This window comes from Coenobita brevimanus, chromosome 40 (assembly GCF_032717465.1).
Source record: "Coenobita brevimanus isolate Jiangsu-jjx chromosome 40, ASM3271746v2, whole genome shotgun sequence".
Lineage (NCBI taxonomy): Eukaryota > Metazoa > Arthropoda > Malacostraca > Decapoda > Coenobitidae > Coenobita > Coenobita brevimanus.
In genome coordinates, this window is record NC_136993.1 from 63,281,844 (window position 1) to 63,353,932 (window position 72,089).

The 72,089-nt window shown below is 40.5% G+C and overlaps 1 long non-coding RNA gene across 1 annotated transcript; it reads left to right on the top strand.

Moving 5' to 3' along the window:
- The first annotated feature begins 13,139 nt into the window (after window positions 1–13,139).
- On the top strand, window positions 13,140–38,156 carry LOC145397214 (uncharacterized). The gene is made up of 5 exons (XR_013896898.1): window positions 13,140–13,194; window positions 33,250–33,344; window positions 34,831–34,952; window positions 36,135–36,270; window positions 36,998–38,156. It is a non-coding gene; the product is annotated as an uncharacterized LOC145397214 (long non-coding RNA).
- The last annotated feature ends 33,933 nt before the right edge of the window (window positions 38,157–72,089 follow it).

Consider the following 72,089-nt stretch of genomic DNA (forward strand, 5'->3'; position numbering starts at 1 on the left):
CACCTGTATATGACCTTTGACCAAAATTGATATAATGTGGGAATAAAAAATATAATTATACCAAATTGTCTTAATTCACCCATTGATAGCTGGTTTACCCTCATCTAGGTGCTGGAGAGGGACACCATCTCCAGGTGTCACCGATACAATTGGGCAATGGAGCTTTCTAGTTATGTAGGTGTTCCTCAGTTCCCTCCCTATACCATGAATGGGGGATGGTGGTTTATGAAAGAACTGTAATTTTGGCCTGCAGTCCACCGGGTTCGCAATTAGGTGAACCGGGGGTTAAAATTACTACTACTACTACTACTACTACTACTATTACTACTACTACTCCTACTGCTACTACTAATGCTACTATTACTACTACTACTACTACTACTAATAATAATAATAATAATAATAATATTAATACAACTATTATTAACAATAATAATAACAATAATAATAATCATCATCATCATCATCATCACATCATCGTCATCATCATCATCATCATCATAATAGTACTACTACTAGTACTACTACTACTACTACTACTACGGTACTGCTAGGGTACTATTACTACTACTACTACTTGGCAATAAATTATTGAATTCTAATGTACAAACTAATATAACATTAATGAAAATGTATTATCAGAGAAATCAAGTGACAAACATTACCGGTACCTGGCGGGGCAGTATCAGTAAGTACTGTTATATACATCAAGGAGTGAGATAAGGAGGGGTGCTTTCCCCTTTACTGTTTAACTATCACATCAACGATATTCTGAATCATTATTCATCATGTGCTGCATAATGTACTTTAGGTATGTTTGAACTTCATATTTCAGTGTATCCAGATTTTGGTACTTTTAGCTGGGTCAGTAGCAGACTTGCAGACGTTGTATGCTACATTATGTTCCATATTGGAGGGCTATAAATTAGTTATAAAAAAAGAGAAGAGAAAACATATTAGTTTTAAAGCAGTGTACAGTGTTCTTGTATGAATAAAACTGTCTTGAGCAATGACCAAACAGAAGTTGTACGGCATAGTAAATATGTGGGTCATTACGTTCCTTATGATTATAGTGATGCTAGTGATATAGAATGTAAAATTAAAAGTTTATGTACCTTTTAACATTTTCATAAATTCAAAACATGTAAATATTGATAAATTTTTATTCTTACTGAATTCATACAGTAGTAGTAGTTGCTGTTGTGGCCGAACAGCACCGAGTCTTAGGCTAAGGAAGGCATTTGCCAAGAACGGGCTTTTCTGCAGAGCTCTCAAGGAGTGTATGTTGTGTTGCTGGTGCTAGGGATTGTGTGCATTGCAGGTTTCCATAATGTGCTTAATAGTATAAGGTGCTGTGTTGCATCCTGGACAGGCATCTGCGACAGAGTCATCCAGCCTCTCCTGATAACACAAGAGGGCTGGATGATGCCCACATCTCAGCCTGGCCAAGTGGACCCTGTCCTCACGAGGGAGGTAGGATTCAGAAGGGTTGATATCAAGAGGCCGTCCATGCAGCTGTGTGTTGTCTTTGAGTGACTGAATGGAGCGGCGAGTGATTTGAGCATAGATATGCTTCTGGAAGCTGGTTTGAGGTTGGCAAGGGGGGAGAGATGGCGGTATTTGTGTATGGCATCGTGTGCTGGGTATTGTTTTGATGTTCCTTGGTGTATGTGGATTGTGGGGTTTGTGGAGGCTACGGCAAGAATTTGTGTGCCTCTCGTGTCTAGATGTTCCTTGACTTTGAGGACTTTGGTTTCTTGGTGTAGATGGTCCAATAATTAGGGTTAAACAAGTCCCATAACTAACAGAAGACAGTAGATATTTATATACTGTACAGACTACTACATCATTTTATTCCTCTTGTTAGCCAGTTCATGCTCTAACGACTTGCAAAACACCAGAATGAGGCAAGAGAAGACGGAACCCGATATTGTGAGAATCAAGCATCACCTTGACTGTGTACAAGTTGCCTTTCACCTGCCTCACTACCTACCTCTTGAGTTAAGATTTTCGTCGGTTAAAGAAGCTCCCTAACACTTTTTCCTAAGTGACTTATTTTGCTTATTACACCTTATTGACCTCCTCTGTGTTACACAAATCCCTCTAATATCACCATACCCTGCATAGGTAACGTACAAACGGATCTGAACCAGCCATATCCTAGTTTAAATCACTTAGGAAAGATGTCATGGAGCCTTCTTAGCCGACGAGAATACGGGCCTTGGTCCAGTGCTTCTGGGGATATTCAGGCAATTCTGTGCATACTCTCTACTCACTGCCTGTCTCTCCACTTTCCTGCATGATACTCCGCACGCACTTTTTTTTTTTTTTAATGTCAATGAGGGAGTTATTTGCAGCGATTATATTCGGCTTTGGGAAAAACAGTGAAGTTTATGTGATTTATTTTTGCCGTTGCAGGAGTATTATACTCAGCAGAATTAAAAGGAAAAAAGGATACGAGTCTATGTGTGAGAAATGCAGGTTATCCCTGGATTTCTCACACATATACCCTGGACACTTCTTTTTTTCTTAATATAAAGGCTGTCAAAAAAGGAGAATCAGGTCACCTTCATTGTAGATTTTAAATGAGTGGGTACACTTTTTTTTTTTTTTTGGGGGGGGATACTGCACAGTCAGTAAAAAATGATCGCCCCCCCTAAGGTTCAATGGATGTGAAAATGAGCGAGTTTTGCAGACACATATGGATCTCATAACCCAGTGCCTCAAAAAATATACAGTATAAGTATGAATATATGTGTATCTATAATATACCATAAGCAACGTTGGGTCTGGTTAGTACTTGGATGGGTGACCGCCTGGGAACACCAGATGCTGTTGGCATCCCTACGTGTCAAGTGGGGTTGGTGGAGGATTAGTGCCCCTCCCTGTAAAACAATTAACTCTAAGCCCTTGGCCACCCCGTCTGGGATACATGGCGTCTGGCAATGAATGAATGAATGAATATATTATTAATGCTATATCTATTAAATTTTATATACTGTATATTATATAAATATTACATATTCTACATATTACATATACTATATAATATATATATCATATATACATTCTATAAATATTATATATTCTATATATAATATACTGCATATATATATATATATATATATATATATATATATAATCATTCATACATACATTATATAATCTTTGAAAACAGTGATAAGAAATAAATAAATGAGCATGGAAATAAAAGTTGGTGCATGATAGTATTGTGATACCAAATCTAACGTATGGAACTTGGATGTTCTTGGAGGGACATATGTCAAGAGTGAGAGTAGTGGAAATGAGTTAATTGGGAGGAGCACGTGAAGGTACATGGAGAGACAGACTAACAATGGTGAAGTGAAGCAGCGTTGTGGTATGGATGTGGATGTGATAGGAAGCATTAGGCGAAACACTGAGGTGGTTTGGACTTGTGAAGAGGATGGAGAGCGAAAGACTAAGGGGAAGAGTGTGAGTGAGGTGGAGGGAGGGGACGGGAAGGAGGAGACCGAGGATGAGATGGAGGGATGAAGTGGAGAGGCATATGAGAGAAGGGGATGTGAGCTGGGTGGAGGGCTTCGAAACAGCAGGGTACAGGGCGACATGGAGGCGATTTGTTTGTGGCCACTCCCTACAGGATTAAGGCGTCTGGCTACGGATAGATATATGTTATACATATATAATACCGGTATATGTATTATATATAAAATATTTGTATAAATACACATAATTAATATAGATAGATATATAGATAGACAGATAGATAGATTCAGACAGATAGACAGATATACTGTAGCTATAGATATATAATATACCGGTATATATATATATATATATATATATATATATATATAACATAATTCTGGGAATAGAGGTACAAGAGCTATCTGTGCATGCTGTATATGGAACAATGTGAATCTACAGGTCGTATGGTTGAACGTTAAATCGCAGACCGGAATGTAAATACCCTAATATTTGACGGTCATTTATGGAACACATGTCATTATTACGTACGGTCAGCCTGCATCTCATATTACAGAACGCAGTCAGCAGCCATGAAGGAAGGCCAGATACGTTCCATCATCAACCTACTTCAAAAATAATAATAAAAATGGGGATCCGCATCCCATTTTGCGATTTCAGGTTTAATCATGCCACCCTAAGGGAAAGGACGTCTGTAGGCTACTGTTCTGCTAACATGAGGTTTTCGTGCAGTCAGCTTCCAAAAGCTCTGTCGCTTGTTGAGTTTCTCTCTCAATTTAACCTGGAAAATGAGGCTCATAAAGCCACAGGAATCTACACTAACAACACTGATCCATTGGTGTAAATAATCATTAGTGTCGGCTGCTTCGGACTTACATATTTTTGGAAGGAGAAAGAAACAGAAAATGCGACAAGACTCTTGATGCCAACTCAGTATTTTCTGCCATGCTCACAGCAGCTTAACAACAGATAGTTTTTGTAACATTTCGATCCCAGTTTACTTGTGTCAGAGCCCAGCGTAAAAAGAGCTGAACGTACAGCTTTGAAAGTCATCACACCCACGCTAATAGAAACACACACACACACACACACACACACACACACACACACACACACACACACACACATCTATCTATCTTTCTACTTACCCCTCTCTCTCTCTCTTTGTATATATATATATATATATATATATATATATATATATATATATATATATATATATATATATATATATACGTTTATTTAGTTGGTACGAGTAATTTTCGAACTGTGCCGCCGTACAAGTTTAATAAGTACTGCCTGTGGCAGTGATGTTTTTCCGTATTCTTGCTACTCTCAGTGTATGTCATTCAGTTCACGAGAGGCCAGAAAAGGGAGGAGAGAGGAATCAGAAATCCAGACCAGCGAAAGCCCAGTTATCACCATATCTATTATGGAAAAGTTACAAGTTCGGCTTAATGAAAACATTTAACAAGAACTTTTTTTTTGTTGATTCCTACTTCTACCAGGCAATTTTTTTCGCTGACAAAAGAGCCCTGGTATCGAACAGATAAATGTTATAGCTCTCAGGGTGGTAATATCTTTTCCTTTTGCCACTTGCAGGTGAGGGATGGGCAGGTGGTACTGGGGCTGCCCCACCTGCAGGGGTCCTTCCTGCTGCTCTTGCTGGGTTACGGTCTGGGTTGCCTGGCTTTTCTCATCGAACAGTTTGTTAAAAGTCGCGAGTGACAGCTTCTGCTGGCTGATTTCTTTCCAATTTTTCAGTCCTGCAGTAACTTTTATATTTCACATTTGGCTCAGACAAATGTTCGCTTTAAAGTGTAATCTATTATCCAGAATGACCACCAGAGTCTCAATTTATCTGTATTTGTATGTACAGTAGACGGATAAGAATAATATACACATGGAATACTTCTTAAAATAAACCTAAGAGACTGATCAATGACATTTTAAATAAAGATTAGGATAAATGCACTTACGATCAATCCTGTGTACTGGTTTTGATTTGCATGTAGGGCGAGAAGGCTGTCGAGTCTTCTTCTGCCTCGAGTTCTCGCTTCATAAATAGACCATAATTACGAGACCAAGATTACCTCAGGTTAATACGTGATTTCTGCTTGAAGTTTAGAGTAAGGTGTATAAAATCATCCCTTGTCAATTTTTTCTTGTAATAACAACTAAGCTGCAGCACAACGGATAATAAATCAGTTGTAAACATGACTGAAAATTCCATCCTAGAGTATGATTTTTTTTTTTTAGTCCAAGGAGGGTATTGTCCATTTCCATCGGACTACGACTTGCAGAACGGATGTTTTCGAATGGAAATAATTAACTTCTTGTGCGCTTTAAATATATATATATATATATATATATATATATATATATATATATATATATATATATATATATATATATATATATATATATGCTGAGGAAACATAGATTCGGAGTGAATGATTCATTTGCATGGGTTAATCAAGTATTATATTAATACATATTTATATACCTACCTACCTACTGCCAGACGCCATTACCCCGTAAGGGGTGGCCATTTGACTTTGAGTTAGTTGTTTTACGGGGAGGGGCACTAACCCTCCACCTACCCACTTGTTGACACGTAGGGAACACGTATGGTTTGATTACATGGTTACCACCCAGCGTTGTAAATGGTTTCTTGGCTTACAGGAAACCATTAGGCTTGTCACTCAATGTAAAGCCACCTGTAAAGGAAAGAAAAGCAATAAGAAGTGACAGGAAAGATGGGAGAAATAGGAAGAGAGGAGGGCAGGCACAGAAAAAGAATGATAAAGGCTAAGGAAGAAGTAGGCAGCACTACATCAAGTGAGTGGATGATGGTCGCCATCACCTACCACAAATATTTATATCATTATAATAAAAAAAATTGGCACTTCTGTATCCTTTCTTTTTTCTCCTCACATTCAGCAGTAAATACAACTGTAATATTTGCAGTGTTAACAACACTATTGTCATCGTCGTCATTGTCTTGCAGTTTAAATGATTGAAATCTTATACCACTAAGGTCAGTGCCAACTAGGCTGAAGGCCGGATTTTAAAACGACAAGATAAAGTAACATACTTTTGAGAAAGTAATTCACAGGTTTCCTTACTGATTAAGTACTTGATACTTGTATACAGATATAAAAATACATGTATAATACTACAGATGGGTAATTATAAATCATTAGATACCAGTGTTAAAAATGCATGATTTTATACCGATCTGTATATACATAGGTTTTATATACAGTATATATATATATATATATATATATATATATAATAGAAATCAGTGTGGTTAGTGAGGTTGCATCTGCATGCAAATAATCAACCACACTCATCACATTGGAAACCTTTCACTCCAGTGTGAATGAATGAATGTCTGGTTAGGTTGCTCTTTTTGGTGAAAAGTTTTCCACACTCATGGCACATAGCTTCACTTTGGCATGAATCTGAGGGTACCCAACCAGATTGCTTTTGCAAGCAAACAGTCTCCCACATTGATTACATTCAATGTTCTTCCCTTCTGTGTAAAAAGTGAGTGCCTGTTAAGAGTCTTTTTACTACTGAACTGTTTTGCACAACGCTGACATTCAAATTTCACACACTGAGTTTCTTCAGCCTCAGCCATTACAGCACCTTATCTTACTGGCTTATACCTTACATCCTGGAATAAAAAATAATCTTAACAGAGGAGGACAACTTCAAGAATCTATTTCTCTCATGTCAAGATAATACAATATCACAAATATTTGGTATGGACACACGACACCAGAACCATAATAATTCAAATCCTCATATGGAACTATAACACATAGCTGTACAGAGTAAATATTTGCCATACAAATTAGGGATACTAGCGGAATACACATTTTACAGCTACGGGCATCACACAGTCACAGTGATTCATGCATGAAACAAAGCAGTGAAGAGGAGCCTTTCCTCTCATGACAGTTTTTAATAGGTAAACAGCTTGTCACAGCCATGGCTTTTTTTACCTTCTGCACCTGCTCCCTACCGCTTGGAGCCGTGCTTATGGTCTACACCTGAAACAAAGCCTGTCATTAACTCCAATCTTCACACCATATATCAGACACAATTACCATAACATCCCATAGTTACTGTCTAGGGGCCTCCACAATTACCTTCATGTAAGAAGGCTGACTCTTCCAATGTAACCATTCTATGTAACTGTAACCATGCTATGTAACCATACCATGTAACCCTATATGTAACCAAACATTCAGTAACCCTATATGTTACCATAAATTATTAATAATGTGTCTTAAACTTGCAAACTAGAACTAACAGTGTATAAGTATATAAGTTACCAGTACATGTATCTACTAGTGAGTGTCTACGTGACCAAAAGTGCATGCATCAATTGATTTCACAAAATGCACAGCAAGCATGCCGGCTGCCAGCTCCCTCACTGCCTTTGCTTGTTGGAAGTTGGGGGGCTGGTATAGAAAGTGTTGGACCTATGTTTGTCTTCTCCAAAAAAAACTCCCGTTGTAAATACACCAAGACTTCTGGATTATTCCTAACTGGGCATACGAGAGGGGTGAAACATATTGGTGACAGCGGAGAGTCGGATCTCATTCACATCACCTCCGTACAGTATATTCTCAGTGAAAACCCCTTGGCCACATCTCGCTTGTGGCAGTGCTCTGTTCCTGCTCCAGTCTACAAACCTACCAGACACCCCTCCTTTCACCTGCCTTGTGGTTGTGTTGCTTACGTATTTCTGGGTGAGATCTTCCTACAGTACATCGCTGCTGTTTATCGCCCGTAGTCTTGAAACTAAGGGCAGGGGTTACCCTTCCCGCACCCCGCTCAAAATGGAAGCCCACACCTTCAACATAAATGGTAATCTTGAAAGGGTGAGACAGCACCCCTTCGTGTGGGTAGGTGTGGCAAACAGTTGGTAACACTGATTAGTTTGAAATTTACAATATTGAAAAGAAAATGACAGTTTCTAAAGTTCATATAAAATATAATCTCTTAATGTTAGCAGTTCTTGCGTATTTTATCATTAAAAACTGGCATTTGTTCTTGAATACTCTGTATGAGTATGTATACCATACCTGTACCATGGGGAAAATTCGGAGACAGACATAGCTTCAAAGGGGTTCATGCAGTCAATTATAACTCTACGAATACACCTTGGCTGGTCATACTGATTTTGATTATATTTCTGCTCCAAATGCTCGTATTGGCCATTTTTCCCACACAGAACCCCGAAAACCCAACAGTCCCCCCAAGACATTTGGGAGGTGGTTAATTTGAAAACCGATGGCGAGCACCGATAATAAAGGTTAAATTCGTTCAAATCACACCAAAATACACCAGAAAAATATACTGCCAAACAAAATAGTATGGACTCGTAAATGTTTACTGAACTCAAACATGAGACTTCGTATTTGTCCCTCTTATACTTTGTCTTTCGCTTGGAAGGAACAGTACTGGGGGCTCGTGGCCACTGGTTCATTCTCCCTAGCATTAAAAAAAAAAAAAAAAAAAAACTAACTGGCTGTGCACGATTCATCTTTTTGGTAGTACTCTGTCATTCTTCACGGTAGGAATCATTTCATGAACTAATTTATAAAAGTATCATGAACTTACTCATAAAAGTTTCATGCACCACATCTAATAAACAGCTTGGTAGAAATACTGAAAAAATATAATGGATGTGCAAGCAATATCCCATTGTTGTTTTGATCTCGTTGTTGATTAATGATCTCCGGAGAAGTGATCAAGTCTTTTAAAACACTAAAAGTATTAAACACATTTTTTTCCTTTTCATTTTGTTTTTAATTATATTAAAATTCCAATCCTACACACCATAGGGCACTTTAGATTCTACACAGTTTTCTTTGCACAAGGCTACCATAATATGGCGAAGGGGCATGTGAAGGGATGCTACCACAGATTCCGGTACTACGCTGGGGTAACACTATCCCGTTCACTGGGGAATGCCTTCCTTTTCGTGCATTAAGTTTACCAAAAGATATGGATAGGGTAAGATGAACACCTGTCCACAGTTTAAAACTATGGGAATATGTCTACATCGATCTTCAGTCCTCATCAGTCCTCACCAGCAGCTGCTAAGCTAAAAACAATCAGTAAGCCACTCACTTTCGAATCCCAGTTCTCATGCCACTCCTGTTTGACAAAATTATAATACTTATACACCCCACCACACTGCAACCGCTTAGCTCTCATCACCCCCTCGCGCTTTGCTGACCAAGCCCCCCACCTGCCAGCCAGCCCCACACCCACCCCCAGCACCTGCCACACCACACCATTACCTCCACCTCCTTCCCTGGCCAGCCAACCAGTGCACTCTACGTCATTGCTGTCTTCTTATATCAACGTTTTGTTGTGATCATCTGATGCTCCAGGTCGCATCTGATTGGTCAACGTCACTTGTGACGTCATTCTCCACCCAGCGTCTGCTCACCTGTGTGGGAGGGACAACCGTTACTGAAGTTGCTGCTGAAGTTGCTCCTCCAGCCAACCTAACTTCGCTTCATTCTGCAATGCTTCGGTATTCAGGACATGTAAATATATAGTTTAATTTCGTCTGCCCATACCTTGACTCTCTATAGAGATTATTCTACGGATTTTTTCTACAGATTGTGACTCATCTTACCATTCATCTGTTTTCATTCACTGTCTTGCATCTCCTATATTCATCAAGCCTCTCTCCCACTTCATCCGTCACGCTCCTCTCACACTTCATTTATACTTCACCCAAGCCATTTTCGTTCATATTCGCTTTCATTGTGCATACTCCCCGTTCATTATCACTGTAAATATTACATATTACCTCATCCTCCCACTGTATATGTAACATTTTCATTCTCATAACTATAAATTCTATTGTATATTATTTGAATAAAGGAAGTGATATAGGCTTAAGGTTAAGCAATACAGTATCCACATTTGCATATTATGGTAAACTGGAAATGCACTCTTCTAAAATGACGACATATTAATAATAAATTAAGAATAATAAAAAAAAGAGTTGTCTTCCAAATAGCTATCACTTATTAACTCGAGTGTTCAATGTTACATGCTGGAAGTCATAAAAACATTTCTGCACATGTGATGATAAAACACAGCATAAATGTTCATTCCCACTCACAACAGGAGACAGTGAAACTGAGAGGCTCACAGTAAACGCACATAATACCACAGTTATCCCTAAGAAACGTGTCTTTACTAATAGCGCAAAAACTGTTTTCTGTAACAGTTTTCCTTAGACATCATCATCGTCATCACCCTGGGGCCGTCACCTTGCCCCCCGATAGTGATTGATAGACTGGGACACACACACACACACACACACACACACACACACACACACACACACACACACACACACACACAGTTCACGTCAAATCCTATGAAATTCATGTTCCAGGAAACACAAAATATATAAATATATATATCGGCAAAGAAACGGTTTTCCTTCTGTATAGAAGGTTAATCAGACAAGTTCTAGAATTCTCAATTATATAACTAAATTGTTGGTCTATTCACAATTTGCTCAAGGGCAGATTACTCAATTAATTCCTTCACTAAAAAAATAAGACTATGAAGAATGGCTAAGAAAACTGAAATCATCTTTCTTTTAGAAAGTGGGCTATGGGATAAACTGATGTGTTTCAAAACTGTAAAAGGATTTAACAACGTTTACATAAAATTATTGTCCCGAATATCTCCTGAGCATCCCCCTGTAGGTAATGGCCTAAAGTTAACTTAGATAATAATACGCATTTCTATACTACTGATATTAGGCAGGTTAACTAACCGTTTGTATGCTGGTGCTGGTAACGTATATCTTTTTCATCACTATCTTAATGTACTGTAGATGTTGTCCTTCAGTAAGATAACCAGAATAATGTAATGAAGGAATTCTATATGAACCAAGTTATTTCTGCATAAATTTACTAAAGAAAAAAAAAAAGATGTACCAGAAAATAAATACACTGTTAAACATTCTCATTATATAAAGTTCTCTGAATATTAAGACAGCAGGAACCTACTTTGATTTCTGTTTTTCCTTTGCAATGCAAGATTCCTCGGGTGTTTTCTCCCTGTATCGCTAACGGCTAGGCTATTTATGGTGAACAAAGAGTCTTCATGCTGTTGTATATACTGTATGTCTTTTAATTCTGTTTATATTATTAATGTTGGACAACCACATTGAACTTTAAGGTGTGTGTGCCCAATGCGTCTGATTATCTTAATTTCTAACAATTCACACAGAGTACAAATCTGTCTAAAACTATTGTGCTGTTATTGTGATTTGGGTTGGCACAGGACGCTGACCTGATGTTTGTCCTTTGTGTAACACTGTTTATAGAACATGTACTATTTGCAGTAGCCTAATGTAAATAATTGCTTTTATTTTCATTGCTTTTATTTTCAGTTACTAGATTCTAAAGCCTTCCAGTACCACTTTTGTAATTCTTGTTAACCATATCCAGTTGCAACCGAGAAGGAAGGACTAGTAATCGAAGTTCTGAATGCGATACTTGGAGCTGCAAAGGAATGGGATCATTGCACTGTCTTTATTACAGAGAATTACACGGTACGAATTTCCTTACTATACTGTAAGTATATTTGATAATGGTCTACTGTATTTTAATGCTTCAAAACCAATCTGCAGTCAATTGTAATATGAGCTGTAGGATGAGAAATTGCCATGTTCTAATAATTTAGTCCAGTGGTGTACGTGAGGTAGCAGCGCCATGGGGTGTGGGTGTGTTCAAAGGGGCAGAGAGTGGTCAGGTCGCTAACGTGACGCACGCACAGCTCTCCCAAGTGGTCTGTCAGGCGGGCTTTGTATGTTAACGTTCACATTTTACTGCTGAGGAGGGTGGGTCACTCTCCCGTCATCAGTATGGTAATCTAACCTCGCTGCATATTTGGAATCAGATATGAAACGTCACAAATGAGAGTCAAGGAAAAAAAATCGAAAAATGCCACCTACGGTTAACGTATTTATATTTATTGTTGGATTTTCCTGACAGATTCAATAACGATTGTCACTACGAATATTCTTTCATGGCATACGGGAAACGAATATTAGAAAAAAATACAACTAACCCATTTATTTCCACGGTCAAAAAAAAAATAATAATAAGATATAAAATATTGCATACGGTTATACAAAACCTCTCCCCTACTTCATTTCAGTATATAAAAAGAGGAGGGGTATCCTGCTTTGTTGTGTGTTTTGAAGAATGTCATTGTCTTTTTCGTCATAATTAAAATGAAAAAAAAAAAAGAAAATCACGAAGAACGCCCAGTATAGTGAGCAAAACAATCACTTACACTTCATTTACACCATCAGACTCTTGTCTGCACTTAATACTTGTAAATAACTTTACACTTTTTTCCTTTCTAGATTTACTTCACATAAACCTATCGAAGTGAGTCAATTTGTTCACTATCAAGTTATAAAAAGGTCTGACACACATTTGGTTGTGTTCTTCTCCACAAATACACTATCTCATTCGACTTGTGATTTTTTGTACGAGAGTGTGAGTCTGAGGAGGGAGCGTCCACTAGGTAATATTAGTCAGGGATCCAAGCTGGCTGACTCACTGGGTCTAGCCGTCGCACCCTGCACGGCCGACTGCCTCACCCGCCTTAGCCTGACCATCGCCTCTGCTGGTAAGTCTGGAGAGTGTGGCGTTGTGCTGGTGTGGCTGACGGTGTTATTGTGGTGCTGGTGTGGCTGACGGTGTTATTTTTTTTTATTTTTTTTTTTTTATGTGTCCGACTCTGGGCAAAGGCTCAGGGCCTATTTCTTGGGGGCAGTTGCCTATCCCAAGGCCCAGTAGTCCTCCTACACCTCCACATGTCACCACTTCGGCGCTAACACCCACCGTTCATATTGAATACATGCTAGGGCTGTCTCATACAGGACTTGTGCATTGGTATTAGCGGGGGTACTTTTACATGTCGGCGGGTCATCTGGTAGATCAGGAAAGTCTGCTTTTAGGAAATTCAAATCCTTAAACTGTTCCCTGCCCCAGCCGAGATTCGATCCTGGGTCCATTAGGACTGCAAGCCGCCTCTCTACCGATTCAGCCACCGCCATGTGGTGGTGGTGCGGCTGACGGTGTTAGTGTGGTGGTGGTGTGGCTGACGGTGTTAGTGTGGTTGTGGTGTGGCTGACGGTGTTAGTGTGGTGCTGATGTGGCTGACGGTGTTCGTGTGGCGGTGCTGTCGCTGACGGTGTTAGTGTGGTGGTGGTGTGGTTGACGGTATTAATGTGGTGTTAGTGTGGCTGATGGTGTTAGTGTGGTGGTGGTGTGGCTGACGGTGTTAGTGTGGTGGTGGTGTGGCTGACGGTGTTAGTGTGGTGTTAGTGTGGCTGACGGTGTTAGTGTGGTGCTGGTGTGGCTGACGGTGTTAGTGTGGTGCTGGTGTGGCTGACGGTATTAGTGTGGTGGTGGTGTGGCTGACGGTGTTAGTGTGGTGGTGTGCGGCTGACGTTATATGTGTGGTGCTGGTGTGGCTGGCTGTGTTAGCGTGGTGCTGATGTAGTTTGTCTGTGGAGATGCATGCAAAGTCGTCAAACATCCCAAAACGGATGATAAATACAGATAATAAAAGGATCAAGAAGTGAGACAATGAAGCAATCACCTTTGAAACGAGTTTTACCTTTTACAAAGTGTTTCGTGGAGGAAAAAAGTCCGATTTGCAGACTGCCCACACTTGCTGAGCCAACATGTACACTGAATAGTAAGACATTTTAAAAAAAGGCATAGGTCCTGTGGGTAAACCTGGAAAAGCTATGGCCCTCTGCTAGTTGTTATTTTTTTAATAATTTCATTCTAAGCCATACATGTTACGTATTACACATTCATATCCTCTTGTATTAACTAATGGAAACTGTATATATTGTAAATGACAGAAATCATAAATTAGAGATTAATAAGGTGTATCTCCATTGTAAATAATAGAGAAAAAGATGTTGCAGAAAAGTTCAGCTACAATGTGATAACTTGTAACACGAGTATTAGTAAAAAAAAAAGGGGGAGGAGGGCGATCCTTTGTTTTGAGGCCTGTAATGTATCTCAGACCAGGCTGTATGGTCGTGCCAATCAACGTCATTCTTTATATAGCGTAAATGAACGCTAGAAAATAATTATTTATAATATGCACAAACATTCTTCCACAAAAGCTTGCAGTTGATGTGACGACAAAAATCATAATGCAAAGAAAAATGATTGAAGACTGTGTGTTTGTGTGTGTGTGTGTGTGTGTGTGTGTGTGTGTGTGTGTGTGTGTGTGTGTGTGTGTGTGTGTGTAGAAAGAGGTTTTAGAGAAAAATGGATAATGAGAAGCTGAATCTAGTTGCACCATCGTGAAATGTTAAGGAAAATGTAGGGTACCAACATACGGCATTATCAGGTAGAATGAGGAACAGTCAGAATGGAAATGTTGCAGGGAGAAAATGAAAAAAAAAATCATAAAAAGAAACACAGAGATATTATGAAGGTGTAGTGGCAAATGAAATTAAAATGTAAAAACTTGAAAATTAAATCACATTATGGAATCCAAACCCCGATTTTTTTTACGGTGATTTAGGTAACGCCTTTTGATATTAGATATGGTTAGCCTGCATTCCACGATACAAGGTGCAGTCAGCAGCTATACAGTAAGGTCACATATGTTGTATCTTCGTCATGTACGTTGCAAATTAGCGTCGGAAGTAGGGCGTTTGCATCCCATTTCTCGTTTTAGGTTTAAACATTTGATCCTGACTCTCACTGGGATGAAGCATTGCTTTCATTTTTGTTAACTTCGGAGGATTTCACTAAACCCAAATTATCCTTTTCCACCTGAAGTAGATAAAATTAGCCTCTGTTAAACTCTTTCGGAAAACTGGCGCTATGTATTTTATTATTTTTGCCACCAGATAGTTTTTGTTCACTTCTCACACTTACACAAAAAAAGAAAAACATATTTCGCTTACTTTAATCTTGATATGTAGCTAAGGAGAGACTCTTCAAACTTGAAGAGTCATTTGCAGAATTCATTTAATCCCTTCCTAGATGACTACTTTGCTTTAACACAATAGCCTGACAGTATAATGGATGAGTGAAAAAAAAAGTCTAATTAAAAAGGTCTCTAAAAGGAAGAAACAACTTCCACAAATCAGAATTTATGGAGAGATGGTAATTTTAGGCCAAGTTAGAGTAAAAATAGCATAAAACCGATCTGTTCGGCTATATATTGCGGTAGGACACTCACTTTTCTATGTCACATAGGCGGTTTTCATTCTATATTCAATCAGAAAACAAAAATTTTCTTCTAATATGATTGTTAAGAAGTAGGATTCGAAAAAGTGAACAGATAAGAGATGAAGAAAGCACAGAAACAAGGGAGCATTCAGGATGGGAGGAGATTTGCAGACCTATACCCAATACTACATTCCACCAGCTACAAGTTTTTAGGGAACGTAGTAACAAAGATGATAACAAGTCGCTCTAATTTCAAAACTCTCCCCTGAACTGAATGCAGTCCCTTGGATATAGCATGAATAAAACTGATCATCGTATTAGTGTCATTGATATTCTTGCTATTTTCAGACGATTTTTTTTTAATGGCAGAATATATCCCATTTGCACCCAGTATCCGCAATATAGGACAGAACTGGGCATTTTCGAAATTTAATAAAGATGGGAACCCTAGGCAGGGAACTATGAGGCTCGCGACAATGAGCCGGGAGGCGGAGGGCGGTACACCTAGCACCCTTCCAGCAAAATCCCTCGCACAGGACTTCCGAGACCCAATGGGATATATATATATATATATATATATATATATATATATATATATATATATATATATATATATATATATATATATATCCCTCTCTCTCTCTCTCTCTGTATAGATAGATAGATAGATAGATAGATATAGATAGATAGATAGATAGACAGATAAATATATAGGACACCAGATCTCACTAATAACCAGGAAAAAAAAAAGAACTTTCATTATTAGTTTAACTTTGAGCTTTACAGAAATCTTCCCCATATATCTCAATTTTCTAAGACGTTTCGTTTCCCAGTTTGTCTATGTCGTCAGAAGTGGTAAGGGAGGTGAGAGGAAGGCTCTTAAATTGGACGGTATATTTATTAAACTTCAGTGACGAGGAAATAAGTTGTTTCCATGAAGACTAAACCACTTTATTGGGATAGTTAATAATGTGTGGTTTGTTACTTTAACGAATGCGAATCTTAACCCCTTCTGTCTAACTACATAACCATGGTGTGGTGAGTGAAAATTATTACTAACAAAAGATTTATAATTTTGCATGTTGTGGTCTAATCTTTCACACTGTTTACCTGTCTGTTTAGTAAGCACAGCCACACCATGAGGTCAACATTTGCATGATCATTTATACTGGCCTGAGACTTATCTTGCAAACCGTATTTATGATTCGTCTAAAAATGGTACTAATTTAGCTGGTAATATTCTACAGGTACAGGTAAGTTTTGGGTCTGTATTTCATTTCTTATGCCTGAGAGTTTGCGGTGAGGGTCTTTACAGATGTTCATAGTTCAGACTCCCAGGTATATTCATTATGAAAAAAACAGGAAAAGGCAGCAGTAACATAAACTCATGACATATTACTGGAGCCTTAGATAAACTGACCCACATATTTTAACAAAGCAGCATGTTTTAATTTCGTTAGTTTGGCCTGCCTTGGGTTAAAATGAGATGAAAAATAGAGAGAAGTTGGGCCATCTTTCCTTATTGTCTGTCTTTTGTAAACTGCCTTAAGTTGATGCAAGAAAAAATAAACTAGGACAAAGACTGAAGTCATATTGTTTTAGTGTCAAGATGTCTTCCATTACCAACCTTCAGCTGAAGAAAAGAAGAATGACCAAGAGTAGGTTTGAGATCATCTTGTCTTGGTGAGAATGTGTGTTGCTTTCTCGTGTCTCGTCTTTCGTCCTCTTCTGGGTGACACGGCTGGTCCAGTATAGATCATCAAAACTTTTTTTTTTTTTTTTTTTTTGACGAGTGAACCTTATCTATGACTCTCCTCCTAATTGTCTTTTCTGTCTTATCGGAAATTATCTTTGCTTCCTTCCTTCCTGTGCCTGGATTCTTCATCGACACACCTCCTTCTCGGAATTAACCCTTCAATCAGATGACGTATTATCCATTTTAAAGTGCCATCAGACGATTTTATTCAGCTTTAGAAGAGATTCCTGGCAGGGAAGTGGCTAATGATGGCTGTACTAACCACTACAGTTGGAAAAGTCTCTCTTGAATTGAATAGAATCACTTGGAGGGCCGAAAAATAAAAATAACCTAATTATAATCAGACAAATAATACGCCATCTGATTCAATCGTTTAACTGTGAAATAATCCGTCACTTAAGAAAAAAAAAATAGACATAACATCAATCGGATTAGCTGTGAGAAAAACATTTATTTGGCATGGAGAAGGTTAAGTAAAATTTGTACGAAAAATGTCAATAAAAACAACAGAGTAACCATGCATGTGTAATTTGATCAACATTGATACAGTGGGAATGATTACTACCGTATAATGTTTACTGCTATAATCATTTTACTTCACACTGGTCAAGATTTTCTTACTTTTGAAGCTTAAATTACGTAGCTTAGTGGCATAGGACAACGCTATGGCTCTACACCCATTTCTTGGCACTTCTTCGTGACTAGCATCCTGTTCTAAACTTAATTGGCTTTCAACATGGAGAGATGGCCATTTAAGACCAAGTTAGAATTAATAAATAAAAATAAATATAGTTTATGCCGATCCATACAAAAGACATTCACATCTCGCGAAAACTGCATGAAATTTGGATATTCGAATATTCATTGGCTGTCTCTTGGGATGATTCATGTTGTCCACGGAACTTAGTAATTCGAATATTCACTGACTGTCCTTTGATCAATGTTGTCTACAAAACTTTTTAATTCGAATATTCACTGGCTGTGTCTTGGAATGAATCACGATGTCCAATGAATTATGAAATGGAACACCGTGAAAAAACAGCGACACAGGAAATACCAGGCTAAGGACATGCCACAGATACCACGACACCCACTGATAATTGTATAAGGTATTAGTAAAGCCCGTGGGAACTGGGGAAGGGAAGGTGTGGCAACGGGAAGTGTGGGTGGCTATTCTGGATGACACTGGAAATTCTCAGCGCCTCTCCTTTAGCGATTTATTTTACACTTTGCACATCAGTATGTTAAAACAATAAAAATGGCAGGCAAGGGAATGTCAAGGCGTAGAATCGAAAATAAATCGATAAGGAAGAGGAGCATCGAGTTTCTTACGTCACCTGGTCGTAATTTAAATGGCTCTGAAAACTTCGTACACTCGTCACGCTTGTTTCTTAGCGATTCATTATAGTAAATCTTTTTCTCCTCTTATGTAAAAACTGATCTACAAACTATCAAGACTCAAAACAATATAGGCAACATTTAAAGAAACTTTAAGGCGAAAAAAAAAAAAAAACGGTTAAGAAAAAATATCGCATAGTCTCCCATATGGCAATGTCAAGGTGGCACAGGAGGTTTCGTAGTTCCTTTTCTTTAGCTATTTATTTTGCACATTACCTGTCTCATTTATTATGTTACATCGTTTTAATACTGACATAGTTTCAATCAGTAAAACACAAGACGGCTGTTTTAATACTGAAAAAGTTTCCATCAGTAAAACACCAGACGGCTGTTATGGTGTGATGTACAAAATTAATCGCTGAGGAAGAGGTGTTAAGAAATTCCCTAGGCCAGGTAGATGCGCTGCTCTGAGGTGTGGCAATGTGTGATGTGACCGAGTGTAGTGAGATATTTGTGATGCGGCGCTGTGAGGATATATGGTGTGTGTGTGTGTATGTGTGTGTGTGTGTGGAGCCAAGCATATTAGTCTATCAAATTAACAGTAAACATAGACTCATTCAGAGTATAAAAATAATGTAAAAAGATTTTCCATGTACTGTGACTTTTTACTATACATATATATATATATATATATATATATATATATAAGCGAGATTTGCCAGCTAGGTGCTCGGGAAGTATCTCGGCGTTTCGTGTACAGTAGTTCCGGTATCGGTACAAGTCAGAGTTGCCAGTTTGCCTGATGTTTGCGAGCTTAGTTATTTCGTAAGTTATGCATTAATTTTTGTGTTCTTTTTCTTTATAATGTTTTATTTAAATGATTGCTTGTTAAATTATGTAATTAAAGTTCGTATGATAAATGATTTAGAGTGTTATGTAATGTAAGAAGACTTGCATGTTTTGATGTCTCCTAGTTGGTAACTGTTGTTACTAGGGGCTGATGCAAGACCAGTGCTTACCAGAATTGTGCAGAAGTAGAAGTTTCTAGTACAATGGAAGCTTATATAAGATGGGGTAGAGATTATTACAAGTTCAGTCAGTTTTCAGTTCAGTTTGACTGAAGTGCAGTCGGTTTTGGTTCAGTTTGAGTGCAGTGCAGTATCAGTGCAGTGCTGTTAGTGAAGTTTGTGAAAGTTGCTGGCAAGCATTAAGTGTGATTACTGCCAGTGAAGATTATTTTCGGTACATGTGAAATAAGTGAAGTGTTAGCAAGCATTAAGTGTATTAACACTAAAGTGTTGTCAAGCATTAAGTGTGATAGCAGTAGTAAACCGTGTATAGCTCCAGTGCTTGTGAGAACAGTGAAGAGAAGCTGGAAACCATTAAGTGGAATTACTTGGAAAATAAAGACAGTGAGCTTTAAGGAGCCAGTGTTTATTTTCGCCTCAGCTGATCTTGTGGACTGTACACCTAAGGCTGACAATAGGAAGAACAACTTTTGGGGCAACGTCCTTCCTGTACTGTAAAACTGCTGTTGGAGATTGTGGCAGTGTGGGACGAAGACATAAAGCTGGTGTCAGGAGTAGGGGATAATTTTCAGTGCTGCAGTGCGTCTAACATTCGACATGGAAACGAAGGTGTGAAGACAAAGTTTCGAGTTGGGCAGGAGGAGGAAATTTCCCTGGCGACAATCATGGAGCTAATACAGGCACAGACTAAATAACTTAAAGAACAAGTACAAGCACAAAGTGAAGGACAGAAAATGGGCGAGGAACATTTAAAGGCAAAGAAGAAAGAAATCAAAGAACAATTGCAAGCACAGAACGAAGAACAGAAAGAACGATATGAACAGCTTCAGGAGGCATTACAGGAGCAACAGAGGGAACTACAACTGAGGATTCAAGGAAAGCTAGATGCTTTCATGGGAGAAATGAAGGAAAAACATGAACACTTGAAGGAGGAGCTATACGCTGAGCAATGGCAGCAGAAGTACGAGGTAAGCAATAATGTGACTGAATGCAAACAACATGTAGATGGTCAGCTATAATTAGTGAGGAAATACTGACGGAGTGCAGACAGTATGTAGATAACTGGTTGAAGCATGTAGTCGATCATGTGGAGGTTTGTGAGAAAATTGAGGCTGTAGAGAAATACTGGATTGCTGAGCCTCAGGTTGGTGTGCAGGAGGCATATGAAAGGAGTGGACAGTATATGGTGAATCTTTACAGATCCTGGGCATCTCAAGATGGCATAGCAGGGTTTAATAATCAGAATGTTGGAGATTTAAGGATTGGACTTGGTTGTGATGCCCCAGTTCTTAGGCCCCAAACCAGTGAAGTGCATGGCCATAATGGGGTTCCAGTTTAAGCGAAATGTAAAGAATTTGATGGTAGAGTATCTTGGGAAGCTTACCGTGCACAGTTTAAGTTACTTGCAGATCAGAATGGTTGGGATGATGAGAAGAAGGCTGCAGAAGACACACCGCTGAAGAAATGCAGGAGAACCTTGATGAATAGTGTGCAAGAAGACAGGACAGACAACATGTAGCGTGGTAGGAATGGGAATCATAGGAAGAAATGCTGCTGTACTGTAGTGACGGGGCCAGTGTCGGACGGAAAAGACCTTGGGAGGATGCAGATTTGCAACCGGTGTTAGAGTGGCTGCGGCAGAGTACAGGGCGACCATCTTGGGAAGAAGTTTCCAGGTTAAGCCCTGCGATCAAGAGTTTCTGGAGTCAGTGGGCCCTTCCTCGCTTGAACAACAGACTACTGGAGTGTCAGTGGGAGACAGCCGATTGCCTCAACAAGTATTGGCAACTGATGGTTCCGAAGAAGATGAGGTCCGAGATCTTGAATAAGTCTCTCAACCAGATCACCAGGGGGCACCTGGGAGTGAAGAAAACTCTAAGCCAGCTGCAACAGAGGTTCTACTGGATTGGCATGCATCAGGATGTTGAAGAATGGTGCCGGGTCTGTGATGTGTGCTGTGCCAAGAAGGAACCCAAGAAACTTGGTTGCGCCCCTCTCCAGCTGTACCAAGTAGGTGCACCGATGGAAAGAGTTGCGGGTGACATTGCTGGACCATTGCCATTCACTGGAAGAGGAAACCGGTATATATTTGTTGCCATGGACTACTTCACAAAGTGGACAGAACCCTATGCTATCCCTGATCAGGAGGCTGTGACTGTTGCTCAGGTGTTGGTTGATCAGTTTTTATGTCGTTTTCGGATGTCACAAGAGCTACATTCAGATCAGGGTGGAAACCTTAAGTCTGCTGTGTTCCGTGAATGCTGCAAGTTATTGGGGATCAAGAAGACCAGGACAACTCCACTAAGGCCATAGTCAGATGGGATGGTGGAGAAATTCAGTTGGACCCCTGGACAAGAACTGGCCAAGTACTATGTAGAGGGACAAACAGAATGGGACCAGAAGTTACCTGCATTGCTGATGGCATATCGGTTTGCATACCATGAGTCTACCAGTTACACCTCTTGAAAACTCATTTTGGGCCACGAGTTACACTTACCTTTTTTTTTTTTATGCGAGGAAGAAGGAACCACAGGTCATGAGCCCGCAATAACAGTTCTCTCCAACAGAAAAACAAAATACAATAGAAAGCCAAATTCAAGATCCGATCATTTCGAGATGCCTGGACACACTGTGTTTGAAAGACTGGAGATCATAGGCAGCAGGAAATACAGAGTCAGTTCCAGAGTTGACCTGTTGCATAAATGAAGGACTGGGAGTAATGGTTAACTCCTGCATTGGAGAGTTGGACAGAAAAGGGATGAGAGTTTGCTGCTAGACAGGTGTTACGTGCCCATCATAGAGGTGGAGGAATGCATGCAGACAGTTCAGAGGAGCAGTGACCATTAAAGTAGCGATAGAAAAGAGATAAAGATGCAACAGTGCGGCGAAGAGACAGAGGTTGAAGGGAGTCAGAAAGAGGAAGAGGGTTAATGAGATGAATGGCCTTTGACTCTACCCTACTGAGAAGAGCTGTATGTGGGGAGCCTCCCCACACGAGAGTTTTACTCCACACAGGGGCGGATAAAACCCCTGTATAGAGTCAACAATTGTGCAGGGGTAAAGAAACAATGAAGTCAGCTTAGCACACCTATTCTCTTGAAAGCAGATTTTATGAAAGCAGATTTTACAAGAGATTTAATATGATCTCTCCAAGATAAGTCCCGAGTAAATGAAAGCCCAAGCATGTTCAAGGATGATGCAGGATTAAGCTGAATAATATTAAACATTACTGGGTATACATGTGGAAGATTTTGTTGGGTTGATAGGTGTAAGAACTGAGTCTTAGATGTATTAAAAATAACCAGATTATTTTTACCCCAGTCAGAGATACGAGCCAAGTCAGACATTAGGTGTGCCATAGCCTCATCCCTTGTATGTTGAAGTAACTGCTGAGATGGGCGTTGCAGGAACCGAATGGAAAGGTGAAGGGTGGAGTCATCAGCGTACGAGTGGATAGGGTTAGATGTACAGCTTAGATCACTGATGAATAAAAGGAAGAGAGTTGGTGATAGGACAGAGCCCTGAGGAACACCACTGTTGATAGATCTAGGAGAAGAATGATGGCCGTCTACAACAGTGGCTATAAAACGACCAGAAAGGAAGCTAGCGATGAAGGCACAAATAGAAGGATAGAAACCGTAAGAGGGCAGTTTGGAAATTAAAGATTTATGTCAGATTCGATCGAAAGCCTTAGAGATGTCAAGTGCAATGGCAAAGCTTTCACCAAAGTCCCGAAAAGAGGATGACCAGGAGTCTGAAAGGTGGGTGAGAAGATCACCAGTGGAACGTCCCTGACGGAACCCGTACTGACGATCAGAAAGAAGGTTGTGATAGGAAAGATGCCTTAAGATTTTTCTATTGATAATTGGCTCGAAAACTTTTGAAATACAGGACGTTACAGCAATTAGACGATAGTTGGAGGGTTGGGAGTGGTCACCCTTCTTTGGGACTGGCTGTATGAGAGCAAACTTCCAGCAAGAAGGAAAGGTACAAGTGATGGAGGAACAGCACCGGAATCGTCTAAGGTGGAATTGGAAGAGAAAGTCTGTGCGAAGAGATCTGCCTTATCAGTAGAAGAAACAGCTACAGAACCATCAGAGTAGAAAGGAGGAGGGAAGGAGGAGGTAAGGTTGTTAGAAAGGTTTTTGGAAAGTTGTCAGTGCCAGTAGAAGCGGGAAGAATTCGAGTTGGAGAGTCGAGAGCATTTAGTACGGATGAAATTTTTTTTAGCAGAGCGAAGAATAGACTTAGCACATTTCGGGCAGAAATGTAAAGATGATATATATATTTTTAATATATATTTTTTATATAAAATAACAAAATATGGGACTATATAATATCATTTTATAGTATCTGTGCAATATAAACTAAACTTTGAAAAAGTATCCCAAGGAAATTAGCCAGTAATTATGTAACCATGAACAACATGGAAAAAAGCGTACACAAGCAAAGAGAAACAAACTATAGAAAAAAAAAAAAAAGAAAGAAAAGTAAGAAAGAAAAAAGAGAAATAGAGTAAGATCACATAACAAACAAATGAAAATAAGTGTAAGTGTTACTACATATGCCAAAATACCACATAAACTACAAACAAAAAAGCAAATTGTGTCTCCACAAACAAGTGGCATGACACATCATCACTATCATCGACCGCAGCATATGTTAGGACTGCAGTTATTACAATTATGTTACTCCATATTACAATAATGTAACTACAAACGATATGTAACAATTATGTAACGACAAACGATTACATTATGTTACACTTGTTACAATTATGTAACTACAAACAATATGTACCATTTCTGTGACAGTTGCATTAACAAGATGTAACTTTTATGTAATTTAACTACAATTTTGTAACTACAAACGATATGTAACAATTATGTAACGACAAACGATTGCATTATGTTACACTAACTACAATTATGTACCTACAAACGATATGTAACAATTATGTAACGACAAACGATTGCATTATGTTACACTTTGCCAATTATGTAACAGTTGCATTAACAAGATGTAACTTTTATGTAACTTTAACTACAATTATGTACCTACAAACGATATGTAACAATTATGTAACGACAAAACAGTTGCATTAACAAGATGTAACTTTTATGTAACTTTAACTACAATTATAAGGCCAAGACACTTATGTAATAGTTGCATTAACAAAATGTAACTACAATTATAAGGCCAACACAATTATGCATTAACACAATATTTTGTAACAATTCATAAAATGTTACAATTATGTAGTACCACAATGTTAGTACAATATTATAAGTCATACAATTATAGCACAATTCTGTATTACCAGTATCATCATACAAGTTAGGTGAAATATTAGACATTACTAAAGTGATAACTCAAATATGTAATGTATAACCTAGCAGTATTACCATTGCACAATTATATGCGTACGTCTGTTGTACATGCACGTCTTACAAAGTGTTATACAACAACCATTGCATTTATTCAAATATGTATACAACTTGTTTAAAATGTATTATTACTGAATAATCACTATTTACTATAAATATTATATGTATACAATATTATGTTACTTTACAATATTATATATTTCACTTAATTAGCTTATAAGTTCATTATAATGTGTATGTAGTATGTATTAATATATTATAACTATTAAATGTCGATGGTACGCCATTTTCGCGTGACCGAGCAGATGTAGGACTACATAATAGATAGATAGATAAATAGATAGATAGAAGCAGGGAGTCAGATGATGAGAAGGTGTTGTGTCTGCGAGAATCGAGCAGTGCTAAACATGCTTACACACTCTTAACACTGAGGAAAGCTGACGACAGCGGCCAGTAAGGAGATGATGCAGTTAGCTGTCAGCAGTCCTCTCGTGAACAAAGACCTAGTCCACCCACGAGGAACACACGTGACACACCCCTGCTACACCAGAATTTAGGAAAGAGAGCTCAGACGGAGATTAGCCACCGAACAGGCAAGAGAGCAGTAGACAGGCCTCAGAGGAGACAGGTGATGGGAGAAGGGCTTGGCAATCAGAGAGAGAGAGACAGATAGCGAGACAGGGAGGTAGCTACCCGGGACTTATACTCGTTCCGTGTGAGAGACTTGTTAATATTTCCAAGACAATTAAAAATAGTCCCATACTATTCTTTACCTCTCCTGTCACTACATGACATTTGGTGGGGAAGCTACTACAAGATATAAAAGCCGCTCGACCACAAGTCTAAAATATACTTCTCTACAAGTAACTACAAAGTCTTTATGACATAGAAAGGAGGAGGGAAGGAGGAGGTAAGGTTGTTAGAAAGGTTTTTGGAAAGTTGTCAGTGCCAGTAGAAGCGGGAAGAATTCGAGTTGGAGAGTCGAGAGCATTTAGTACGGATGAAATTTTTTTTAGCAGAGCGAAGAATAGACTTAGCACATTTCGGGCAGAAATGTAAAGATGATGTGATTTGGGGGTGGGCTGGCTCCGGTACCTTTTGTAGGCCCTTTCCTTGTTGCGGACAGCATTAGAACAAGCATGATTAAACCAAGGCTTTCTTGCGTTAGACAAAGGATACGAGAAAGGAATGTATGCTTCCATGCCCGAGAGAATATCCGTAATGTGCAAGGCACACTCAGATGGCTCCCGGCCATGGAAACAATAATCAATCCAGGGAAAATCAAAGAAGTACTGCCTTAGGGCCTCCCAATCCGCAGCTCCAAAATGCCACAGATGACGTTTCCCTGGAGGGTCCACAGGCCGTACTGGAATGATAGGACAGGTTAAGGTGATAAGGTTGTGATTGGAGGAGCCCAACCGAGAGAAAAGATTAACAGTGTAAGCAGAAGGATTATTTGTAAGGAAGAGGTCAAGTATGTTGGAGCTCTCTCCAAGGCGGTCTGGGATATGGGTAGGGTGCTGTATAAGCTGCTCTAGGTCATTAAGGATAGAGAAGATGTAGGCTTGTTCACCAGGTGGATCAGTGAAAGGAGAGGAAAGCCAAAGGTGGTGGTGAACATTGAAATCCCCTAAAATGGAGATTTCAGAGAAAAGAGAAATGGATAGAATGTGTTCCATCGTAGAAGTAAGATAGTTGAAGAATTTTTGATAGTCAGTAGAATTAAGGGTTAAGTAAACCGCAGATATATTTAGTCAGAGAATGACAGGAAAGCCGAAGCCAGAGTTGACTTGTTAGTGGAAAGTCCACCTGGCGAAAAGCTGCCTACAGACACCACCGGCTATGTGAAACACCTTCAGGAAAGGCTGGCTGAGGTACATCATCAAGTGCGAGGAGCCCTCAGGTTTACAGGAGAGGTGATGAAGTGCAAGTATGATGCCAAGGCAAGTGAGGTGAGCTTCAAGGGTGGTGACCTAGTTTGGTTATATAATCCTCAGCGAAAGAAGAGACAGTCACTGAAGCTGCAGGGCATATGGGATGGCCCTTACACTGTGTTGGACCCCCTATCAGACGTAACGTTTCGGATTCGGGAAGGCAGGAAATCTCGCCCACAGGTGGTACACATGAACCATCTCTGGCAGTACCATGGGCCAGGACACTACAGCTGGGACGTCTCCAAGGAACTGTGCTCACTTGCAGACGAAGATGTTGAGGAGGACCAAGGAGTTGAAATGCAAGAGGATGGTGACTGTTCCCCAAAAGATGAAGCAAATCAAGACGAGGACCAAAACCTTCCAGGGGGAGTGGACTGTGTGGAGGAGCAAGGATATCGTCAGAAGCGGCATAGAAGAAGACCTGATAAATTGAAGGAATATTTTGTGTATAGTTAAATGTTCCATTAAGATTAAGGTTTGTGTAAGTATATACTGTGTAGTTTTGTTGGGACGACAAAGAACCAGGTAGGGGATAATATTAAGGAGTGAGATTTGCCAGCTAGGTGCTCGAGAAGTTTCTCGGCGTTTCGCGTACAGTAGTTCCGGTATCGGTGCAAGTCAGAGTTGCCAGTTTGCCAGCTTTTTGCAAGCTTACTTAATTCGTAAGTTATGCATTAATTTTTGTGCTCTTTTTCTTTATAATGTTTTATTTAAATGATTGCATGTTAAATTATGTCATTTAATTTCGTATGGTAAATGATTGAAAGTGTTATGTAATGTAAGAAGACTGGCATGTTTTGATGTCTCCTAGTTGGTAACTGTTGTTACTAGGGGCTGATGCAAGACCAGTGCTTACCAGAATTGTGGAGACATAGAAGTTTATAGTACAATGGAAGCTTATATAAGATGGGATAGAAATTATTACAAGTTCAGTCAGTTTTCATTTCAGTTTGAAGTGCAGTCGGTTTTGGTTTAGTTTGAGTGTAGTGCAGCATCAGTGCAGTGCTGATAGTGAAGTTTGTGAAGAGTTGCTGGCAAGCATTAAGTGTAATTACTGTCAGTGAAGATTATTATCGGTACATGTGCAATAAGTGTAATGTTAGCAAGCAGGAAGTGTACTAACAATAAAGTGTTGTCAAGCATTAAGTGTGATAGCAGTAGTAAAGTGTGTATAGCTCCAGTGCTTGTGAGAACAGTGAAGAGAAGTTGGAAAGCATTAAGTGGAATTACATGGAAAATAAAGACTGAACTTTAAGGAGCCAGTGTTTATATTCGCCTCAGGTGATCTTGTGTACTGCACACCTAAAGGCTGACCATAAGAAGAACAACTCGGTGGGCAACGTCCTTGCTGTATTGTACTACTGCTGTTGCAGCCTGTGGCAGTGTGGGACGTGGACGTAACAATATATATATATATATATATATATATATATATATATATATATATATATATATATATATATATATATAATATGTGTGTGTCTGTGTAGCAAACAACTGTATGTACGATCTTCAGAAAAAAATGTAAATATGTACACGCGAAAGCACTAATTTCTCCCCCCTCCCTCAAGTAGCCGCAGTCGCGGCCAGTTAGCGACCGGGCGATCGAACATTCCACACCCACCGCCCCTCCCCCAACCCAAGTGTAAGTGTTGTGTAACAGATGTGGAACAGCCAAAGCTGGTGATGTTACAATGTGTCATGACTGTTTTTCAGACACTCAGAACCAGTAGTAATAACGTATACAAAGGCATTTAATATGTAATATTGTGCCGTTATCCACAATGATAACGCTGTTGTAGACGGCCATCGTTCTTCTCCTAGATCTATCAACAGTGGTGTTCCTCAGGGCTCTGTCCTATCACCAACTCTCTTCCTTTTATTCATCAATGATCTTCTAAGTTGTACATCTAACCCTATCCACTCATACGCTGACGACTCCACCCTTCACCTTTCCATTCGGTTCCCGCAACGCCCATCTCAACAGTTACTTCAACAAGCAAGGGATGAGGCTGTGGCACACCTAATGTCTGATTTGGCTCGTATCTCTGACTGGGGTAAAAATAATATGGTTGTCTTTAATGCATCTAAGACTCAGTTCTTACACCTATCAACCCGACAAAATCTTCCACAGGTATACCCACTAATGTTTAATAATATTCAGCTTAATCCTGCATCATCCTTGAACATGCTTGGGGTTTCATTTACTCGGGACTTATCTTGGAAATATCATATTACATCTCTTGTAAAATCTGCTTCCAAGAGATTGGGTGTGCTAAGCCGACTCCGCACTTTCTTCACCCCTGCACAATTGTTGACTCTATACAGGGGTTTTATCCGCCCCTGTGTGGAGTACAACTCACATGTGTGGGGAGGCTCCCCACATACAGCTCTTCTCAATAGGGTGGAGGCAAAGGCTTTTCGTCTCATTAACTCTCCTCCTCTTACTGACTCCCTTCAACCTCTGTCTCTTCGCCGCACTGTTGCATCTTTATCTCTTTTCTATCGCTACTTTAATGGTCACTGCTCCTCTGAACTCTCTGCTTGCATTCCTCCATCTCTACGACGGGCGCGTAGCACCCGTCTGGCAGCAAACTCTCATCCTTTTTCTGTCCAACTCTCTAATGGAAGAGTTAACCGTTACTCCCAGTCTTTCATTTATGCAACAGGTCAGCTCTGGAACTGTCTCCCTCTGTCTGTATTTCCTGCTGCCTATGATCTCCAGTCTTTCAAACGCAGTGTGTCCAGGCATCTCAAAATGATCGGATCTTGAATTTGGCTCTATATTGTATTTTGTTTTTCTCTTGGAGGGAACTGTTACTGCGGGCTCATGGCCTTTGGTTCCTTCTTCCTCGCATAAAAAAAAAAAAAAACCATGAGGAACGCACAAAAATGAATGACGACCTGCAGTGTATTATGTGTTATTGTCTATATACTTACGTCTTATATAATAATATTACAAATAAGAATACTATAGCGAACAACATCTGTTGAACGATGTGATGTCTTTTCTCATCCATTCACGCTCCCATCTCCACCACCCTTTTCTGGGTTCCTGTCTCCCATCAAACGCTTCTCTTACCTTGACGTCTCTCACTCCCGCCCTTTCCCAACATAAACTAAGATAATGATGAAATGATCCGTCAGGTATTAGTCATATTAATATTATCATACACTACTGTATTAAGCATCAACAAATTAATAACATACATACTGTACTTCGTTATTCCTGCCAACTGCTTCATCCTGTTGTAAGCTGTTACTTTTCACACACACAGCATGTTGGACCTTATGTTCCAAGTACATACGGTTGTTTATCGTTAACACAGGTTGTGTGGCTGTGGACGTCCATAAATTCATATTAACGCGACAGTTTCAGTCTTACATAATATACATGTAACGTTTGTGTTCCTGTCATTATTGGATGAACAAAACGAATCAGGGATCGGCTATGACGAACCACAAACTCCTTAACGAAAATATTCCGACCTCTTGTCACAACAGTGACACATTGTCACTATTTGTACGACTGACCCACATTGTCATATACATAATGATACTGTTTATTCCATTATTAGTTGTTTGAAATACACGTAGTTAGAGAGGTGCAAGAAGTGATGTAGCCCGTAGCTGCCTGTGAGCGAGAGTATGGAGGGTACCGTGTGGGGTTATGGGGTCGGATAGAAAAGTGGGGGGGTTGGGTGGGAGTGTAGGACTATGAGGAAGGGAATAGGAGGGGATAGCTCTCCACCGTGCAGTGTTACAAACACCTTAGTCCACGGAAAAGGGAATGAACTAATTCCAACTTCTGTACGTAAATAACTCGGAGAACACACACATATATCATTATGGTGAAGACAGACAGGCGATGGGTTACATGAATTACATTCCAGTAAATTAATTAATTCATTTAAATAGTAACCAAAAAAAAAAATGTGGGTAAAAAGAGGAAAGACGGGAACTGGATTAACGTAGGTGGGAAGAAGCACGTGGGAGGCGGACATTAATAACATACGTCACTGACAAGAAACACTTGCACACTTACGTCACTGACAAGAAACACTTGCACACATCCCACCGCCTTGGATGGTTACCTCACGCCATCAGATACCCGCCACGTCATTATCATCTCGTCACCTTAAAGGACGCCTCTAACGTCTTCATCATCATCAACGACAGAAAATAGATAGATCGATAGGCAGATAGACAAGGAGGTTAACATATGAACGTGTGTATGTGAAAAATAGTTCCTACACACGTATACACCCGTTCTTGCCAATCCAAGTGCTTACAGAGGTCAAGTGTTCAGCCCGGCAACTCAGATCAAGGTGTGTAATCTGCCTAAGGAACTAGTTAGCGTCCCGTTATCAAGTTAAGCGCGGTGTTTAATCTTAAGGAGCGGTTATGGCACCTGACGAAACCTGTTAATTACACCTGTTGCTCTCCATAAATTAGTTGAGTCACTCCTGGAGCAATAACATTTGGGAGTTATGGCCAGGTAGATGTAGGGAAGGGATGATGTAAGAGAGAGAGAGAGAGAGAGAGAGAGAGAGAGAGAGAGGGGGAGGGGGGGGGAATAGAAACAAGGAGAGGAAAGGAAGGAAGAAGGGAAATATTAGAGAAAGCAGGAGAGAGAAGAGAATGATGGAGGAAACGCACGTGAGAAAGAGACGGCATCAACCTTGCCATCTCACACACAAAGGTAAATTCTTGCTTCAGCTGTGGATATACAAAAATTATTTCCAAATCAGCTTATTACGTTATGCAGGGGCGATTAACAGATATATCTAACGAGGCATCAAATGTTTTACCGTACATTGCAACACAGACGGCAGGCAACAAATTATCCACTACGATAACCACCCTTTACCCAATAAATTTTCTTGCTATGTTAATTACCGAAACCGATATCTAGATATTTTTTATGAGACACAGGTATGAGTTTTTAATCTTCACTTATTAGTTCCATTTATTGCATCATATGGCGAAGGTAGTTGCCGATGGTGACTTTTTTGTTGCTTCTAATGAGAGCTAAATATGTGTTGGATTTTTATCAAGATAATTGCTGTCTTTGAATCTTCATATCTGAAAGATTAACGTTCAGCCATTTTTTTTTTTTTTTAAATCGGCTAAATATGCGTGGTATCTCATCACGATAAGTTAACTGCTCAGTGAATTTGCGTGTTGGACAAATTAACGTTCAACCTGCGTTTATTGATAAGGTAATTACTGTCAGTGAATATACGTGCTTGAAAAATTAACGTTAAGCCAAAATTTATTGATACTGATTTTGGGTTTGATATGAAAAGGAAGACTCCGAGACTGAAATGAAAAACTGTATAATTCAGAGTTTTGGCGGTCCGATATAAGCAAGTCTGGGGCGGATGGAAGCTCACTTGCCAGCCAGAACGTTATCCACTTTGCTCATCCACACAGGTGAGGGTTGGATGTATCCTTGCTTTTATCGGTCTGTTCTCACCTGATGGAACAGCTGCCAAGCAGTTTTTTTTTTTTTTTTTTTTTTTTTTTTTTTAGGGGAGGGGACTGCCCTGGGTTGTCTTACATTTTTTAGACTTGTTCTGTGATCGAAGGTAAGGATTCCAGTATGGTAAATAGTGTGTTTCGATCTTTTATAGAGTATAAACATAAGGACTTGAAGAGGAAGTCTTTTTTTTTTTTTTTTTTTTCATGAAGTAAATGTTGTATCTTCAGTGTCACTCGGAGGAAGAATAGCCAAATGGAAGGCGACATGGAGGCGATTTGTTTGTGGCCACCCCTCGCGAGATTATTGCCAGATGCCTTGATTCTGTAAAGAGTGGCCACAAATAAATCGCCTCCTTGTCAACCTGTTCTCTGCCATTTGGCTGTCCTCGCTCCAATTACACACCTCTCCCTCATATATCTCTCCACTCCATCCTTCCTTCTCCTCCTTGGTCATCCCCTCCTCCTCTCCCCGTCCATCCCAATCACATACTCTTTTAGTCTGATTCTTCTCTCCACCTATTATGCCACCCTTAAATCATTTCACAGTTGGTCAACAATCAACACAACAAAAAGCAGCCCAAACCGCCAAGATGAAAGTCCTGCTCTGCCTGGCCATCTTGTTAGGAGTATCTCTGGCTACGGTGAGTCTTACACACACACACACACACACACACACACACACACACACACACACACACACACACATATAGGCATTACATCACTTGGGCTGTCACAAGCATCACGCATTACAAACGCTCCCCATCTTTCCCATTTGTGTTTCGCATCTTGAGGAAGGGTTCACTCTGGCTACCACTCCCCCTCCAAGGCTATAGTCAAGATCTGCAGTGAACCTTCTTATGATTTATCAACAGGTATAGTCAGTGGCACAACCACGATTTGTCCAAGGGGGGGCGGACACCTGCCCCCTGTGACGAGTAAAATCGAATGGTGTTAGCCAAAGACCCAGAGTAAAATATCAAGTGCGTCTACGTGGCTAAGAGGGTAAAGGAGATAGTTTTTAACCTGTAAGGCTAAAAATGACCTAAACAATAGTGTGTTTTACTCATTTCTCAGGAGATATGGTTATAGAAGTCCAGAAAGGGGCCAAATATATCCAATAACCGTCAATACGTCCAACAACGTTGGTGGAAGTGGAAACTGAACTAAGACGGGACTCAGTCACTCGGTGAGTCGGTGTAGAATGTAATCCCAATTCATTGCGCTCATTGCGCATGCGCCGAGCATACGCCGCTGGCTGCCAAATACATGTAACCTGCCAGACGTACAACTCATTCACTTGCTAACTCTGGGGAGAGAAGAACACGTAGCTGGCTCGGTGAATCCCGAGTAGGGAATTTCACCCACGATAATATCGACTAATTGCCAAGCCCCATCATTTTTATAAATTTTAGTGCTTCATCTCATGTTTAGTCTCTTTCTTCTCTCTGTCGTTATGTATGATAGACGTTACTGTACGTGTTGATTTGCGTCAATACCGCAGGTATAGGCGCTTCTAACACCATGCGGATAGTAAATTTTATGAAGAACAGGACATGGGATAATGTTATGAATGTAAATGTAATTGATAATTCCAAAATATAAGCCCAATTCACTGTTGAAACATGGAACTGTACGAAATAATATCTCTGATATTTCCATGTTATTTCCACGAATGGGTGGAAACAGTGATGGTTGCCCATGATGCTAGGCGCTTTATTGAATTTCGACCTCAAAGTCAAAGGGGGGGGGGTTGGCATCGTGTCCCACCCCCCGGCTGCTCCACTGGGTATAGTTAAGTTTTTGTCATTACTAGCGGTTCTTGTTCAGTTCAGAGATAAACTGTGTCTAGTTACATACTTGATCAATAGATTGAACTCAGACCAACTTCCCTAGCCTGACCTTAGATCTGCATTCTAGAGTTAATTATATTTATATTTGCATATACTTATTACCTTGTTCAATTCAGAGATAAACTGAGTCTAGTTGCTTGTACGCACCTTGATGAATAGTTTGAACTGATATATGAACGCCATAATTTGACATTACATTTGCGTTTTGGAGTTACTCATTTATGTATTTGTTTGTTATATTTTATCTACATCGATAACGCCTTCTTTTGTGTCGCAGAATCTTATGACAAAGGAAGAAGCGGATTTCAAGGAGAACGATGAAACTCAGCTGGAGCTTGAAGAGAAGGAGGTGGCCATCATAGAACCGTCACCGCACCCACCGTATTGCCTCGTCGGTCGGTAAGTGACATTAAACTCTTGGTGGCACAGGAAGCTTCGCTACAAATTTTCTTAAGCGATCTGTATTACATACTAGATAATACCATTGTTTTGGGTGCTATGACAAGGGGTGAACGATATTCGGATTCTAGTACATAAGTAGCCAACTAGATATGTGAGATCTTATGGGACTATGCTAGTGCAGACCCCTGGCCCGTATTCTCGTCGGTTAATGAAGCTCCCTAACACCTCTTCCTTAGCGATATAATTTGGGATAGGGCTGGATAATACCCTTTTGTACATTATTTATGCCGAGTATGGCGATATTGGAAGGATTTATATCACAGAAGAGGGCAGTGCGGCGAAATGAACGAAAAAAAAAAAAAAGTCTCTTAGGAAAAGTGTTGGGGAGCTTCCTTACCCGACGACAATTTGACCCTTGTGTGTGAAATCTTACGGAGCTAAAGTGAAGCCTCATACAGAGCTTCATTTGCACCTTTCATGTGATTATCCTTAGGGTGGGACTGACTGACTGGGGAAGGGAATGGAAGGACAGGTAGGGAGGGTACGCGACGGGAGGGCAGGGTAGGGGAGGGCAGAGGAGGAGAGGGCAAGGCGGGGGAGGGCAACGCTTCAGCAGACACTCCCGCATCAAATACTAAATCATCAGGTTCAAGGACTCAGTAATTACTTAATCCACTGAGCCGAAGAGCATCTTTTTGCATTTTATTCTCATCATCTCCCCATTTCCTTTAGCATAGGATGGACAATTCGAAATGAAAGTTTAGATACAGCATTAATAAATTTCTTCAGTATGAGACGCCTTTCCTAAGATTAGTAAAATCATCAGTTAGCAGCAAAAATAAACTTATCAGCACATCATCTCGGTTGAAGAAGGTTCACAATATGCCTTTCAACTCAGCTTTGAAGGTATGATCGTGCTGGAGCCACTGGGCAGTGCTATCTTTGTGTCTGACTCCCTCCCTCTCATTTCAAAATCCACTACTAAACTGAAAGAACACAGTAACTATTCACATAAGCAACCCAACATTGCTCTCAACTCGGCAAATCAGAGTATGTTATAACCAACAGACAATGCTATCTTCATGCCCACTCTCCCCACTTCGAAATGCCCTTAATAAGATGAATAAAAGAACACATAACTATTCACATAAGTAATCCAGCCTCATCTCAACTCCGCAGGGATACAGCGTGTGCCAAGCGAGGGGGTTTCTGCTCTCATGCTTCGTTCGAAACGTCTGAGAACTGCGTGGATGGTCAAAAGTTGTGTGGCTCCTCTACCTGTGTCTGCTGCCTTTAATTGCAGTACCTCCAATAGGTGAGCACTAACTCCTTAGTCTCTCTCTCTCTCTCTCTCTCTCTCTCTCTCTCTCTCTCTCTCTCTCTCTCTCTCTCTCATGTTGTACATAGATTTTATATGAGAAGTGTACCTACACATGTTTATATATGTATCTCTGCCTTTAAAGTATCGTCCTCAGTCAGAAAGAAAATAGCCCACTTCTTCTTCCTACAGAATGTCGGCCAGGTTAACTGCGTCCTTATATAGCTGGTAAGTAAGAAATAAGGCCCTCCCCTGTCCTAATGTCCAGGTGGCAGTGACTTGTAAGCACAGTAATCATCTTTTCTTCTCTACGCTGACGAAGAATTCTCCTGCACCAATGTGGCTGTGAATATAACAAGAAGACTACATTATTTTTAATCATGCACAATGTTGTTGTCTTTCTGGCCCATGGCACATCTGAAATGTAAATTCAGTGGACTGCAGGCTTAAATTGCTATTCTTCAGCTCACCATGCTCCATGGAAGAAGTGGAGGGACAATTCATTGGCAGGCAGTGTAGCCACACAGTTATTCTGGATCTGCCACATTGAACAACCACGAGTGTCAGTCTTCAAAAACCCATTCACTACTACGGTAATCTCCTAAGGTGAATGTAAGGTTCTGGAAAAAAGATAATGTCCTCGGGCAGAATGAGTTAATATTATAGTACTAATCAAATGTTAATCTTAACTATCTTTGGTTTTAAATTGTACTTCTGATTACAGAATGAAAGCTGTTGTCACTGAAGGCGTGGACACCAAGTCACTGAACATCAATACGAACCCAATCACTGAACATGGATAATGGATATGGACCTAAAAACTGAACTCAAATACAGACTTCTGACCTCGTCACAGTTGTACTACTCTTCCATAAATGCATAACTGGCACTTCAGGAATTTATGTTAAAATTTTGAAAAAGGAAATTTTATCTAACAGGGCCATTGTTTAGCTTTCATTAGTTGCTTTTTGCTTGTATACATCCAGGTACCTATAAGTTTCTGTTGGCAATTTCTATAATGTTATCATAGGTATTATTTTCGACCAATATACCACATATTTAAAAATTCATACATAAAAAAGCCCATTCACCACAAGTCTGTCGCTCTTATTATTTTTGATGAGCTTTAATCTAATACTATCCAGAACACCATTCAGAACATAAGCTATCTAATTTTCGGTGTAAGATTTTATAGAGCAACAGCAACAGTTATGAGTTTCAGCATTTGATGGTATGTCATTCTTCCAAACCAGTACTAATGTTAAAAAAAAAGTACATGTAAAGAAACTAAGAAGGGTGGGGAGGCAAAGAGTGGCTTGGTTGAGAACAAAAGAACTAATACCAATCCTGTGTGGATGAAATTAGCGAGATGCACAGGACATAAAGCACACATGAATCACTAGTCAGTATTTACACCCGTTGTAAAAAATCTTTCTACTTCCAGTACAAATACGTTTTTTTTTTTTTTTTCCTACAGCTTCAGTTGGCTATGATGTGAAAGTAAAGCCATTATCATCTAAACCATCTGTAAAACCAGCTCAGTGCAGACCATGTTGTACCATCACAAGATAAAGTCTGCCTGCTCTTCTACAGCGTGTGCTTCACACTTAGAGAATGTCCATTATTTTCTTCCCTAGCACAGCATAGAAAAAGAAAATCAATGGGCAGAGAAGCAGACAAGTGTCTTTCAGCTTATCTTTGTACTGACTTTGAAGATTTCCAGATAACAGAGTAATAGAACCCATCCTTTTATTTTCTCTCAGTTTATATGCTAATGGATGCTTGTTTAACTTGGTAGCGATTTGTGAAGTAAATAAGGTAGAAATATACATAACAGCCACTTAAAAGTTAATTGGATCCACAGTTACTTGGCTTACATCATCTTACTACAGAAAACCATTTACTACTCTGGGTGGTGACGATATAGCCAAATTATGGCGCCTGGTGGTTAGTGGGCAATTAAGTCACTTAGCTCAGATCGAGCCAGTGCAGGTTTATATCCAAGGGATGGTTGGAGTTGATTGCCCACAAAATGCCACTCAGGGATCAGTGAGGCCGGTCAGTCTCATCTTAATTGTTAGGGCCAACTTGCCCAGCTCAGGGCTACTATACCCCTCATGTGGCAACAATGAATTGGATGCTGCTGCTGCTGATGATGATGATGATGAGCATTAAATCAAATTCAGTCTGTCTGGTTGAGCAGATGGATAAATCACAGAGAAGCTATCGTCCATGAAGGACTGGTCCATGCAGTGAACCAATGTTTCCTTTCGCGGGGAAGAGTCTGGAGATTTGGTTCCCAGATCGACGCCATATATGTGTCCCAACACAGTTACCATGGCACCATGGTAGTCTTCAAATCACCCTGGTATTGGTTATATGGTTACCACCTCACTGTTGAAAATGGCTTCCAGGGTTACAGGACATCATTAGGTTTATCACGCACTGTAAAGCCACCTGAAGGAAGACAGAAGAGTATGAAAAAATTGACATGAAGAATGGGAGAAATGAGAAGAGATGGGGGCAGACACAGAAAAAGAATGATAAAGATGAAGGAAGAAGTAGGCAGCACTACATTAAGTTAGATAATGATGGTCACCAACACCTACCACCAGGAGTTATGTTTAACAATGGTATGTCGATGCGTGAAAGTGCCATGATGAGAACAGTGAAGAGTGAACCATAGAGAAATATATCTGGGCTGCAAAGACAAGGGAGAAGAAGCAAGTGATACAAATGAGGGATGCACAGTAACGCCATCCACTATATTAAAGAGAAAAAGACTGCTTAGACTGTATAACTACAGAGGCAGAACTGATATAACTGGTGATGGAAAGATATGTGAGTGACGTAGACCTGGTGGGCCAATAAGATAATAGCCTATGGTAAGTGAATTTTTGCGAGAAAGGAAGTTGAGGAAGCAAGAGACCTGAGTAAATGACAGCAATAAATGGATCCAGTTTCTGAGGAATATGACGAGGGCCATTTCCCTTTTTTGAACCCAACTGACGTAACAGCTGTACCCTACAGCTTTAACATGCTGTAGGTAGCAAAGCCTACATGACAGGGCATTTAAAGGCATCGAAGTGTCAAAATGTATGTATCATTTCATTCAGCACTGTACTCTATGTAATTTCTTTTTTCCAATACACTGGTACTTTTCTTTATACTGGATCTTAGCCATTCATTAATGATAAAATGAAAACCAACATGAGTTGACGACCGAGTAGCTGATGCTCTCTCTTTGCCGACTACAGTACTGACATCTTTTTATACTTGGTTTAAAACAGATATCACTTATACTCTTTACTTATCATCTTGTGACTTGGAATGTTAGAGCTTCCACTTTTAAGTATGAGATAATTGTAATGAAACAAAGTTCAGATGACACTCACAGGACAAGTTTTCTTGCTGGACATACATCATTTATAAATCCACTGATTGAGCCTGTGCAGGTTTTTATCAAAGGGATGGTTGGGGTTTATTGCTCATGTAATGCCACTCAGGGATGAGTGAGGCTAGTCACTCTCATCTTAAAGGTCAGGACCAACTTGCCTAGCCCCGGTCTCCTACGCTCATCATGGGGCAACACAAGACTAGATGATGGATGGATGGATGGATGCTCCAGTAGCATTCAGGAAATAACTGTGGACTCACGCATATCCAGTAATGCACATGTAAACTGACCTCCAAGTGATACTAACCTTGATTATCCAAAAGGTTCACTACGCAGTAATCAATTGTAATGGTAAATAGAATGACATATCAGGATAATTTTGTAACAAACCTTAATTTTCATTCATAGGTGAACATAACTCTTAAAACGCAAGTCACTTCAGGAACACAACCAGATGAACAAATTGGAGTTCTTTTACTTTACTGGATACCAACTTTACTTCACTGTAAAGTTGGGATGTGAAATTATTTCCATTTATAAGATGTAATTAATGTTTGAATTATATTTTTTCCTGTTATCCGGCATTACTCTCAGCTGTCATTATCTTCTTGATTTCCTTGATTAAAAAAAAAAAAAAAATCACCAACGTCTGGCAGTTGAATGTTCTTGGTGTGATTTAATGTGTGCTGAGCCATATCACTTTTATTACCAAAATAACTTACACACTGACCATAGTCAAGGTTCATCCTAGCAGGTGTGTTTCCTGAGGTCTCGTTTCCAAGCATATAGTTTTCCACACTCTGTACACTTGAAGTTTCTAATTCTACTATGGGTCAACTAGTGCTCATCAAGGTAGCTCTTACGAAGAAACTCCTGACCACACTCAGCACACCTAAAGCCTTTCTGTCCTGATTAAGTGTCTATTGAGACTAAACTTCTTAATTTGTAAACACTTTCCCACATTCCTCACATCCATAGCTATACTTTATGGAGGTGTTATTAAGTGCCCTTACAGTTTACCCTTTCTTGCGAACAGTTTACCACATTAATTGCAATGGAAGCTTTTCTTTCCTGTGTGAGTGTCACTATGAATGGACATGTCTCATTTCCTAGCAGTTCCCACAGTCATAACACTCGAATCTCTTGACCCCCAGATGAATTACAGTAGTAAGTGCTGTCACCAATTTATTACCAAGTTTTATTTTCAGTCGTCATAAACGTTTTATAGGACAACAAAATGGGCGATACATTTGAAAACTGCTCTTTGAATATGGAAACTCTGTACAGGAAAGTATCTTGTTCTAATTTGTGTTGTGTACCATAAGCAAGAGCTTCAAAAAGTAACGGAATTATTAACAGATACACCTCACAAACGGACACATCAATCACGTCAAGATGAGAATAATATATAATGCATATTCAGATATTCATAGTCTGATACCTTAACTTATTTTTCCTTTACAAGTCTACCTTCATTAAAAAGAAATTTATCCAAAGGAAACTGCAATTCACTGATCTATTGATATTTTCTATAACTTAGTATCACGATTTCAGTTAAACTCTCTTTGTATTATGAATCTGCATTTTTCATTTATAATGGATTAAAAAAAACAGTCATTGGTCACCAGACTGAATACTGGCCCTATTGATAGTTAACTAGAAAAAAAAAAAATAGGGAACGTTACGCTGTTGCAACCTTCCATCTGACAAAGCACATATCCCCCACCTCCCTGCACCTCGCTGCATAACGGCCCTCTCCCTCCCTTCCCACTGTATATCACAAAGACATTAAAACTTAACTAGATGACAAAGAAAATCACCATCATCATCATCATCTCAACCATCACCACCACCATTATCGTCATCATCATCATCAACATCTCAGTAAACCATCATCATCATCATCATCTTCACTACCACAATCATCACCATTTTTATCATATCGATTACCACCACCATACACCATCATCTCAAGGAACAATACCGCTACCATCATCATCATCATGGCAAATATCACCACCACTTTCATCATCATCATGATCATCTACCACCAACACCATCATCACCGTCATTACCACCACCACTATCGACAACACTACCATCATCATCATAGTCGCTATCATCATCATCTCAGCTACCACCACCACCATCATCATCATCATCATGGCTGCAACTCTCCACCTGACCAAGCACATACCCCGACCTCCCTGCAAACCTAACAAGCACATGACGGCCCTCAACCCTCCCCCCCTTCTGTACAACAGAGATATTAAAACTGAAAATTATCAGCAGTTTATCCATGGTAAACACAACCTAGTCGCTTCAGATTCCTTGTGCAGGGCACATTGAAATCTCTGAGATTTTTGTTTTCATTATTTAAAAAAAAATACTCAAGTCACAGCATTGTACCTATCAAAAGGCACCAGCTCATTCTTTTCATGCAAACAAATTATAAGGGGCTAAAGGCCAGGAACCCGCAAATTGTTTCCTCAAAAAAAAAAAAAAAAGAGAGAGAGAGAGAGAGAGAGAGAGAGAGAGAGAGAGAGAGAGAGAGAGAGAGAGAGGGAGAGAGAGAGAGAGACAAAAATCAAGATCCGTACATTTCGAGATGCCTGGACACACTGCGTTTGAAAAACTGGAAACCATAGGCAGCAGGAAATGCAAACAGAGGAAGACAGTTCCAGAGTTGGCCTGTTGCATATTTGAAGGACTGGGAGTAACAGTTAACTCTTGCATTAGAGAGTTGGACAGAAAACGGATGAGAGTTTGTTGCTAGACGGGTGTTACTCGCCCGTCGTAGTGGTAGGGGGATGCAAGCAGACACTTGAGAGAAGCAGTGACGACTGAAATAGAAATAGAAAAGTGATAAAAATGCAACAGTGCGGCGAAGGGACAGAGGTCGAAGGGAGCCAGTAAGAGGAGGAGAGATAATGAGACGAACAGCCTTTGACTCCACCCTATTAAGAAGAGCTCTATGTGAGAAGCCTCCCCACACATGGGAGTTGTACTCTACACAGGGGTGAATAAAACTCGTGTATAAAGTCAACAACTGTGCACTGGTAAAGAACGAACGAAGACGGCTTAGCATACCTAATTTCACCATAAGATACACGACTGAGAAAATTTCATGACTCTATAGTTAATACTTTCTGTGTTTTGCCCCACAAACAAAACCTCAACGCTTTTGTAATATTTCATTATAAAAAATAAAAAAAAATACCGTGCTTAAGATACAGCATTCTACCTATCAAAAGGCACCAGCTCAATGTAAGACACAACGTAACTGAAATTTCATGATTCTGTAATTAATACTCACTGAGATCTGCTCCGGAAATGAAACCTCTATGCCCGGGCAGCCGCTGATACTGCCCTGCTGCAGAACTCTATGGGCAGACACCAGTGATAATAATACCCTCCTCTGATTCTGTTAGGTGGAGGGTAAAAAAGTTAATCAATAATCATTGTTAAGATGTCGGGGTGGAAAGAGTGCAGACACAAGGAATGAAAAAAGCACAGACACAAGAGAGCATTTAGGATAGGATTCAGAGTTCTTTACCCATAAACACATCTCACATTGTAATCAGAAAACTTTTGTAGCTGGTGGAGTGTAGCAAAACGTTTGTAGGTGGAGGAATGTAGTAAAACGTTTGTAGCTGGTGGAATGTAGTAAAACGTTTGTAGCTGGTGGAATGTAGTAAAACGTTTGTAGGTGGAGGAATGTAGTACAACGTTTGTAGGTGGAGGAATGTAGTAAAACGTTTGTAGCTGGTGGAATGTAGTGAACGTTTGTAGCTGGTAGAATGTAGTAAAACGTTTGTACTGGTGGAATGTAGTAAAACGTTTGTAGCTGGTGGAATGTAGTAAAAAAAAAATGTAGTTGGTGGAATGTAATAAAACGTTTGTAGCTGGTAGAATGTAGTAAAACGTTTGTAGCTGGTGGAATGTAGTAAAACGTTTGTAGCTGGTAGAATGTAGTAAAATGTTTATAGCTGGTGGAATGTAGTAAAACGTTTGTACTGGTGGAATGTAGTACAACGCTTGTAGCTGGTGCAATGAAGTAAAACGTTTGTAGCTGGTGGAATGTAGTAAAACGTTTGTAGCTGGTGGAATGTAGTAAAACGTTTGTAGCTGGTGGAATGTAGTAAAACGTTTGTACCGGTGGAATGTAGTAAAACGTTTGTAGCTGGTGGAATGTAGTAAAACGTTTGTAGCTGGTGGAATGTAGTAAAACGTTTGTAGCTGGTGGAATGTAGTAAAACGTTTGTAGCTGGTGGAATGTAGTAAAACGTTTGTAGGTGGTGGAATGTAGTAAAACGTTTGTAGCTGGTGGAATGTAGTAACAGGAACAGACTCTGACTTTCCTCCCATCCTAAATGCCCTCTTATTATATCAGGTTTGGGAGAGACTTTTGGCCTGGAGAAGTAACATGTATGGCCGTATTTTCATTGGTTGAGGAAGTTCCCTAACACCTCTTTGTAAGTGATTTATTTTGCCTATTACACCTTCTTGTCCTAGTCTGTGTTACATAAAGCCTTCCAACATCACCATACTCTGCATAAATGCCGTTCGAAGGGATATTAACCAGCCATATCCCAAAATAAATTGCAAAGGAAAATGTGCTGCGGAGCCTCCTTACCCGACAAAAATATGGACCTTCGTCTTCTTTAGGCATTCCTAGCAAGATACCTATCCCACGGTGACTAGATTAATCTGGAAGCAGTATTAATGAAGTAAGAAAAGAAACTATTGACGATATTATCCTCATGCACTTTATTAAATTGGCTACGTTGGTATTTATGTGCTATAAATAAGAGAAATATGAAATATTATACAAATAAGCCGCAAAGGAAGAGGTGTTACGAAATTTATTCTTTGTTAATGAAGGAAGTTAGGAATAAGACGTATCGATTGAATGAAGGTTGTTGAGGCAACCAGTCAGTTCTGTTCAAGTATTTATATCCCTAACATATCTTCCTGACCAATTTAGTTTGGATATGGCCCACTAATATCCTCTTGTACGTTAGTTATGCAAAGCTGGGCAACGTTTGAAGGATTTATGTGACACAGAAGAGGACAGTAAAGAATAACAAACGTAAATCACTCATGAAAAGTTGTTGAGGAGCTTCTTCAATCGACGAGAATACAGACCTTATTCTCCCTCAGCATTATGAAACACAACCATCCAACTTACACCTACGTCCCTAATGGTACTGCAGGGTGAACAGGGCTGAGGGAAAACAATCTTCATCCAACAGTCTTACCGGCCCAAGGATATAGTTTAACTAGAATAAGGCCGAGAGAGTAGAGTATGTAGTCTGAATATGTAGAAATCAGAGTCTGAAAAAATCGAAATCAGAATACTTAGAAATAAGGGTCTGACTATGTAGAGATAGTGTGAATATGTAGACATCAGAATATACAGAAATCAACCTGAATATGTAGAAGTCAGAATATATAGAAATATGAGTCTGAACATGTAGAAAACAAAACATGTAGAAATCAGAGTCTGAATATATAGAAATCTGAATCTGAATATGTAGAAATCACTCTGAAAATGTAGAAGTCAGAATATATAGAAATAAGAGTTTGAATATGTAGAAAACAAATTATGTAGAAATCAGACTCCGACTATGTAGAAATCAGAGTATGAATATGTATAAATCAGTCTGAATATGTAGAAATCTGAATCTAAAAATGTAGAAATCAGTCTGAAAAAGTAGAAAGCTGTCTCAATATGTAGAACTCAGTCAGAATATTTAGATATCAGTCTGAATTTGTAAAAATCAGAATATGTAGAAATCAGAGGCTGAATATTGGGTGGGAAAGGAAACAGCCGTGATGGAGTGACAGCAAAAGAATGTGCTCTTAAGGCGTCTGACAATAAATATCTGCGCCGCCACGGTTGAGGCACGCCTTGATTCTGACATCAAAATTGTGGCCCACCTTTCTCAGGGTCTCAGGTGTGGCTTGCTTGACGTAGTTGGTCACGTTCAGCTTCATCCGGCTCAGTGTAGCAGAGTTGTTAGCGAACACAGATTCCTTGAGAGTCCCCCACAGTTAGAAGTCCACTGGGTTCAGGTCGGGGCTGTGTGGTGATTACTAGTAATGGTGGCGAGGGCACTGAGGCGGTTGCTGAATAAATGGCAATGGTGTCATGTGCAGTGTGAAGTGGGGCCCCATCCAGCATGAACCAGGCCACACGGAGCTGCCAAGCAGTGAGGGTTGCATTCAGGTCAACGTGGACCTGCCTGATGACCTTACGGTAAATTTTGGCATTGATGGTAACAGGTCTGACCATCCTCTTCAGACCAGATGGGACCCAGTAGCCCATGCCTGGCATTTTGCGCCACGAAGGTCTACCTTAGGGCCATTCAGCTGCCTCTCTGTGATCTCCCTAGGTAACTTAAGAGCTGATGGCAGCGTTGATGTGGAAGTGCGACTCTTCGGAGAAGATGTGATTGATCCTCTTGGGGTTGCATTCTAGCTTGTTAAGTCAACTGCCAATGACCTACCTCCTTTGCATGTTCTCAGTCGTCAGTTTATATTTCACAGATATGATGTTAGGGAATAGCTTGAGCTCCCTGGTTATTATACGCAACAGACTTGATGGGAAAAATCTCCTGTCATGAATGCAGCAGCGGCGGGACTTCTTGGGCCTTTCGATGGCTGAGTTGTGCACGACATCAGTGTTGGCTTGGTTCTTTGTTACTGCTGCTGGACGTCCACTGTTGCCCCTGTGTGTTCTGTGGAGAGTACCTTTGCTCTCTAAGTGCATGCCAATCCTCAGTATGATACTCTCTTTAGACGTATCACATGTGTGGATATTGAATTCAAGGCAGAACTGATGGCGGACGGTGATATAGGATTTGCTCTGATACCAGAATTTGACAATTTCAATTGTCTGCTCTACCGTGAAAATTACTTTACCTGAACACTTCTAGTTCCTTTATGTCAACTGGAACCATCCCATCGTCCATACCTGGAAAGATAAAGAGTGTAGTTAACAAAATAAATGACTGACATATGAAATCCTTACAATTTATTTGATTGTCCCTGTATTTGGATCACAGGTGTATTTTGACTATGCATGAATTGGCCATATTTGCAAAAAAATGCATAGTTCAACTAGAAAGCCAGGTTATAGGGAGTCTTCTTTAATAGAGTATTATCATTTATTCATTTCACCGGTTGTTTAGTAAAGTAATACCATTCATTCATCTCAATACCTGTTTAATAAAGTATTATCCTTCATGCATCTCAATAACTCTCCTGTAGGGCACCAGAGTAAGTATTTAACAAAACCACAAAATTGGTCCAAACGCATGACATCACTGAAGAACTAAGCATTCACTGATGGTAAACTGCTTCCAGTGAGAACTGTTTTTCGTGAATTCAGTAACTAGTTCGTGCAGAAACTAAATGCAGCATATTTGTTGCAAAATCTGTTCTAAAATCTGCCCAATATACAGTAATATCAAGTATTATGTCACTGCTGTTACAGCTGTAGTAGATCTATCACCACACTTCGTAATCCACTTACATTTTAGAAAGAATTGTACAGTATTAATTCTTTGTTTTTTACAGTGGGTTTGAGCGAATGTCTATTTAAATCATACTGAAATTGTCAACACTTGCGTTTGAAAGTCGCTGAAATGGCAGATGTCACTCATTCAAGAAGTGGCTATCATGCAAGATCTTATTTTACTTACAGCTATAAGAAGATAAGTATTTGGGGGAAGCAATGGTGGCTCTTCCTTTGAACTCTTCAGAATGACAGCAAGAAAAAGTGTGTGTGTGTGTGTGTGTGTGTGTGTGTGTGTGTGTGTGTGTGTGTGTGTGTGTGTGTGTGTGTAGATGTGTTTTCCATTACCTAGCCGTGTTTCTGGTACAGTATGATCTGGATTTTAGTTGTATTTAATAATTTCAACACAAAGAATATTTTTGTGTCCTTGGGATTCAAATCTGAAGATCTTCTGTATGTGGAATATTGGAATAAAGATTAAATAACTATAATTTTGAAATATACAACACATTTACAGATAATTGCAATAAAACAGATATTGAGTAGGTCATAATGTAGCAGACATTACGTATATTGTAGAATGCACTTCCCTGACATTCAAACACTCTGTGGATCATACAAGTATGATCAAAATCGGATCTTTGGGGAAATCGACTGCAGATACTTCCCAACTCCATATTTAACTCCAGTTTTCATTTGGGCATAAAGTTTAAACCCTTGCACTGTTTAGTTTGGCCGCAGAGAGGCTGAATAATATTCAGGTCTTCTTTTCACAAAATTGGAATGAACACTCTTAACTCCACAACTTACGCTAATATGCTACTGATCATGAAGTCAGTCCTGTTCGTACTAATATGCAGGCTATGCAGTATTTCAGGGGAAATGTCTTCACTCCTCTACGCAGTAATGAGAACATAATATTTCTTACATTATCATTCTCGGAGGAAAAAATGAATAAAGCGGGGAATGAGTTCGGTCAACTACAAGACTGACTGGCAGATAACAGGAGCATATAAACTTCGATGGAGCTTATATTGTCATTATTTTTTTTTTTACACCGACAATAATAATTTTATCCAGAAGCTTTAAAAGGTAAATAATAGTTTATACAATTTAACTGCCGGATATTTAGTAAAAAAATATTGTTATTTTATTAACTGTTTATGAATGAAAACTTTGAGTATTATGAATAAATGAGAGGGGGAGCGAAGGAAGATCTTGAACAAACGACCCAACCAGCCAGGCAAGGCAGAGGCTGGGCAAGTTGTGGGTTGTAGGAAGATAATGGCAACGTTAAAAGAGATGGTAATTTTAAAGGGAACTGTAGGCGAAGAAGAACAGAACAGAAATGTCAAATAAACATGGTAAAGTCGTAAAAATATCAACAACATAACAATTAAGAAAAATTAAACACAACCAAGAAAAATTTGAATATATGTGAAAATTGTTATATAAACGAGATTCAAAGTGAAAGATACTACATGCGACACTTTACGACTGGCCGCTAGGAGTATGAGGCTGTGAATGGAGCGTAACCCTTCTGACAGGCCTTATAACGTCATCTCAGTCAGTGAACAGGACAGAGTATTCGAAGTTCTGGTGTCAGTCACGCAGTTCACAGTGATTTTGAAGTTGTATCCAGGTCTACTCCTGCCCTCTAAGATATTTTTCAGTGTTCTACATCACATTAACCCCTCCCCGTAGCTTTCTAGCATGTTTCACTACTGTTTCAATTACTACTCTTCCAGACACCTTGGCCCATATTCCTAGTAGTACAGTCCTCTTTGTCTTTCATTTTGGTCTTTCATGTCTTTATACAGTGGTTCAAAATACTCACTTTACCGATCTTTAGGTAAAATAGAGACAAAAATTTGCCGGGTGCTTTACTGTATTTACCTCACACTTGTAGGACATGGTCGTTACTTTCTTTTCTGAAGCATCATCACAAAGAAAATAATCTTTGAACAAAGAAGCACACCAAGCCTCCGTCAGGTTAAGAATGTTAATACTAGAGGAAACTGAGAGGCAGGAGAGATGAAAAATATTAGGCGAACTCCTTTCTCCTACTGTTCCTCATCGTAGACCAAGTATAAATCATGTCGACAACCTAACCTCTTCACAACACGTTCTCCACCACTCTGTTACGATCACACAGAACTTTTATGTCCCCACAGGAGCACAGGCACCAGGAGCTAGGCTTCTCTGTCCGGACATATAATCATATAGCCAGGATGAAGCCCAAATGGTACTGCGTGAGCAATAAACCTCAACCACCAGTTGGATGAAAAGCAGCAGGTACAGTCCGGCTTATGTGTCTTGACCCACTACACCACCAGGCGTCATCTGGGTTACCATCCAACGTATTACTAGGTGTCCTGTGTTACGGGAACCATTTGGCCTGTCACTCAGTGTAGAGTTACCTTAACGTATCACTACATCAAGAGAGTGGATGCTGTGTGCCACCACCTATCACTCAGTAACCATTAATGTGGACAATTTTTCTTTGCTTCAGTCCTCTTGGACAACGACTCACAACAGTCCTTGTCACATCATTGGTGCTAGTCATCTGCTGGGTGAACAGCGACAAGTTAGATACACGGTTATTCAAAAGTCTGACCGGCTCGAGAATTGAACATGAGCTCATTGAGCTGCGTGTCAAAACGATACCAAGTGTACTTTAATAAATAATAAAATACTGAGAATACTAAGTCTCCAATGCAAACGAATGTAAAATGTATAAGGTTCATTAATTTTATATTACTAAAGGTGAGTAGTTTAGACTGTAAACATACACCCTTGTGACTTGAATCGTCACAGGAGCGCATGAGGTCCAAAACATGAAGATATCTAAGATTGTACCTAAATGTTGTACCTGGTGAACTCCTTGAGCTGCCTTAAATTCAGATAACTATGAAAATACCACACCTTCAACACGATAAATAGATTTTACGGTAAATTACTGATAGGTCAGTTGGCATTTCCCTCAGTAGTATTCTGTTGTCCCATCTTCTAGGAACAAAAAATAAGTGTCAATCTGTCTATCTATGTTTTGCCATGCCTTAATCCCATAACGGGTAGCTACAAACAAATCGCCTCCACGTCGCTCTATCCTTTGCCATTTGGCTGCCATCCCTGCAACTCACCCACCTCCCTCTCCCAAGTATTTCTTCATCCCTCCATATCATCCCAAGACTCCACCACACTCACATATACAATACTTACTTCTTGTCAGTCTCATATTCTCCAACCTCTTCACATGACCAAAGAAATGAAGGTATTTCTCTTAACACTTTCAATCACACCTGCATTAACACAACAACACTCGTTTACTTCCTCATTGTCCCTTCATGAAATTCCACATGCCTAGCTCAAATAATTTATTACCACTCCTCTTTGTCTTGACTTGTGTCATGTCCATGTTTCACTTCCATAATATATTACAGTAGAATTCACAATACTGTCAGACAGGGACTTGTTTACGTCTATGTTCACTTCATTATTCCCTATCACTGTTTTCAGTGAATCAGCAAACTTTCTATCCTGCTGTACCATTTCAAGCACTTCATCATCAAAACTTCCATCCTTACTCATCACGCTACCTAGGTACTTGTATGCATCACATTCTCCATTTCCTGACCATCCAGCCTTACTCTGCATCCTGTTATTTCACTTCTCTCAAAGGCCATAACTTTTATTTACATTCATTTTTAGATTCTGTTTCTTACGTACAATCCCAGACCCATTCACTAAGCCTTGCAGCTCACATTCAGATTCACTTAACAATGCAGTATCATCAGGAAGAACAGTACAGGAAGTATTCACACCCTACCCTCTCTCATGATAGACAATTCAACATCCACTGCCCAACCTAGCACTGTCTTCATCAGTTCGTGTTTGAAAACTATTAGTTATTATCCCCTCATTTATTATTACTTACCTGTAATGAACACCACTTACGAGTATAATACGAATTTTGATAATAATATTCATTTTGAGTCATTTCTCGAAATTATACATGAAGAGTAATGAGAAGAATGGATTGTGAAGTTGTTGAACGAAAGGCAATGATAGACTATGTGTGTGTGGATGAGCGAATGAGAAGACAAGTGTGGGATGCAAAAGTGTGGAGAGGGTGGGGGAATGGAGTCTCGCACCATCACTTAGCGATGGCCAAGGTAAAGCTGCAAAGAAAATGGATGAGGAGACGAGGGGAAGACTGGAGGAAACAGCTCCTGTGAGAAGAGTGGAGAATTTGCAAGATCGTGAGAGAATGGCAGAGTATAAGAGCATAGTGGAAGAAAGATTGGGAAGGTATGAGCTAGAGCAGATGGAAGGGGTGGAAGACGTATGTAAGATATTCACGGAAGAGATAGGCGCAACGTGTGAGGTGGTTTGTGGAGTGAAGAGGAGATGCAAGGGTGTGCAAGGAACGCATGGTGGAATGATGAGGTGAAACGAGCTGTGGAACAAAAGAAGAAGGCATATAGTGAATGGTTAGCGAGGAGAGGTAGGGGAGAAGATGAGAGAGAGAACAGAGAGGTATATGTGAGCAGGAGAAGGGAGGTGAAGAGACTGGTGAAGGAGAGTAAGAAGAAAGTGGATGAAGAGTTTGGGAGGAATCTGAGTGTGAAATGGAGGGAGAGTAAGAAATTCTTTTGGAAGGAGATAAAGAAAGTAAGGCAGTGTAAAACGGGAAATAGTAGGGGAGTGAAAGATAGGAATAATAGATTGTTGGTGGAGAAGAGAGAGAAATTGAGGAGATGGAAGGAGCACTATGAGGATTTTGTTGAATGTAGAGAGTGAGAGCAGTGCGAGTATAAGTGGTTGGGGAATGGCTGGAAGAAGAGATGAGAGGAGGGAGGAAGAGATCAGTAGGGCAGAAGTAGTGGAAGCAATGAAGAAGATCAAGCTGGGAAAGGCCCCAGGAATTGATGGAGTGTGTGGTGAAATGCTGAGGTATGGGGGCGAGATTGTTGTGGAGTGGATATGGAAGTTGTGTAGATTGGCTTTGGAAGAGAGAAGGGTTCCAGAGGACTGGAAATCAGGTATAATTGTTCCTTTACACAAAGGAAAGGGGGGGAGAGAAGTATGTGGTAACCATAGGGGTATTTGCCTTCTTGGTGTGACTGGTAAAATATATGGTAGAATACTCACTGATAGGGTTAGGCATATAACAGAGGAGCTAGTTGGAGAAGAACAAGGGGGATTTAGGAAGGGAAAAGGGTGTAGATTAGATATTTGTTCTAGGATGTTTAGTGAAGAAGTATCTAGAGAAGGGAAAGAAAGTGTATGCTGCCTTCATGGACTTGGAGAAAGCTTATGACAGAATAGATAGGCAAGGTATGTGGAAGGTATTAAGAATATATGGAGTGGAGGGGAAATTGTTGAATGCTGTGAAAAGTATGTACGAAGGAGCTAGGGCTTCGGTGCGAGTGGATGGTGAGTTGAGTGAGTTCTTTGATCTCAATGTGGGACTGAACCAGGGTTGTGTGATGTCTCCATGGCTGTTTAATATATACATGGATGGGGTTGCAAATGAAGTGCAAGGTAGGGCAGTGGATGTGGGGGTGGCTCTGATGAATGAGGGTGAGATTTGGAAGATTCCGGTGTTGCTGTTTGCTGATGATAGAGTAATGTTGAGTGAAGACGAGTGGGAGTTACAAGGTTTGGTGAATGAATTTGGGACAGTGTGTAGGAGGAGGAAGCTGAAAGTTAATGTAAACAAAAGTAAAGTTATGGTGTTTGAGAGGAATGAAGTCACATAATGTACAGTAAGGTTGGATGGTGAGGATATGGAGAATGTGAGTGCATTCAAGTACTTGGGTAGTGTGATGAGTAAGGATGGAACTTTGAGGGATGAAGTGCGTGAAAGGGTACAGCAGGAAAGGAAGGTTGTTGGTTCACTGAAAGCAGTGATGAGGAATAGGGAGGTGAGTATGGAAGTTAAGAAGTCACTGCATGATAGTATTGTGATCCCTACCCTGGCGTATGGAAGTGAGGCGTGGACCCTGCAAGAGGGGAACAAGTCAAGAGTGAGAGCAGTAGAAATGAGTTACTTGAGAGGAGCATGTGGAATGACATAGAGGGACAGGTTGACGAATGAAGAAGTGAAGGAACGTTGTGGGGTGGATGTGGATGTGGTTGAGAAGATTAGAAGAAATACACTGAGGTGGTTCGGACATGTGGAGAGAATGGAGAATGAAAGACTGACTAAGAGGGTGTATGTAGGTGAGGTGGAGGGAGGGAGAGGGAGGGGTAGACCGAGGATGAGGTGGAGGGATGAAGTTGAGAGGTATATGAGAGAGGGGGGGTGAGTTGGGGGGAGGGTAGTCAAATGGTGGGTGACAGAGCGACTTGGAGGCGTTTTGTCTGCGGCCACCCTTTGCGGGATTAGGGCGTCGGGCTATAGATAGATAGACAGATAGATGAGGCGAAATATGTTATAAATAACTGTAGTCCGTCTCTGTACTTTCATTACGCTGAATATGTATTTGACCTTCGGCGAGGTTAGTTAAAAAATACATAAGTAACTGTGCAGCTGCTTGACGGTAAAAGTAAAACGTTTCCAAGCAAAGCCGTTGTTATGTAATACTATGTTCATATGGAAATATTGGTCGATTATTACATCAACAATATACAACTTATAAAATCAGATGTAAAAAAATGCGGCCCTTATTGTTTTCTTTACATTTTTATTGTATTTTTTGTTAACCTTCTTTCTTCTTTCCTTCCATTGGCTTTTAATTTCATATATTTCCTCCATTTTTCAGTAATTCACATCAACCTTGGTATAACAATTCCCTAGGCAAATATCCCCATACAGGTTTGTTTCAGGCCTTTTAAAGTGTTTTATAAGGCAAAGGTCAAACCATACGAATACATGCGTTTAGTGAAATGTGGGACACGATTCTGCAGAATTTGCTAACGTCTGCGACGAGGGGTGGGCAAGATCTCATATTCTGTATTTGTGAAGACCATCGTGTGTTTCTTTGGGAATGTTGACAAAGTATGATATAATAACAGTGATTTCTATTCACGTCTTGCTAGGTCTCATTTAACCTTATTTGCTGTATGTCAATTTAATGTGTGAATAAAAAATACAGTATATTTAACTGCAAGAGCTAGTCATGACAGGTTAAGTTTATCTAACTGGGGGAAATTACTTGTATATTACAATGCATTGTGCCCTGACTTGTTTACTTTTCTCACACCTGCACAATTCTCGTTTATTATTTCTTGTTTTATATTTTTGCTTTTTTACCTTCGGTAAGTATGTCTAAATATTAATGGTCCGTCACTCATCTGAACTGCATCATGTACTCATATAGATAAATCTCAGTCACTACTACTGTACTTTCTTAAGATCAGCTTGTGTGCCAGATATTCTCGTTAATATCAACCCTGATTATTATTCCATCCATGTCCAGAATGAACAGCAAGTACAGTATGATACGATGCAGCCTACTGACGTATAGACACACACCTGTTATATGAAACAAATTATCTTCCGTTTTTTAGACTGTGCGGTATATTTCGCACTTGGCTAACAATGGAACAGGAAAATATTGATCTAACAAGGCTTCACGGTTAACGCAGGTGCAAAAGTGTCAGAGTATGAGGGTGGAGCAATAAATAAGGTTGATTTAACCTGTCCCTCTCACTTGCCGCCTGACCCTGCGCGGCCGACTGCCTCGCCCACCGTTGCCTGACCATCGCCTCTCCGCTGGTAAGTCTTGAGAGTGTGGTGCCGTGCTGGTGTGGCTGACGGTGATAGTGTGGTGGTGGTGAGGGTGACGGTGTTAGTGTGGTGGTGGTGTGGCTGACGGTGTTAGTGTGGTGGTGGTGTGGTTGATGGTGTTAGCGTGGTGGTGGTGAGGGTGAGGGTGCTAGTGTGGCGGTGGTGTGGCTGACGGTGTTAGTGTGGTGTTAGTGCTGCTTTAGTATGAAAAAGCTTTTATGTAATACAGATATGACTTGGAGTATCTGTGGAATATTTAAGTTATGAATTACGTTTATGGTCAAGATACATTATTTACCATAAACCCACATAAAAATCGCAGTTTAATGTTATTTATTTTTGTTATTATTTTTTCATATTATACCAGCTGCGTATTAAAATCAGTATTAGAACAGATAAATTTATTCCTCAGAAGAAACAAGTGTTTTTAATTCAAAGCTCATTGACAATAGCTTAGAGGATTGTCAATATACTCTTTTTACTGTAACCCAGATTGTCGTACCTTTGCAGTTTAATTCACGTAACCCAGAAGCAAAAAAGGACAATATTATGGCTCTACATTCTTTCCAAATTGCTTCTTTGTGGCTCGCTCCGTTTTCTCGTATTCATCTCTTACTACTCAACATTTAACATGAAGAGAGGGGAATTTTAAGCCAAAATTGAATGAAAAAGGTATACTCAATAAATGTATTAGTAATCAATGTGGAAAAATATATAGTGCCTCACAAACAGCATCAAAACATTCGGAATTTAAAATGGAATCTAGTTGAACTGAGATGTTTATGTGGCGATTTCCTTGTCATTTATACAGGAAGTTTAATCTTTCACGATATAAAGTTCTTGATGTAATGGATGAACGGAGGAATTATGAGGGAGACAGCTTTGCCCATAAGATAATAAATAACCGTAGTTCCCTAGTGGCTTATGTCGGATTCATGTTGATGTAACGTTTATTACTCAAAAGTAGGAGCTACAACAGAGGTGGGTGGGTGCTTCTCTCACGTTAGCCGCGGCTGTCATTAAAAGGGTGTAGTGATAAAGGGAGAGACCTGTACTGTACACGGGAAAAATCGTCTAACATATTGCCATAATGCCAGGAATCGAACCCGGGACTCTCAGGTGTGAGCCAGGCAGCATACCACTACACCACGACCAGAGGAAAGTTATCTCACATAGTCACAACCTTGTAAGCAATGTTTCTCCAACTCCCAACTGTGAGCCCGAAAGGATGAGACAACCCCCTGGCACTTAGGCAAGTAGATGCTTAATCTGTCCCAAGCGCTTACGACAAGCCAGAATGAAGGGAGATGCCTGTAATGTGTTAGATGATTTTTTCTGTGTGCAGTACAGGTTTCTCCCTCCATTCTGGCCTGTCGTAAGTGTTTGGGATAGATTCCCGAGTGCCAGAGGGTTGTCTCATCCTCTCGGACTCACAGTTCAGGGTCGGAGGAACATTGGTTACAAGATGTGACAATGTGAGACAACTTTTACCCGGAAGTGGCGTAGTGGTGTGCTGCCTGCATAACACATCAGAGTCCAGAGTTCGGTTCCCGGCATATTAACGATATGTTAGATGTGTAATGATAGTTTGAACTTTCATATCTTTGTATACGTTCGCCCTCTGTTGTCTCATTCTAATTACACACACACACACACTCACAGGCATTCAAGTACATCAATTTTCACATGGATGTATGATTCTTACTACGGTCACTAAGTCCCCTTTCTCACTTAGCCAACTAGGGAATAAGAGAATTTTGGCAACCACTCTCCCTTTTAGGAGGTTTAATCCTGAAGCAAATCTCAAATGATCTGTTACAGTGCCATTATAGTTTACTCAGAATGAACCGATGAAAATCGCCTTATCCTTGATAACAGCCAACACGTTCCACGCGATACCCGGATATAATGCATCTGCAAATAAGTTTTACGTCCAAGTCGTCTATTCGTTAATGATTTCGAGTGCACGTGCTTTGGTTTACACAGACGGGGATGCTACGCCGCAACACCCATAGAAAAACCGTGATTGCTGAACGAGAGATGTTTATACTGCTGTGGCTGAGCGGGCTGTCGTTCCGAATGATAGCGAAGAGGATGGGAACAAGCGTCACAACTGTGCAGAGGTGGGTGAGGCACTGGCAGTCAGAAGGGGACTTGCGATCGTCATTAGCAACGATGTCAAACAACACCTTTCTTACCCAGTATCATTATCAGTCTCCAGCATCTCCGTATTATATCTGTAATATGAATATCGAAGGATATGTTTTTGCTTTATGTTCTTGTTTAATGGCAAATGCTTCTAATATTTGTGCATACAGTTACAAACATCATGAAACTGATAAGAGGTTAAGTTAGGTTTCAAGTTTCAACACACACACACGCAAACAAACACATACACACACACACACACACACACACACACACACACACACACACACACACACACACACACACACATGCAAACAAACACATACACACACAAACACACACACACACACACACACACACACACACACACACACACACACACACACATTCACTAGTTTATAATGTTTCACCAGTAACTAAACTAATATTCGGCTACAGTTAATGACAAATGACTGTATATTACACAACATAATCACCCTGCATTAATTACTAATCTTGGAAGTTTAGTATTGAAGTGAAAATAAACACGTTTCCGAGCAATATTTTTTATCTGACCTAGCAAATATGGCTTACTTTGCGAGAAAAAAAGAAATACAAAGGAGGAATCTAAAACTTACAAATAGTTTTATATTCAGTGATACGATCTGATTTTCAAAATTGAAGCCATCTCACGATGGGATCTCACCACCCTCGTAGCTGGAAAGTTATTCCACAGCACATAAGTCTGCACCTCCATTTCTGATTTAACCCGCGGTGTCCCGTCGACGTTCTTCCACGTCCTCACGTTTTATCACTGCCAATCCCGTCGACGTACTTTAACGCGCTGCAATTGCAAGGTTCATAATTTCCACAATTTTCAACATTCGTGCGAGATTTTCGATTCGCCCACCTACCCAAGCCTCCCTTACCTGCCGCCAGGCGGGCAGCGTCCCAGACCCCCCGTGACCCGCGCTTGCCCTTGTCTCGGTCACTCACCTGTTAGCAGTGACCCAGGTCAGACATGGCACGTAAAGGTCTCTCAGACGACGAAATACATTCTGCCCTGGATGCCTTCACTGGAGATAGTGATTCTCCACTTGATGATGATGTGGTGGATCAAGATTACGTGCAGCCTGAGGAGGAAATAACAAGCAGTGATGAGGAGGTCCCTTCGCCCCGGAAAAAGTGGTATGTCACATATCGTAAGGCAAGGGAAGGCCAGCCTGCACCCAAACCACCTGCACGGACCTCTCTCCATCCCCTAGAGAGAGAGATTCTGATGAGGACGAGGATGAGGATGATGACGATGACGGCGGCTTAGGACGTGATGTTGCCTCGTGGTTGGGGAAGGAAAAAATCTCACCTCGAGGATCAGAAGGTGGGACGAGAAGGCAAATAAGGTATGGTCCTAGTGTTTTGTCTGGGGAAGGCGAAAGTGGTGTGGTGGGAGTGCGGGGTGAAAGGGAAAGTGGTGTGGCGGGAGCACGGGGTGAAAGGGAAAGTGGTGTGGTGGGAGTGCGGGGTGAAAGGGAAAGTGGTGTGAGGGAGGCAGCACGAGCACGTGGTGCACATAGGCCTAGGGGAGAGGAGGTGGAGCCACTCCCCAGCACGTCTTTTCCCCCACAATATTCCCAAACTTCCTCCCCACAGCCCCAGGATGTGGGGAAAGGAAGGAAAGGGAAGGGAAAGGGTAAAGGAAAACGGAGAGGGAAGAGAAGTGCGAGTGATGAAAGGCGCCGCTCTCCACCTCCCCAACCTCCCCCACCACCCTCACCTCCCCACCCTGACAAAGGCGATGATGGGGACGAGGCTGGAGACGGTGGTGTCTCGTGGAACTGGGAAGATGGGAGTAATTTTACTCCCATCATTCACCCTTTCACTGAGGAGTGGCGGTCTGGTTGCACGGCTCCAGGTGTGCATGCAGGTTCCACTAGGGTGGATTTTTTCCACCTGTTCTTTGGGGAGGTGTTTGTGGGGCGCATAGTGGAACAGACAAACCTATTTTCACGAACACAGCACCGTGAAAGTGAACGTTTGGGAACAACGAGCAGGCATTCCCAGCAATATGACTATCCTGTGACAATTTCTGAGATGTTCTTATTTTTTGCCCTGGTTCTCTTGATGGGTGTTGTAAGAAAAAATCAAATACCTGCATACTGGACCACTGACCCAATGACCATCACACCTTTCTTTGGAAAGGTGATGAGTCGTAATAGATTTCAGCAGATTCTCGGCCGCCTTCACTTTTTTGATGCAGAAGATCCAGCTAATGCTAATAACACTGATAAAATGAGGAAAATTAGGCTTGTATTTGATCATTTACAGGAAATGTTCCGCTCCTCATTTTATCCTTACAGAGACCTCGTCATAGACGAGAGTCTTGTGTTGTGGAGAGGCAATATTTCCTTTCACCAGTACATACCCAGCAAGAGACACCGTTTCGGGTTCAAGATCTTTGTTATGTGTGACTGTAAGACTGGCTATGTGCAAGACATAGTCTTGTACACGGGCGCACAGACAGATATAACAGAAGATCGTAGTATATGACTCTCAGGGGCCGTGGTGAAGACAATGATAGAGGAGTACCTTCATCGTGGTCATGTGTTGTACCTGAACAACTGGTACACTAGCCCTCTTCTCGCTAGGTTCCTCCACCAACACGACACCTGAGTCTGTGGTACAGTCAAGAGAAATCATCGCCATATGGTCAAAATAGGGAGGAAACTTGACAAGAACGAGGTGGTTTTCTTCCAGGCAAATAACATCCTTGCCACCCTGTGGAACCACAACAGGGAAGTTTGCCTCCTATCAACTGTACACAGCCCCCTGATGCACCCCACAGACTCCGTTGATCACCGTAGCGAGAGGAGGCGCAATGTCTGGAAACCCGAGTCTGTACTGGACTATAATCTGAACATGAGGCAAGTGGATCAGTCAGACTCGATGATTTCTAGTGTTGACTGTGCCACGACCACGATGAAGTGGTACAAAAAGCTCTTTTTCCACTTGCTCGACATCACGGTCCTGAACGCACACTACCTGCACGCCATGACAACGGGAGTATCAGAGGCCTTTGAGGGGTTTGTGAGGGAGCTGGCACGTGAAATAATCGCCAGGCATGCCCAGGACAGACCCACACACCGCACCCACACCCCCATGGCTGCCCAGACACCACTATGCCTCACAGGACGCCACTATCCTAGCACAATCCCTTCCCAACCAAACCGTCGTAAACCCCAGCGCCGCTGCCATGTATGCAAGCACTCGACAGTCAGACCAGCCACACCGAGAAAGGACACAAGGTATGAGTGTGCAGAGTGCAATGTTGCGTTGTGCCTTCAGCCATGTTTCAGAGAGTACTATAACTTCCTACACTACTGAAACTGTGTGGGATGGCGATATGACACTCAGTATAATTGTAATGCCAGTCAGTATGTGCTAAGTCTTATATAAAGTTGAAACGGGCGTAATGTTTGCAGGAAAGTAATGTATAAGTTGAGAAATAGTGTAAGTTGAAAGAAGTGATATCAAAACTACACCCACTGTGTAAATCTGCGAAAATATGACGCTCAGTATAACACTCTGGTCAGTAAATATGTGATAGCAAGAATATAAAGTGGAAGCGGGTGTAATGTTAGTAGGAAAGTAATTTATAAGTTGAATACTAGTGTAAGATGAAACAAATGATATCGTGATAACATTCACTGCGTAAATATGCGAAATATGACGCTCAGTAGAATAGTAAGGTCTCCAATTATGTGATAGCAATTATATCAATGGAAACATGTGCAATGTTAGTGGAGTATTATATAAGTACAAAAATAGGTTGTAAGTTGAAATAATAGTCATAGCGACTTCACCCTCTGTGTTATTATGAGCTATTATTACGCTAAATATTTACGTAAGGCCTGAAACAATCTCAACACAGTTCTCTAAAGTGGAAAAGTGTATAATGTTATTAGGAAAGTATTATGTAAGTTGAAAAAACACAATACGAGTTGAAACAACAGTCACAGCGAGTTCACTCACTACGTAAATAAGCGCTAACATTATGCTAAATGTTATCGAAAGGCCTGTGAATACGTAAAAACAGTTCAATAAAATGTAAAATGGTATAATGTTATTGGAGATGTATTATGTAAGTAGAAAAAATGATATGTATCATGATTCAGCAATGTTAGCGATTCATCGTGAACAGTTTGGCCGATTTCGCTCGGTTCGCACGATGGTACAACGCTTATTTCACCTCTATTTTTGTATAAAATCCAATTTACTCTTGTATCACATGTTTTTATGTTTGTAATAAATACATATCTACTTACTTTCATTGGTTTCCCAGACTTATAATACCATAGAAAACGTGAGAGCCTCAGACCACCTACAGAGAACACGATACAAGGTGTAATGAAGGTATACCTGTTTAGGCCACTTATGGACCCCGGTGAACACTTTCTTGGTGACTGACCATTGTTTCTGACCAAAAGCGAAAGTTTTAGCAGAAAAAAATTTGGGTCCCAAAATGGTCGGAATTGGGGGGTACCAGTGGTGAAAAAGTGGTCGGGACGGGGCGGGTTAACACAATTTTGGGATGTAAGACACATGCAAACAAAGCCAGCCAGACAACCTCACAAGTGAAAACATCCCCTCTCTGGTCGCTTTGCAACGCGAGTGGTAAGCAAGGGGAGTGGTAATGTTTTCATTTCAGTTGTGAGTAGTTGGCTGGCTTTGTGTGTGGGTAAACAAGATATGTCATGAACTACTTGAGCTATCAACATGATAACTTTCAGGGGTATCAAAGTATGGCCAAAAAATTGTACAATTTCGGAAATGGGCACTCGAGGTCAAGGTCAAGGTCACCAAAGGTCAACTAGTTGACCTTTGGCAGCCATTTGGTTACCTTGGCCTTGAACCCGAGTGCCCATTTTTCGAACTCGTCAAAGATTTTGGCCATATCTTCATACCCTGAAAGTTTCATTATCATTCCCCCTCACTTCGCAAAGTGGGTGGTAATAAGTGATCAGCTAAGTGACCAAATAAAAGGCAATAATTTCTGGCTGACGTTTTAGAATGACTGACTCTTTGCACACTTAGATCGATAATTGGGCTAATGCAAAGTTATAATTTTTTTCCGATACTTTTGTTGTAAAAATATTCCTCGTATAACCCGATCATTCAGTCCGACCTATGCATTTTCACGTGCAAGGTAGAGAATGTGATGCACTCTAAAGCAGGATTTTTATATACAAGGTGATGTATTCTAATGCAGAATTTTTACATACAAGGTGGTGCACCCTAATGCTGAATTTTAAAATGCAAGTTCTCCTCCAATTCCACCATAGACGATTCCTGTGCTGTTCCTCCAGCTCTTCCCCCTTCTGACTTCCTCATGGCTAACATTAAAATTTCTTCAGCTGATGTATTTTCTACCATCATTGGCCTCAATACTAACAAGGCATATGGGCCTGATGGAGTCCCTCCTGTTGTCCTCAAGAACTGTGCTTCTGTGCTTCCACCCTTCCTAGGTAAACTCTTTCGCCTTTGTCTTTCAACTTGTACCTTTCCTTCTTGCTGGAAGTTTCCTTTCATTCAGCCAATCCCAAAGAAGAGTGACTATTCCCAGCCCTCTAACTAGCGTCCAATTGCTTTAACATCCTGTGTCTCAAACATTTTTGAGTCTATTCTTAACAGAAAAATTTTAAAGCATCTTTCCTATCATAACCTTCTTTCTGATCGTCAGTATGGGTTCCGTCAGGAATGCTCCACTGGCGATCTTCTCAGCTACCTTTCAGACTATTGGTCATCCTCCTTTCGGGACTTTGGGGAAAGCTTTGCCATTGTACTTGACATCTCAAAGGCTTTCGATCGAGTCTGGCATAAATCTTTAATTTCCAAACTGTCCTCTTTCGGTTTCTATCTTTCTCTCTGTGCCTTCATCTACAGCTTCCTTTCTGGTTATTCTATACCCCAGTTGGAAACGGCCATCGTTCTTCTCCTAGATCCATGAATAGTGGTGGTCCTCAGGGCTCTGTCCTATCACCAACTCTCTTCCCTTTATTCATCAATGATCTTCTAAGCTGTACATCTAACCCTATCCACTCATATACTGATGATTCCACCCTTCATCTTTCCATTCGGTTCCCGCTACGTCCATCCCAGCAGTTACTTCAACAAACAAGGGATGAGGCTATGGCACTCCTAATGTCTGACCTGGCTCGTATCTCTGACTGGGGTAAAAATAATCTTGTTATTTTTAATGCATCAAAGACTCAGTTTTTTACACCTATCAACCCAACAAAATCTTCCACAGGAGTACCCACTAAAGTTTAATAATATCCAGCTCAATCCAACATCATCCTTGAACATGCTTGGAGTTTGATTCACTCAGGATTTATCTTGGAAAGATAATATTACATCTCTGGTAAAATGTGCTTCCAAGAGATTAGGTGTGTTAACCTGACTTCGTACCTTCTTTACCCGTGCACAGTTGTTGACTTTATACATGGCACTTATTCGCCCCTGCGTGGAGTACAAATCTCATGTGTGGGGAGGCTCCCTAAATACAGCTCTTCTCAATAGGGGGGAGTCAAAGGCTTCTTGTCTCATTAACTCTGCACCTATTACTGGCTCCCTCCAACCTCTGTCTCTTCGCTGAACTGTTGCCTCTTTATCTCTTTTCTATCGCTACTTCCATGGTCATTGCTCCTCTGAACTGTCAGCTTGCATCCTTCCACCTCTATGAAAGGTGCGTAGCACCCGTCTAACAATATATTCTCATCCCTTTCCCGTCTAACTCTCTAATGCAAGAGCTAACTGTTATTCCCAGTCCTTCATTTATGCAATGGGTCAACTCTGGAACTGTCCCCCTCTGTCTGTATTTCCTACTTCCTATGATCTCCAGTCTTTCAAACGCAGTGTGTCCAGGCATCTCGAAATGAACAGAGCTTGAATTTGGCTCTCTTTTGTACTGCTTTTGTTTTTTTCTTGGAAGGAACTTTTTTGGGGGCTCCCGGCTTATGGTTCCTTCTTCCTTGTAAAAAAAAAAAAAAAAATCTAATGATGGATTTATATCTGCAACGTGGTGTACTCTAACACAACCCGGTAAAGTCATTCAGTATCTCTCTTATTTTACTTACAGCTATAAGAAGATAAGTATTTAGGGGAAGCAATGGTGGCTCTTCCTTTGAACTCTTCAGAATGACAGCAAGAAAAAGTGTGTGTGTGTGTGTGTGTGTGTGTGTGTGTGTGTGTGTGTGTGTGTGTGTGTGTGTGTGTAGATGTGTTTTCCATTACCTAGCCGTGTTTCTGGTACAGTATGATCTGGATTTTAGTTGTATTTAATAATTTCAACACAAAGAATATTTTTGTGTCCTTGGGATTCAAATCTGAAGATCTTCTGTATGTGGAATATTGGAATAAAGATTAAATAACTATAATTTTGAAATATACAACACATTTACAGATAATTGCAATAAAACAGATATTGAGTAGGTCATAATGTAGCAGACATTACGTATATTGTAGAATGCACTTCCCTGACATTCAAACACTCTGTGGATCATACAAGTAGGATCAAAATCGGATCTTTGGGGAAATCGACCGCAGGTACTTCCCAACTCCATATATAACTCCAGTTTTCATTTGGGCATAAAGTTAAAACCCTTGCACTGTTTAGTTTGGCCGCAGAGAGGCTGAATAATATTCAGGTCTTCTTTTCACAAAATTGGAATGAACACTCTTAACACCACAACTTACGCTAATATGCTACTGATCATGAAGTCAGCCCTGTTCGTACTAATATGCAGGCTATGCAGTATTTCAGGGGAAATGTCTTCACTCCTCTACGCAGTAATGAGAACATAATATTTCTTACATTATCATTCTCGGAGGAAAAAATGAATAAAGCGGGGAATGACTTCGGTCAACTACAAGACTGACTGGCAGATAACAGGAGCATATAAACTTCGATGAAGCTTATATTGTCATTATTTTTTTTTTTACACCGACAATAATAATTTTATCCAGAAGCTTTAAAAGGTAAATAATAGTTTATACAATTTAACTGCCGGATATTTAGTAAAAAAATATTGTTATTTTATTAACTGTTTATGAATGAAAACTTTGAGTATTATGAATAAATGAGAGGGGGAGCGAAGGAAGATCTTGAACAAACGACCCAACCAGCCAGGCAAGGCAGAGGCTGGGCAAGTTGTGGGTTGTAGGAAGATAATGGCAACGTTAAAAGAGATGGTAATTTTAAAGGGAACTGTAGGCGAAGAAGAACAGAACAGAAATGTCAAATAAACATGGTAAAGTCGTAAAAATATCAACAACATAACAATTAAGAAAAATTAAACACAACCAAGAAAAATTTGAATATAAATGTGAAAATTGTTATATAAACGAGATTCAAAGTGAAAGATACCACATGCGACACTTTGCGACTGGCCGCTGGGAGTATGAGGCTGTGAATGGAGCGTAACCCTTCTGACAGGCCTTATAACGTCATCTCAGTCAGTGAACAGGACAGAGTATTCGAAGTTCTGGTGTCAGTCACGCAGTTCACAGTGATTTTGAAGTTGTATCCAGGTCTACTCCTGCCCTCTAAGATATTTTTCAGTGTTCTACATCACATTAACCCCTCCCCGTAGCTTTCTAGCATGTTTCACTACTGTTCCAATTACTACTCTTCCAGACACCTTGGCCCATATTCCTAGTAGTACAGTCCTCTTTGTCTTTCATTTTGGTCTTTCATGTCTTTATACAGTGGTTCAAAATACTCACTTTACCGATCTTTAGGTAAAATAGAGACAAAAATTTGCCGGGTGCTTTACTGTATTTACCTCACACTTGTAGGACATGGTCGTTACTTTCTTTCCTGAAGCATTATCACAAATAAAATAATCTTTGAACAAAGAAGCACACCAAGCCTCCGTCAGGTTAAGAATGTTAATACTAGAGGAAACTGAGAGGCAGGAGAGATGAAAAATATTAGGCGAACTCCTTTCTCCTACTGTTCCTCATCGTAGACCAAGTATAAATCATGTCGACAACCTAACCTCTTCACAACACGTTCTCCACCACTCTGTTACGATCACACAGAACTTTCATGTCCCCACAGGAGCACAGGCACCAGGAGCTAGGCTTCTCTGTCCGGACATATAATCATATAGCCAGGATGAAGCCCAAATGGTACTGCGTGAGCAATAAACCTCAACCACCAGTTGGATGAAAAGCAGCAGGTACAGTCCGGCTTATGTGTCTTGACCCACTACACCACCAGGCGTCATCTGGGTTACCATCCAACGTATTACTAGGTGTCCTGTGTTACGGGAACCATTTGGCCTGTCACTCAGTGTAGAGTTACCTTAACGTATCACTACATCAAGAGAGTGGATGCTGTGTGCCACCACCTATCACTCAGTAACCATTAATGTGGACAATTTTTTCTTTGCTTCAGTCCTCTTGGACAACGACTCACAACAGTCCTTGTCACATCATTGGTGCTAGTCATCTGCTGGGTGAACAGCGACAAGTTAGATACACGGTTATTCAAAAGTCTGACCGGCTCGAGAATTGAACATGAGCTCATTGAGCTGCGTGTCAAAACGATACCAAGTGTACTTTAATAAATAATAAAATACTGAGAATACTAAGTCTCCAATGCAAACGAATGTAAAATGTATAAGGTTCATTAATTTTATATTACTAAAGGTGAGTAGTTTAGACTGTAAACATACACCCTTGTGACTTGAATCGTCACAGGAGCGCATGAGGTCCAAAACATGAAGATATCTAAGATTGTACCTAAATGTTGTACCTGGTGAACTCCTTGAGCTTCCTTAAATTCAGATAACTATGAAAATACCACACCTTCAACACGATAAATAGATTTTACGGTAAATTACTGATAGGTCAGTTGGCATTTCCCTCAGTAGTATTCTGTTGTCCCATCTTCTAGGAACAAAAAATAAGTGTCAATCTGTCTATCTATGTTTTGCCATGCCTTAATCCCATAACGGGTAGCTACAAACAAATCGCCTCCACGTCGCTCTATCCTTTGCCATTTAGCTGCCATCCCTGCAACTCACCCACCTCCCTCTCCCAAGTATTTCTTCATCCCTCCATATCATCCCAAGACTCCACCACACTCACATATACAATACTTACTTCTTGTCAGTCTCATATTCTCCAACCTCTTCACATGACCAAAGAAATGAAGGTATTTCTCTTAACACTTTCAATCACACCTGCATTAACACAACAACACTCGTTTACTTCCTCATTGTCCCTTCATGAAATTCCACATGCCTAGCTCAAATAATTTATTACCACTCCTCTTTGTCTTGACTTGTGTCATGTCCATGTTTCACTTCCATAATATATTACAGCAGAATTCACAATACTGTCAGACAGGGACTTTTTTACGTCTATGTTCACTTCATTATTCCCTATCACTGTTTTCAGTGAATCAGCAAACTTTCTATCCTGCTGTACCATTTCAAGCACTTCATCCTCAAAACTTCCATCCTTACTCATCACGCTACCTAGGTACTTGTATGCATCACATTCTCCATTTCCTGACCATCCAGCCTTACTCTGCATCCTGTTATTTCACTTCTCTCAAAGGCCATAACTTTTATTTACATTCATTTTTAGATTCTGTTTCTTACGTACAATCCCAGACTCATTCACTAAGCCTTGCAGCTCGCATTCAGATTCACTTAACAATGCGGTATCATCAGCAAGAACAGTACAGGAAGAATTCACACCCTACCGTCTCTCATGATAGACAATTCAACATCCACTGCCCAACCTAACATTGTCTTCATCAGTTCGTGTTTGAAAACTATTAGTTATTATCCCCGCATTTATTATTACTTACCTGTAATGAACACCACTTACGAGTATAATACGAATTTTGATAATAATATTCATTTTGAATCATTTCTCGAAATTATACATGAAGAGTAATGAGAAGGATGGATTGTGAAGTTGTTGAACGAAAGGCAATGATAGACTATGTGTGTGTGGATGAGCGAATGAGAAGACAAGTGTTGGATGCAAGAGTGTGGAGAGGGTGGGGGAATGGAGTCTCGGACCATCACTTAGCGATGGCCAAGGTAAAGCTGCAAAGAAAATGGATGAGGAGACGAGGGGAAGACAGGAAGAAACAGCTCCTGTGAGAAGAGTGGAGAATTTGCAAGATAGTGAGAGAATGGCAGAGTATAAGAGCATTGTGGAAGAAAGATTGGGAAGGTATGAGCTAGAGCAGATGGAAGGGGTGGAAGACGTATGTAAGATATTCACGGAAGAGATAGGCGCAACGTGTGAGGTGGTTTGTGGAGTGAAGAGGAGATGCAAGGGTGTGCGAGGAACGCATGGTGGATTGATGAGGTGAAACAAGCTGTGGAACAGAAGAAGAAGGCATATAGTGAATGGTTAGCGAGGAGAGGTAGGGGAGAAGATGAGAGAGAGAACAGAGAGGTATATGTGAGTAGGAGAAGGGAGGTGAAGAGACTGGTGAAGGAGAGTAAGAAGAAAGTGGATGAAGAGTTTGGGAGGAATCTGAGTGTGAAATGGAGGGAGAGTAAGAAATTCTTTTGGAAGGAGATAAAGAAAGTAAGGCAGTGTAAAACGGGAAATAGTAGGGGAGTGAAAGATAGGAATAATAGATTGTTGGTGGAGAAGAGAGAGAAATTGAGGAGATGGAAGGAGCACTATGAGGATTTTGTTGAATGTAGAGAGTGAGAGCAGTGCGAGTATAAGTGGTTGGGGAATGGCTGGGAGAAGAGATGAGAGGAGGGAGGAAGAGATCAGTAGGGCAGAAGTGGTGGAAGCAATGAAGAAGATCAAGCTGGGAAAGGCCCCAGGAATTGATGGAGTGTGTGGTGAAATGCTGAGGTATGGGGGCGAGATTGTTGTGGAGTGGATATGGAAGTCGTGTAGATTGGCTTTGGAAGAGAGAAGGGTTCCAGAGGACTGGAAATCAGGTATAATTGTTCCTTTACACAAAGGAAAGGGGGAGAGAGAAGTATGTGGTAACCATAGGGGTATTTGCCTTCTTGGTGTGACTGGTAAAATATATGGTAGAATACTCACTGATAGGGTTAGGCATATAACAGAGGAGCTGGTTGGAGAAGAACAAGGGGGATTTAGGAAGGGAAAAGGGTGTAGATCAGATATTTGTTCTAGGATGTTTAGTGAAGAAGTATCTAGAGAAGGGAAAGAAAGTGTATGCTGCCTTCATGGACTTGGAGAAAGCTTATGACAGAATAGATAGGCAAGGTATGTGGAAGGTATTAAGAATATATGGAGTGGAGGGGAAATTGTTGAATGCTGTGAAGAGTATGTACGAAGGAGCTAGGGCTTCGGTGCAAGTGGATGGTGAGTTGAGTGAGTTCTTTGATCTCAATGTGGGACTGAACCAGGGTTGTGTGATATCTCCATGGCTGTTTAATATATACATGGATGGGGTTGTAAATGAAGTGCAAGGTAGGGCAGTGGATGTAGGGGTGGCTCTGATGAATGAGGGTGAGATTTGGAAGATTCCGGTGTTGCTGTTTGCTGATGATAGAGTAATGTTGAGTGAAGACGAGTGGGAGTTACAAGGTTTGGTGAATGAATTTGGGACAGTGTGTAGGAGGAGGAAGCTGAAAGTTAATGTAAACAAAAGTAAAGTTATGGTGTTTGAGAGGAATGAAGTCACATAATGTACAGTAAGGTTGGATCGTGAGGATATGGAGAATGTGAGTGCATTCAAGTACTTGGGTAGTGTGATGAGTAAGGATGGAACTTTGAGGGATGAAGTGCGTGAAAGGGTACAGCAGGAAAAGAAGGTTGTTGGTTCACTGAAAGCAGTGATGAGGAATAGGGAGGTGAGTATGGAAGTTAAGAAGTCACTGCATGATAGTATTGTGATCCCTACCCTGGCGTATGGAAGCGAGGCGTGGACCCTGCAAGAGGGGAACAAGTCAAGAGTGAGAGCAGTAGAAATGAGTTACTTGAGAGGAGCATGTGGAATGACATAGAGGGACAGGTTGACGAATGAAGAAGTGAAGGAACGTTGTGGGGTGGATGTGGATGTGGTTGAGAAGATTAGGAGAAATGCACTGAGGTGGTTCGGACATGTGGAGAGAATGGAGAATGAAAGACTGACTAAGAGGGTGTATGTAGGTGAGGTGGAGGGAGGGAGAGGGAGGGGTAGACCGAGAATGAGGTGGAGGGATGGAGTTGAGAGGTATATGAGAGAGGGGGGGTGAGTTGGGGGGAGGGTAGTCAAATGGTGGGTGACAGAGCGACTTGGAGGCGTTTTGTCTGCGGCCACCCTTTGCGGGATTAGGGCGTCGGGCTATAGATAGATAGATAGATAGATGAGGCGAAATATGTTATAAATAATTGTAGTCTGTCTCTGTACTTTCATTACGCTGAATATGTATTTGACCTTCGGCGAGGCTAGTTAAAAAATACATACCGGGTAAGTAACTGTGCAGCTGCTTGACGGTAAAAGTAAAACGTTTCCAAGCAAAGCCGTTGTTATGTAATACTATGTTCATATGGAAATATTGGTCAGTTATTACATCAACAATATACAACTTATAAAATCAGATGTAAAAAAATGCGGCCCTTATTGTTTTCTTTACATTTTTATTGTATTTTTGTTAACCTTCTTTCTTCTTTCCTTCCATTGGCTTTTAATTTCATATATTTCCTCCATTTTTCAGTAATTGACGTCAAACTTGGTATAACAATTCCTTAGGCAAATATCCCCATACATGTTTGTTTCAGGCCTTTTAAAGTGTTTTATAAGGCAAAGGTCAAACCACACAAATACATGCGTTTAGTGAAGTGTGAGACACGATTCTGCAGAATTTGCTAACGTCTGCGACGAGGGGTGGGCAAGATCTCATATTCTGTATTTGTGAAGACCATCGTGTGTTTCTTTGGGAATGTTGACAAAGTATGGTATAATAACAGTGATTTCTATTCATATCTTGCTAGGTCTCATTTAACCTTATTTTCTGTATGTCAATTTAACATAATACAAATATGTGTGAATAAAAAATATTGTATATTTAACTGCAAGACCTAGTCATGGCAGGTTAAGTTTATCTAACTGGGGGAAATTACTTGTATATTACAATGCATTATGCCCTGACTTGTTTACTTTTCTCACACCTGCACAATTCTCGTTTATTATTTCTTGTTTTATATTTTTGCTTTATTACCTTCGGTAAGTATGTCTAAATATTAATGGTCCGTCACTCATCTGAACTGCATCATGTACTCGTATAGATAAATCTCAGTCACTACTACTGTACTTTCTTAAGATCAGCTTGTGTGCCAGATATTCTCGTTAATATCAACCCTGAGTATTATTCCATCCATGTCCAGAATGAACAGCAAGTACAGTATGATACGATGCAGCCTACTGATGTACAGAGACACACCTTTTATATGAAACAAATTATCTTCCGTTTTTTAGACTGTGCGGTATAGTTCGCACTTACCTAACAATGGAACAGGAAAATATTGATCCAACAAGGCTTCACGGTTAACGCAGGTGCAAAAGTGTCAGAGTATGAGGGTGGAGCAATAAATAAGGTTGATTTAACCTGTCCCTCTCACTTGCCGCCTGACCCTGCTCGGCCGACTGCCTCGCCCACCGTTTCCTGACCATCGCCTCTCCGCTGGTAAGTCTTGAGAGTGTGGTGCCGTGCTGGTGTGGCTGACGGTGATAGTGTGGTGGTGGTGAGGGTGACGGTGTTAGTGTGGTGGTGGTGTGGCTGACGGTGTTAGTGTGGTGGTGGTGTGGTTGATGGTGTTAGCGTGGTGGTGGTGAGGGTGAGGGTGCTAGTGTGGCGGTGGTGTGGCTGACAGTGTTAGTGTGGTGTTAGTGCTGCTTTAGTATGAAAAAGCTTTTATGTAATACAGATATGACTTGGAGTATCTGTGGAATATTTAAGTTATGAATTACGTTTATGGTCAAGATATATTATTTACCATAAACCCACATAAAAATCGCAGTTTAATGT